The sequence below is a fragment of the Heterocephalus glaber genome, unplaced genomic scaffold (assembly GCF_053883595.1).
Source record: "Heterocephalus glaber isolate CG9 unplaced genomic scaffold, H.glaber_assembly_v1.0 deba00001004, whole genome shotgun sequence".
Taxonomy (NCBI): Eukaryota; Metazoa; Chordata; class Mammalia; order Rodentia; family Bathyergidae; genus Heterocephalus; species Heterocephalus glaber.
Genome location: NW_028258179.1, coordinates 10,751,512 through 10,822,859, shown reverse-complemented (window position 1 = coordinate 10,822,859; position 71,348 = coordinate 10,751,512). Strand labels below are relative to the sequence as shown.

General features: G+C 42.4%; 4 protein-coding genes and 2 pseudogenes across 5 annotated transcripts; all 6 read right to left on the bottom strand.

Annotated features, from left to right (window-relative positions):
- Window positions 1-8,324: 8,324 nt before the first annotated feature.
- Window positions 8,325-9,275, bottom strand: LOC101705524 (olfactory receptor 9S13-like). Its single transcript, XM_004868532.2, has one exon. The coding sequence runs from the start codon at window positions 9,273-9,275 to the stop codon at window positions 8,325-8,327; it is 951 nt and encodes a 316-aa protein (XP_004868589.2).
- A 20,357-nt stretch (window positions 9,276-29,632) lies between these two features.
- Window positions 29,633-30,729, bottom strand: LOC101705152 (olfactory receptor 9S13-like; annotated as a pseudogene).
- Window positions 30,730-38,124: 7,395 nt separating this feature from the next.
- LOC101704802 (olfactory receptor 9S13-like) lies at window positions 38,125-39,294 on the bottom strand. Its single transcript, XM_004868531.2, has one exon. The coding sequence runs from the start codon at window positions 39,265-39,267 to the stop codon at window positions 38,317-38,319; it is 951 nt and encodes a 316-aa protein (XP_004868588.1). The 5' UTR covers window positions 39,268-39,294; the 3' UTR covers window positions 38,125-38,316.
- Window positions 39,295-47,453: 8,159 nt separating this feature from the next.
- Window positions 47,454-48,493, bottom strand: LOC101700043 (olfactory receptor 9S13). Its single transcript, XM_013066906.2, has one exon. It carries the CDS (start codon window positions 48,462-48,464, stop codon window positions 47,454-47,456), a length of 1,011 nt encoding a protein of 336 aa, XP_012922360.2. The 5' UTR covers window positions 48,465-48,493.
- Window positions 48,494-55,703: 7,210 nt separating this feature from the next.
- On the bottom strand, window positions 55,704-61,716 carry LOC101704443 (olfactory receptor 9S13-like). Of its 2 annotated transcripts, XM_087209319.1 has the most exons (2): window positions 61,691-61,716; window positions 55,704-56,744 (listed from the first exon to the last, which is right to left on the bottom strand). In XM_087209319.1, the coding sequence occupies exons 1-2, from the start codon at window positions 61,714-61,716 to the stop codon at window positions 55,838-55,840; spliced, it is 933 nt and encodes a 310-aa protein (XP_087065445.1). In that variant the 3' UTR covers window positions 55,704-55,837. The 2 variants fall into 2 exon arrangements, with proteins under 2 accessions (XP_087065445.1, XP_004868587.2); XM_004868530.2 differs by lacking the exon at window positions 61,691-61,716 and having other exon boundaries at window positions 55,704-56,920.
- Window positions 61,717-62,826: 1,110 nt separating this feature from the next.
- Window positions 62,827-63,245, bottom strand: LOC101699695 (NTF2-related export protein 2 pseudogene; annotated as a pseudogene).
- Window positions 63,246-71,348: the final 8,103 nt, after the last annotated feature.

The window sequence follows — 71,348 nt, the reverse complement described above, 5'->3', positions numbered from 1 at the left end:
CCTGCTAAGAACACTGGTTGACCAAACAACTCTCCATGTGACAGAAACCTGGAAAAAAGCAGGAATAGCTATGTTATTTGCAGAAAAGTTAGATTTCAAACCAAAACTAATTAAGAGAGATAAAAAAGGTCACTACATTTTTGTAAAGGGAACGATCCAAGAAGAAGAGATGAGAATCATAAATATATATGCACCAAATACTAGTGCTCCCAACTATACAACACAAATATTAATCAACATGAGAAACCAAATAAACACTAATAAAACTGTAGTGGGAGATCTCAATACTCCACAGTCACAAATAGACAGATCATCTAGGCAAAAAATCAACAACGAAATAATAGTATTGAACCAAACTTTTGAACAAGTGGACTCAATAGATGTCTACAGAGTGTTCCACCACAGAAAATCAGAATATACATTCTTTTTGGGTGCACATGGATCATTCTCCAAAATAGACCACATGCTAGCTCATAGGATATGCTTAAATAAATTCAAAGGAATTGAAGTTATTCCCTGTGTATTATCAGAGTATAGTGCAATTACATTGGAGATCAATAGCATAAGAAAGCACAGGAATGCCACAAACACATGGAAATTGAATAACACTCTTCTGAACAACCAATGGGTGACAGAGTATATTAAAGAAGAAATTAGACAGTTTCTACAATTAAGTGATAATGCCAATACAACATATAGGGATCTATGTGACACAATGAAAGCAGTTCTATGAGGAAGATTCATAACAGTGAATGCTCATACTAGGAAAACAGCTCAAATAAACAACCTGATGCTGAACCTCAAGCTCCTAGAAAAAGAAGGGCAAGAAAAATGCAAAACTCATCAAGGGAGGAAATTATAAGATCAGAGCAGAAATCAATGCAATGGAGACTAAGAAAACAATACAAAAAATCAATGAATCAAAGAGTTGGTTTTTTGAAAGAATAAATAAAATCAATAAACCCTTAGCCAGCCTTATCAAAAAGAGGAAAGAAAAGGCTCAAATCCATGCAATTAAGAATGAAAAAGGAGAAGTCAAAACAGGTCCAACAGAAATCCAGATGATCATCAATACCTACCTCAAGAACCTGTACTCTAATAAAATGGAAAACACAGAAGAAATGAACAGGTTCCTAGATACATATGAATTACCAAAGTTGAGCGAAGAAGATATAAAAATTCTAAACACCCCAATTACAATCAGTGAAATCGAAAACGTAATTAAAAATTTACCAACAAAGAAAAACCCAGGTCCTGATGGCTTCGCTGCTGAATTCTACAAGACATTTAGAGAAGAACTATTGCCACTACTCTTTAAACTCTTCAATGAAATTGAAAGGGAATCAATACTCCCAAATTCATTCCTGGAAGCAAGTGTTACTTTGATTACAAAACCAGGGAAAGGCTCAACCCAAAAAGAGAACTACAGGCCAATCTCCCAAAAGAACATAGATGCAAAAATCCTCAAAAGATACTGGCAAACAGAATACAGAGGGTCATCAAGAAGATCATACAACCCTGACCAAGTCAGATTTATCCCAGACATGCAAGGATCATTCCTCATACGTAAACCAATAAATGCAATACACTATATTAACAAGCCAAGGACAAAAACCATATGATCATCTCAAAAGATGCAGACAAAGCATTCGAGAAAAATCCAATACCCATTCATGATAAAAACCCTATAGAAAGTTGGAGTAGAAGGTTTTTTTTTTTTATCTCAACCTGATTAAGGCTATCTATGAAAAACCAACGGCCAACATCATACTAAATGGTCAAAAACTGAAAACTGTCATGCTAAAATCAGAAACATGACAAGGATGTCCACTATCAATACTCCTGTTCAATATAGTTCTTGAAACATCAGCCACAACAATTGGACAAGGGAAAGAAATAAAAGGAATAAAGATAGGAAAGGAAGAAGTTAAACTGTCATTATTTCTTGACAACATGATACTCTACATAGAAGATCCCAAAAACTCTGACAAAAGACTTCTAGACTTAATTGACAGATTCAGTAGAGGAGCTAGATAGAAAGTCAACACTCAAAAATCAATAGCCTTCTTATACACAAATAATAGACTCACTGAGGGAAATTAGGGGAACAATTCCTTTCAAAATAGCCCCCAAGAAAATGAAATATCTAGGAATCAATCTAACAAAGGAAGCAAAAGACCTCTACACAGAAAACTACAGCACTGTGAAAAAAGAGATCAAAGAGAATATAAGAAAATGGAAATACATCCATTGTTTCTGGGGTGGAAGAATCAATATAGTGAAAATGGCCATACTTCCAAAATACCATATAGATTTACTGCAATCCCAATTGAAATCCCAACAGTATATTTCACAGAACTAGGGAAAACAATCCAAAAATTCATTTGGAACCAAAAGACACCTAAAATAGCAAAAGCCATTCTAGGCAACAGAGACATGGAAGGGAGGTATCACAGTCCCCAACTTGAAACTATACTACAAAGCCACTGTGATAAAACAGCATGGTACTGGCAAAGAAACAGACCCGAGGATCAGTGTAATAGATTGTAAGATGCAGAAACAACTGCAGACTTACCCAGCCACCTCATTTTTGACAAAGGAGCCAACCATCCTCACTGGAGGAAAGATAGCCCATTTAATAAATGGTGTTGGAAAATCTGGATTTCAACCTGCCAAATGTTAAAACTAGACTCATATCTACCACCATGCACTAAACTAGAATCAAAGTGGATTAAAGATCTAAATATTAAAACAGAAACACTAAACTTTCTGGAAGATGAGTTAGGTAGAACTCTTAAAGACATTGGCATGGGAAAAGACTTTATGAACTAAATCTCAGTAGCATGGGAATTAGCACAAAGAATGAACAACTGGGATCTCATCTTAGTAAAAAGCTTCTGCACAGCAAGAGAAACTACCAACAGAGCTAAGAGACAACCTATAATGTGGGAAAAATTTTTTTATTAACTGTTCCTCAGACAAAGGTCTGCTATCTAGAATATATAAAGAACTTAAAAAAGTTAGATTTCCCAAATTTAAAGAGCCAATTCAAAAATGGGCATCTGAAATGAACAGACATTTCTCAGAGAAAGAAGTAAAAGCAGCAAATAAATATATGAAAAAAATGTTCAACATCACTGGTCATTCGAGAGATGCAGATGAAAACAACACTGAGATTCCACCTTACCCCAGCAAGAATGGCTGCTATCAAGAAATCAACCAATAACAAATCCTGGCAGTGGTGTGGGGAGAAAGGAACACTTCTCCATTGTTGGTAGGAGTGCAGAATGAGAGAAACACTGTGGAAATCAATAAGGAGATATCTCAAAAAACTAGGATTTGACCCAGCTATTCCTCTGCTGGGAATCCTCCCCAAAACAATTAAAAGAATCATACCACAGCATTATATGCACACCATGTTTATAACAGCACAGTTTGTAATAGCTAAAGCTTGGGAAAAGCCCAGTTGGCCATCAACTTGAGACTGGATAAAGTAAATGTGTGTGTGTGTGTGTGTGTGTGTGTGTGTGTGTTAAAGTAAATGGAGTACTACTCAGCCATAAAGAATGAGAAATCAGAGACATTAATAGCTAAATGGATGCGTATTGAGCACATACACTTAAGTGAAATAAATAGGACACACATGTGTAAATTATCAAATAGTTTCTCTGGTATGAGAAACTGAATGTGTAATAAGGATTAAAATGAGTAATTGATAATGTGAAATAGGAAGAAAAAGTCCAAAGGGCTAGGGGAAGTGGGAGGGGTAGGAGAAAGGAGAGAAGGAAAAGGAAAAAATATGAGATAGGAAAGGAATGGAAATAGTGTTCCACCACTCCCAGCCCAGAGGAAGGGGCTACTGGGCCACCATTCCAACGCTTCCAGCCCAGAGGAAGGGGCTTCCGGCTGCAGTTCCACCACTTCCAGCCCGGAGAAGGTGAGTTGCAGGTGCCAACAGCACACCCCCCACCCCCACATCGAAATGAGAAGACACGTAAAGAAGTCTCAAAACTAGACTTCCAGATCACCTACAGCAACCTCAAAGGGAAATGAAATGGAACACTCTGATACTCAACCACCTGGACTCCCTAAACTGGCAAGAAAGGAGGATCTGGAAAAAATGAAATCAGAAATAATTCCTCACATTACAGCAGAGATTGTGCCCATAGTGCAAGACATGATTAATAAATCTAGAGAGGGTACAGATGAAAAAATAGAGGAGCTGAGGAACATGATGGAATCCCAACATAGGAAACAAATGGAATCCATAAAACAGATACAGACAGATTTCCAGGAAATTAAAAACTCCATTGAAAGCGTACACAGCAGAATGAGCCAATGTGAGGACAGAATTTCAGATATAGAAGATAAGATTGCAGTTAGTGACCAGGAAAAGAAAAATTGCTTCAAAATTGTAAGGGACCACGAGAAATCAATCTAGCAGCTGCCAGATGATGCAAAGAAGAACATAAGACTGATTGGAGTCAATGAAGAAACAGGAGAGAGTGCAGATGACATAAAAAAAACTTTTCACAGAAGTGATGGCAGAAAACTTCCCAAGCAGGGGAAAAGAACTTGACATACAGATAAGTGAGGCATATAGGACTCCAACTAGCCTTGATCAAAAAAAATCTACACATAGGCATATAATTCTTAAGATTCCAGAAACCCAACAGAAGAACAAAATTCTACAAGCAGTGAGAGTAAAGAAACAAATCACATACAAAGGAATGCCCATCAGAATCACAGCAGACTTCTCAATGCAAACCCTCAAGGCAAGTAGAGCTTGGAGTGACATATTCCAAGCCCTAAAGGAAAACAGCCTCCAACCCAGAATGATGTACCCTGCAAAACTATCTTTCAAAATTGATGGAGTATAATAAGATACTTTCAATACAAAGAGCACCTTAGGAACTTCATGAATACCAAACCAGCACTCCAACAAATTTTAGATAATATCCTAGGAACAGACAATGAGGATTACAACCCCAGGAAGCATAGCAGAATGAATCCATTGGGTGCGACAAGAAATTAAATGTAAAAGGGGAGAATCCAACAAAAAGAAAGAGTCATGAACTTCATCTCCCTAATGAGTATATAATTCAATCTTGTTATTGTACTGATTAGTATTTTTCTGATTCTAGTGTTGCACACCTTTCCTTGTGTTGTACTGACTATCATCTTCTTGTGTCTACTTTTTAACTGGGTTGTCTATTAATGAGCTGTAAGAGTTCTTTATATATTCTGGTCATAGATTATATGGATTATAAATATGGTCTCTTTAAGGACTACTTTTCATTTTCTTAATGATGTCATTTAAAGTTCTAAATTTTGATGGAATCTCATTTATCAGTTTTTTTCTTTTATACATCATGGTTTTTGTATCCTAGGAAATTCTTGCCTACCCTAAATTCATAAACATTTTCCCTTATAATTCCTTCCTAAAGTTTTATAGTTTTAGTCTTTCATATCTAGGTTCATAGATCCTTTCAAGTCATTTTTATGTATGGAAATAAAGGGTCGAGGTTAATTTTTTATATACAGATACCAGGTGTTCTAGGGCCAGTTGCTGAAAACACTATCTTTTCCTCTGCTCTTGAATTGAGTTTATGTTCTATAAAGTGTTAATGTTAAATAATCTTTCAAAACTCAGTGGACCATATATGTGTGGTTCTATTTCTAGATTCTCTGTTTTATTCCAATGATCTGTATGTCTTTCCTTACACCAACACTGTGTTGATTACTGTAGCTTTAGAGGAAGTCTTAAAATTCGATACTTAATATCTTCCAACACTGTTTTCTTTTTCTTTTTACTTTTCTACGTCCTTTATACTCCTACATAACATATTAAACATATTAAATTTCAATAGCCAATTCTTCATTTATAGCAAGTATACATAGACCCGAATTTTATATATACCTGTGTTTTCTAATCCTGCTAAATTCAAATACAAGTTCTAGGTGCTCCTAAAGATTTCTTAGTGTTTTCTCTGTAGATGATTTATCTACATATAAAGATTTTACTTCTATCTTGCCAGTCCTAGCCTAATTGTGTCATTTTATTGCCAGACTATTTTGGTTGGGCCTATGTTTCAAAACTTAATGGACAGATGAAGAGTAGGTATATCTGCCCTTGTTTCCCACCTTAGGGAGAAAGCATTATATCTTCTCTGTTCATATAAGGCATTTTGCTGGAAGTATGGAGTACATATCTTTTATCTGTTAAGAAGGCTCTGTTCTACTTCTAGACTCCTGATAGCTTTTACCATGAACAGCTGTAGAATTTAGTCCAGTACTTTTTCTCCAACTACTGACAGGATCATATGGCTTTTTCTTTCTGCTTTAAATGTTTGATATAATTTATCTGTTAAAATGTATATGAGCTTGTTGTTGTCATATAGGTAGATTTACAAGCTAGGAATATACTTTCTTTAATAGTTGCTATTCAAATTTTATATTTCTTCCGGAGTCAGTTTCATTAATTTGTCTACCAAGGTACTTCTTAGAAGTTGTCCAATTTATTTCAAAAAAGATTTTTGTAATATGCTTTCTATATCCTTTTAAATTCTGTATTGTAATTTTGTAAATTGATATTGTAATTTTAAAAATGTATAATTGATATTGTGTAATAGGAAGAAAAAGTCTAAAGGTGTAGGGGAAGTGGGAGGCATAGGCGAAAGTAAAGAAGGGCAAAGAAAAAATATGAGAAAAGGAAAAATGGAAGTAAAGTCTTTGCAAATAGGGAAGGGTGGAGGGGGTGAAGGGAGGGCAGGGGAAGGGGAAAAAATAAGAACCAAGATACTCATGTAAAGGTACAAGATCCCAATGATGAATGTAACTGTATTGTAAACCTAAAATGTACCAAGAAAAGAATTTGAGAGAAAAAGGAAAACAGAAGACTAGGTGACAGTGGAAAAAAGGAAGGGAAAAGAGAAGGGAAAGAAAGTGATAAAGTGGAAGAATATACTACCAAGCGGGAGGGATGGACCAATATTGAGTAGGAAATTCAGAGATGCTCAGAGGAAAAAAAATCGTTTGATATCACCTGAGTGCTAATTCAGGGATGAATATAATTTTGGAGATCTCAAAGCTGAGGCTTGCTGAGTACATGAAGTGGATGGAGACCTGGAGGATTATCAGACAGATTAACTGGGCAGCAGACTGGAATCTGCTTGTCTGCTAGTCTTCCCTGCAGGAGTCCTGAGCAGGGAGACTGAGGGCTGGGGTCAGAGTCACACTGAAGTCTCCACCCCAGCAGGGACACAGATCTCCCCGTGTGGAGAGGGTGGCTCTAGTAAAGGACAGATATGAAGGAAGCTGAGGGCTTGAGACCAAGTGTAGGTTGGACATGAGGATGGGGTGGAGATTGGGGAGCCCCATCCTGAGCTGGAGGTCCAGGACCTCAGCCAGTGCAGGAGAGCTGGGCTCAGAGGAGTCCACGTACCTCCCTTCCCCACTCTTCTCTTGGCTGCACCAGAGCTCTTCATCCTCCCTCAGGAGCAGCTTGTTGACAGAGTACCATTCGCTCTGCTCAGGAGCAGCCAGGCTGAGCTTTGGAGGCTCACTGTGAGACCTGGAAGCCCTGTGCTTTCACCTGGGTGCTGAGCTGGAGGCCAGTGGATGTGCTGGAGCCAGGTCACCTAGGAGCATCTGAAGCATGCAGGAGGTGCCCTGTGCTGCCTGCAGGAGGAGGCAGCATCCTGTACAGAGGGAGGGTAGGGAGCAGCCAGGGTGCTGAGTGAGGAGAAGTGCAGGGTGCAGAGCTCTGTCCCATTGCCATGGCAAATCCAGGTCACTGTGAGGACGTGTGCAGCCTGCAGCCCCTTAAGATCCCTGCTCACAGATGTCCAGCAGCAATTTCCCTGTGACATTCCCTGTGATTTCACTGTGACATTAGGGTCAATGATGGACAAGGAAGGAGCCACAGACAGTATAAAGCTCCATGTACCTTCCCTGAGAGATGCTAATTTTGTTCCCAGGCCCTGCGTTAAGGGCTCTGCTTATTCTTCTGCTGACTCTTTTTACTGAATGTGTAAAGGATTCAGTTTGCTCTACCACAAACCATTATTTTTTGCATGTCAAAGAAGGTGCCTTATTCAGATTAACAAATGACTTCCATGTGATGTGCTTTCATGAAAGATTGGAGAGATGCATAGGAGAAAGAAGGCTAGAAAACCAGAAGAGAAGGCAGCAAAGCAAACATTAACAAAGGAAGGAAGGAAGGAAGCAACAACAAGAAGAAAAACCCCATTGAAATAGACCCAGTGTCTCACTGATGCCTTTCCTCCCTCCTCAAATGAGCATCCCTCACTGGCCATCCACATTCACAGGGCCGCCTGCCTCTGTCCCAGCCTCCGCAGGGCGTCCTTCACATCCTTGTTCCGCAGACTGTAGATGAGGGGGTTGAGCATTGGGATGACCAGGGTGTAGAAGATGGAGACCACCTTGCCCTGTTCCATGGAATCCACAGCTCCAGGCTGTGCGTACATAACAAAGAGGGTTCCATAAAAGAGGGACACGGCTGTGAGGTGGGACCCACAGGTGGAGAAGACCTTTTGTCTCCCTGTTCCTGAGTGCATCCTGAGGATGGTCACTGTGATGTAGCCATAGGACACCAGGATCACTAATACAATGGTCACAATGAGGAAGCCACAGAGGCCAAACAGGAGAAGCTCATTGAGAGCTGTGTCAGCACAGGCCAGCTGCAGCAGAGGTGGCACGTCACAGAAGAAGTCATTGATGAGGTTGGAGCTGCAGAAGGGGAGCTGGAAGGTGAGGCTGGTCTGCACGATGGAGTTGAAGCAGCCTGCACAGTAGCACCCCAGAACAAGCTGTGTGCATATCAGAGGGCGCATGGTCACTGGGTACTGCAGGGGGCTGCAGATGGCCCTGAATCTGTCATAGGCCATCACAGCTAAGAGGACAGCCTCTGTGGTAGCAAACACACAAATCAGAAAGAACTGAATGGTGCATCCTGCAAAAGTGATGACCCTGGAGGAGGAGAGGAAGTTGGCCAGGGCATTGGGGGCGATGACAGATGAGCAGCAGAGGTCCAGGAAGGACAGGTTCTTGAGGAAAAAGTACATGGGTGAGTGCAGGCGGGCATCGAGGGTGATGACTGTGATCATGGTGAGGTTGCCCATGACGGTCACCACATACAGGGCCAGGAAGGTGGCAAAGAGCAGGGCCTGGGTCTCCACGCCTCCCCTGAATCCCTCCAGGACAAACTCCCACAAGGGCACCGCTGAGAGGTTCCCATGTCCGTTTGCTGTCATGGCCCTGAGCTGGGACAGCCGTGCAGAGAGGATGGTGGAGCCAGTGACAAGAAGCAGGTCATGGTCCTAAGGTCACTGGTACCATGAAGCACAGAGACCTGTTAGTGTCATGTTGCCCATGGACCACGGTGCTACCTGCTGTGCTGTTCTTCTTGCAGATGAGCTCCTAAGGGCCTGAAAGGAAACACTGTCTCTGAGTTACTTAATTCCTGACCGGGAACTGAATATTCCCTGTGTAGGACACTGAACCATGCTCCTGGGGATGCAAACCGGTATCCAGAGCTGAGTCACTCTGGGTGTAAGGACAGAGTTTCAGCACCACCTGCCTGCCTTTGAATCACCTGCTCTCCTACTCTTAAAGATGCTCTGAGAAGCCCCATGTGGGCATCTGTCCCATCCCACACTGCCCAGGCCTCTATCCTCACTCCCTGATTCATGAAAAGGACTCAAGGCTCTCCTGTGCACCAGGCCTTGGGTGGGTGATCACACCACCTGCAGCCCAGCCTGCTCTGGTGACCTGGTGCCTCTGTCTCTCCCCTCTATGCCCCTGATGCCACCTCTGCATCTGTGACACCAATCCTGGACCATGGTGACATTTAGTCTGCTGAGCTTTCTGCCTCCTCGAGGATGTCAGAGGTGTCCTGTCCTGCCCAGGTCCTGCAGTTGGATAGACTGTGGAAAGGTGAGTGTAGACACAGCAAGGTAGCCCCTGACAGCAGCTCACACCCCACCCCATTGCCAGTGCTGCATCTCAGCTCCTTCTTGGGGTTGGAGACTTAGACAGGGGTGTTGCCCCCTTGAAATCCAACAGGGACCTCTTCCCATTGCCATCTGACTGTTCATGATCAGTGTCTCCTTCTGTCTTTGTCACAGCATGTACAATGCTGCTGTACCCTGAGTAGGGGTGACTTCCCACTTCTGTTTTCTCCAGGAGGCAGTCATAGCTCTGCTCTGGTAAGGACCCTGGCTGGAATGGCATGTGGGGTCTGGTCTGCCTTCTGGAGGGACTCCATGGGGTTCCTGAGCTGTGTGGGTCTAGCAGCTGGAGTTGGACACTCTTCACCCTCTGGGGCTCACTCTCACAGGGTGGGGACGTGTGGTCTGGAGGGGCCCATTTGTTCCCCAGCAAGTATTAAGTTGCAGGTATTTACACTGTGAGCTGGAAGGGTTTAAATGGAAGTATTTTGTGCTCATCCATGCCAATTCCACTTGATAGAAACTCATTGGTGGTTACAATTTTAACCCCCTCTTTCCATTAAATTGAAAATATATGGTGATGTCCCTGTCCGGAGGCAGGTTCACTGACTTATGTTATGGGAGACATCAGCCTCATGACGTCTGCAGCGTGTGGAGGATGCAAGTGCGTCCACAGGTGTCAGTGATGGGCAGCCGGCCCTGGGCTGAGGCAGGTGCTGTGCTGCTGGAGAGCTGGAAGCCTCTCACCTGTGATGGGCCTCCTGTCCTCACCTTCCTCCTTGCCTGCCTTATGGGCTCTGTGGCCTCGATCCAGCAGCGTCACCCTCACTTGTGAGCTGGTAGAAAAGCAGGTGCTTCAACTGACCACCTGCAGGTCAGAGCCTGCACCCAGGATTTCTTTCATGAGGAGGTTCACAGGCACTGCTGTCACTGACAGGCAGCCAAGGACAAGGTGGCCGGGACGGGAGAGTGGTGACTGTCTCACCTGCTGAGAGCAAGTCCTGAGTGCCTTCTGTATGCACAGCCCTGCTGCCTTCCTATGCCCTCTACTCCTGGAAGTCCTGACAAGGTGATGTGTTGACCTCACCTACCAGGTAAGAATCAGACTTACCCAAGATCATACAGCCAGTGTTTGGGCTTCCGGGATCTCCATGTTCCTGAGCCTGGTGTGTAGTAAAGAGGGTGAGGTGGACACTCAGGACCCCCGGGTCTTCTGCAGTTCAGATCCTACTTCCTGAGCAGTGGAGTGAGGTGGGCAGGGGGAAAATTGGCCCCCTGGGGTCCAGCAAGTGACTGGGTGCAGAGGTTCTGGCTGCAGCAAGTTCATGGGTCACTGTGGAGATGGGAAGGTGGGCTCCCTCCTCTCTCCTCCTCGCCTGTATCCAGCATCCAGGCAGCACACAGGCACCTGTCCTTGAGGTCACTCTACTGGGTAGGATTCTCTGCACCTGGCAGGGCCTCCAACGGCCAATTAAAGAGGGTCTGGGACTCTGCACTGCAACTCCCTGGGCCCTAGGAGATGCAGTGCTGTGGACGATCTTTGTTGCATCATCTTTCCCTCTTGAGAGGATGGTAGGAAGACTGAATTCCTCACGGAACCCTTTATGGACCTTCAGGAACACAGCAGAGACAGCTCAGAGGGAACTGTGTCCAGTATCCCTCATAGCAGAAACCTCTGGTTGGGGCAATTTGGCCTTCTGGCCTTTTCCTCACTTCTGTTCTGTCCTGGTCTTGGTGGCATGAGGACGCTGAGGTGGGAAACCCTTCTTGGGACAGTGTCAGAGATCTCTATCCAGATTCATTTCTCTGCCTGCACATCTAAGCATTATGCTGTAGTACAGTTAGGGTGTTAGATAACATCACCTTTAAATTTTGTTTCCAATTTTTCTTTGTCATAATCCCTAATAATCTCTTTCTTTCCCTTTCTCTCTGTGTATCAAAATGAATACATATTTGAAAATTCATCAAGATGTGGCTACATAAAAGACTGCTCTTCTCTTTGTCTCAGTCACACTCTCTCCCTGAGCAGTAGCTATGTGTTTGTCCACATCTGTGTGTATACCTGGACTCTACTTCCGGTGTCTTTGTGTAAGCTGGGTCCCCACACTCACTAGTTCTGTAGCATTTTCATTTGACAGCTTTTTGTGGGTGACGTTTTGTCAGTGTATGGATCAGAATGCTGCCACTGAGTTCTTCCATGTGTGTGAAGTGTCAACTACTTCTCCATCTTTCTACCAACAAACACTCCAGTGTGATCTTTCCTATCCCGAACCACCCTCTGAATTGGTGATAGAGCAATAATACACAATAAGATAGGCCCTTGCATTTCCCTGACTTGCCTCCATGATTTTTCCCCTACAAAAATGTTTTGTTCCAGGAATTAACAGTTCATGCTGCCCAGCGCTCCTGCCCAAGGTATCAAAATGTTTAGTGACTGTTTGAACTCTGTGACCTTTCAGGAATGTTCTGTTAGGCTCTGCCCCCTTTCAAGAATGTTCTGTTAAGCTCCACCCCCCTGCTCCAGTGAGCATGCTCGCCTATCCTGTAGGTCCCTATATAAGGAGGCTCTCATTTCTGGTAGAGCACCAGACTTTGAGTATGAACTCCTCTGAGCCCGCCGGCATAATAAAGGTTTTGCTCCACCTCTTTGAGTGACCATGGGATTCCTGAGCCTTCAAATTGTAACACTGTAACTCTTGGGTGTGCCTCAGAGCTATAACACTTGGCTATAGCACTGAGGTGTTCCACTTTGTCACAATACTGGGATGTGGTCAGTGCACATTCTGTGCCTCTAATAGTTCCATTGACTTGAGTCCTACAAGTGGATAGCTGGCCTTATTTTGCTAAATGATACCTAATTTTCTCTGGAAATTATAATTTATTTTATGCCAGTGGCATGGCTTTCATAATTGACCCCTAAAATGTCAAATATTAAAGACTTGTTCACCAGCCTGTGGTACTATTGGGAGTCAGGGGGGACCTCTCATGGGTGGAGCCAGGAGGGAGAAAGTGAAGTCACTGGAGTGTGTCCTTTGTAGGACACTTGGACCTCAGCACCTTTCATGCTTTCTTTCTTTCTCTCCCTGGCTGCCATGAGGTACACAGCGTCTTTCCTTCTATGACTTGCCTTGGTGACTGCTTCACTACAAGCCCAAAAGCAATGGGACAAATCAACCACAGACTGAAACCGTCAGTACTGTGAGGCAGAATAAACCTTTCCTCCTTATAATTTAATTAATTCAGGTATACTTTCACAGTGATTGAAAGTTGATTAGCACAGCACATAAAGACATGGATTTCCTTTCCCCCACCAAGACTTAATGTTCTCAATGTTCATATTGGCCTAAATTTTTACTATAATTATTGGTGCATATTACTTATACAGAATCATGGGTTTCATTGTGACATTTTCATATATGCATTTAATGTATTTTGATTCCATTCACCCTCCCCATTACACTTTGTTACCTCTCCTCTCCTTATTTCTGTTCTTCTCCTTCCTTAATGGTTTCCTTTCTATTTTACTTTCTTTCTAGATTTCAAATATAAAAAATGTATGTGATAATTGTCCTTCTGAGTCTGGCTTATTTTGCCTAACATGATGATCTACATTTCCATTCATTTTCCCGCAACGTGATTGCATTCTAATGGCTGATTAATATTCCTTAGGTATATGTACTAATTTTTTGTTATCCATTCATTTGTTGATGGGCATCTAGGCTGATTCCACACTTTTCTTATGAATAATGCTGTGATAATCATGGATATACATGTATGTCTATTGTATGCCAATATCATTTCCTTTGGGTACATATTAGGAGTGGTATAGCTGGGTCATATTGTAGTTTTAGTTATTATTTTTAGTTTCTTCAGGAATTTCCATAGTGGCTGTACTAATTTAAATTCCTACCAACTACCCCGTATAAATTCCTACCCCCTATATCCTCTCCAGCCTTTTCATTATTATTTTCTTGACATTAGCCATTCTAACTGGCTTAACATGAAATCTCAATGTAGTTTTGATTTGCATTTCCCTTATGCCTAAAGTTGTTGAGGATTTTTTTTCACATAATTACTGCCCATTTGTAGTTTTTCTTTTTACAAGTGTTCATTCAGCTCATTTGCTCATTTTTTGAATTTCTTCTTCTTTTAGTGTTGTTTTTTGAGTCCTTTGTATATTCTGGATATTAGTCCTCTGTTAGAGGAACAGCTGCCAAAGGTTTTCTCCCATTCTGTAGCCTGTCCCTTGGTGTGTAGAAGCTTTTGATTTTGATATAATCTTTTAATTATTTTTTTATTTAATTGATATATATTTGTGAAACACAATAATTATGCTGGGACAAAATACCTAACACTTCCAAATTAAAAGAAAAGAGAATTATTTTGGCTCATAGTTTCTGTGGGTTCAGTCCATAGTCAGTTGGCCCCAAGGCAAAACAGGATGGTGGAAGGGCCTGGCAGAGGAAAGCTGCTCATGTCATGTCAGCCAGGAAGCAGAGAGAGAAAGGAAAGAGATGCTGGAAATAAGAACACACCTTTCCTGGTCATGCCCCAGTGACCTAACTTTATACAGCACTGTCAGCTATGACCTCATTAATGGGCTAATCAACTTATAACACCCCCATGATCCAGTCACTTTCCAAAGTCCTACCTTTGAACAGGAGACTGTTCTGAGATACTTTATTTTGTTCTTTTGGTACCGGGGATCGACCTTGGGACATTGAGCTTATAAGGCAGATAGCAGAACCACTGAGCTAAATCCCTTTGGGATATTTTAAATCTAAGCCATAACATTCTACCCCAGGCTCCCAAAAGACTCATGAATGTTCATTATGCAAAATGTATTTAGTCCATCTCTAAGAGTTGTCAGTGGCTCAACAGTTCAGCATTGCTGATAACTCCAGGTCCAAAGTCTTCTCTGAGAATCAAGGCAAACTTTTTACTGTGAGCTCCTGTGGGAAACCAGGTGTAAAGACCAAGGCCTGGGTTGAACTCTCTTTGAGACATGGGGAAGGGGATAGCACCCCACCATGCACCCCAGGCTGTGTATTAGCATGCTGGTGCCAAACAGTATCAAGGAGAGAATCAACTACAGTTGAAGTCTAATTAAAGAATATATACATTTGCATGCAGCCTGCAAATTGTGAGAACCTGATGAACTTTCCCTGCTTCCTGGATCAAATGCTTGTTTGCTTCTTCTTTGTGTAAGTCTAATAAAAGTGAGGAGCACTGTCAGTTCGGGGCTTTTTTGTCCACTAGAGGCAGGAACCCCTTGACCCCTCTTCAACATTATCTTTGTATCTTTTATCCTCATTTATCCCTGAGTTGGGATAAACTTGTAGGGTCGCCCTACAAACCCCTGTAAAAATCAAAAGAAAGTTAAACACTTCCAACGTGCAGTTACACAAAATAAACATTTCCATTCCCAAAGAGAAGAATAGGTTGATAGAAATAACTATATTCTATCTCTATATCTATATAATAGATATTAGGCCTCTACCAGAAGAGTACCTGGGAAAATATTTTTTCCCATTTTGAACATTGTCTCTTCACTGTGTTGATTGTTTTCTTTGCTTTCTAGAAGCTTTTTAATATAATGTGATCCCTGTATTAGCCATTTTCCCACTGCTGGGACAAAATATCTGACACACATAAATTAAAGGAGGAGAGGTTCTTTTGTCTTACAGATTCAGTCAATGTTTGTCTGGCTCTAGGTAGAAACAGGATGGCAGAGACACATGGAGGAGAAAAGGTTGCTAAACCTATGGCATCTTGGAAACAGAGAGCTAAGGGAGGAAGTGGGTAGGGAGATATACCCTTCCTGTCATACCCGCATGCCCCCACCTCTGAACAAATGAGACTTTTGGGGGAACTTTTAGACCTAAATCATAACATTCTATCCCTAGCAAAGACTCATGTTCATCTCTTTATGATAAATGCATTTAGTCTATCTCTAACGTGTAACATTCCACAATTTTAGCAGTATTGAAAGTTGAAGTTCAAAATGTCCTGAGACTCAAGGCAAATTCTTACCTGTGAGGTCCTGTGAAATAAAAAAGAAAGTTAAAAATTTCCAATATATAATGACACAGGGTAAACATTCTCAAGCCCAAATGGAGAAATAGGGAGACAGAAAGGAATCAGACCAAAGCAAGTCTAAAACCTAGCAGGACGAACATTAAATCCCATAGCTCCCTATCTGGCACCCAGTGCAGGTTGTGGTGAGATGTGATCTCCTAAGGGCTTGAACTTCCCTATCCTTACTTCATTACCTGTTGCAGCCCTCATGGGTTTTCTTTTGGGATGACTCATCTCATTGCCTGTTGCTTTCTTCAGCAGACAGTCCACATTCCTGCCATATTCAGTGTACTGGGGTTTCCCACTGCATTTTCAGCTTTACTCTCATAGCTTCATGTACTGCCCTCTCAGTGGCACACAGTGCTCTGAAGGACTAAGCTGAGAAGGGCAGAAAACCCTTTCTCCAGTGCCGACTCACTACACAGATCCCAGACCCATTGTCTGGTTAGTTATATGTTTCCAAGGTCCTGGTTTCTACACTGGTGTAGGTTGTCATGTCTTGCTTTCCTTTACCTATCCCTTGCTCAGTAGGTAATTCTCTTTTTCCTGCTGAGCCACTGATTGCCAGTGTTAGGGCTTTCTGTTTTTCTTACTGTTCTAATATCAAATGTCTGTGTTTCATCTAGTCACTGAGTTTGTACTGTTTTACTCTACTACTTTCCTACATCTTCCCCACCTTGGGACTTATTGCTGAATAAATGGTTTAAAAATGTGGTATTGGCATATAATGAAATATTACTCAGCCTTAAAAGGAGGGAAATGTTATCATGTGCTACAACATGTATATACCTTAAGGATATTATGTTAAATGAAGTTGCCATAAACAGATTATCTTAGTTATTTTTCTTGTTGCTGTGACAACTCTAAATCCCAAAGGCTCCAGAACCACATGGTCAAGTATAGACATAGCAACAGCCCCACTTCTGGTACCAAATTCTGTTTTAGTTACTTTTCTTGTTGCTGAGACAAAATACTTTTTTTTTTTTTGAGACAAAATACTTGACATCCAAAGTTAAAGGAGGAAAAGTTTATTGTAGCTCACAGTTTCCAGAGGTTTCAGCTTATAGTTGGGTGGATCCAAGGCAGTGTTGCATGGCAGAATAGCATCACAGAGAAGAAACAATTCATGGCAGGCAGAAGACAAAAGTCAGCATCAAACCATAAGCAACATTGGCAGCTTCTTTCTGCCCCTTTTATACTCTAAGCTACCCAGTTTAGGATGGGTGTCAAACCAATGAGTGTACTAATTTAGTAATCATACATCCTTAATCCCAGAATTACACACTCTACATCCAGGCATCTTTGAAAAAGCCCCACCTATGATGGCAAGAGAATTTGGGAGGACATCTAAACACAAGCAATAACATATATAAACAAATATTGTATTTTTATGATGCCCTAGAGCAGTCACATTCACAGGGACAGAAAGAATATTGGTTATCAGGGTTTGGGAAGCAGTAGTTGGGGAGTTAGTGTTCAATAAGTTCAGTGCAGGATGAGAAATTGTGGTGGTCAGTCTCCAAAACACTGTAAATATATTAACATTACTGAACTGTGCAATTGGACATAGTTAAGATGGTAAATGTATATTGTGTTTTTACTTCAGTTGTTTTTAATTAAAAAGACACTAGAGAACAAAGATCAAACTAAAATGTGGTCCTTGAACTTTAAGGCACTCACCCTCCACTAACTTCACTTACCTAAGCAGAGTTATGCCAGGTGATTTCACAGTTGAAAGCCTGGTTACCAACAATCCAAGTGTCCAACCAGGCAATAGGTGTGGACTGAGGACCTGACAACATCATGAAGCAGCACCAGCAGGAAAGAGTCCTGTAAGAGGAAAAGGCAAAACCAACCACTTCTAACCTCGAACAGTGATATTCAGGAGGATCTTAATGTAGCTCCTGTCAAGATGAACAGGAATGGTAGAATTCTTTTCTTAAAAAAATTTCATTTTATTGGTACATTTTAAGTATACAATATAGTGACTTTCATCATTGGAAATTTGCACCTTTACATAATCTCTCTTGGTTCTTATTTTTTCCCCTTCCCCTGCCCTCCCTTCAATCCCTCCATCCCTCCATATTTACAAAGACTTTGTTTCCATTTTTTCTTTTTCTCATATTAATTCTATTCCCTTCTTTCCTTTCCTCTACCTCTCTCACTTTCCCTTCCCCTTTGGCCCATTTCTTCCTATTTCACATTATCTATTATACCTTTTAGTCCTTATTTACACTTTCAGTTTCTCACACTAGAGAAACTATTTGGTATTGACACATGTGTGTCCTATTTATTTCTTCAGACTATTGCCTCAATGTGCATCCATTTAGCTATAAATATCTCTAATTTCTCATTTTTTTATGGCTGAGTAGTATTCCATTTTATTAAAAACCCACATTTTCTTTATCCAGTCTCTAGTTGATGGGCAATTGGGCTGCTTCCAAGTTTTAGCTATTACAAATTGTGCTGCTATGAACGTGGGTGTACGTATATCATTGTGGTATGACTCTTTTAATTCTTTGGGGAAGATACCCAGCAGGAGAATAGCTGGGTCAACTGGGACTTCCAGTCTTAGTTCCTTGAGGTATCTCCATACTGATTTCCACAGTGCTTGCACCAATCTACACTCCCACCAGCAGTGGAGCAGGGTTCCTCTTTCCCCACAGCCCTGCCAGCATTTATTGCTTGATTTCATTACAGCAGGCATTCTTTCTGGGGTGAGGTGGAATCTCAGCATTGTTTTCATTTGCATCTCTCAAATGACCAGTGATGTTGAATACTTTTTCTTTTTTTTATTCTTAAGTTCTTTTATTGTTACATTTTAGGTATACAGTACATTTACATTTATCATTGGGTGCTTGTACCTGTGCATGATGTATTTTGGTTCTTATTTTTTCCCCATTACCTGTGTGCCCTTCACCCCCTCCACTCTTCCCTATTTACATAGACTTCATTTCCATTTGTTTTCTTTTCTCATAATTTTTCCTTTCCCTTCTTTCCTTTCCCCTTCCCTCCCACCACCCCTACATCTTTGGACCTTTCTTCCTATTTCAAATTATCAATTATTCATTTTAATCATTTTCACCCTTATTTACACTTTCAGTTTCTCACACTAGAGAAACTATTGGGTATTTACACATGTGTGTCCTATTTATTTCACTTAAAGAGTATGGCCTCGTCATGCATCCATTTACCTATAAATGCCTCTAGTTTCTCATTCTTAATGTCTGAGTAGTACTCCATTTTATTAAAAAACCACATCTTCTTTATCCAGTCTCCAGGTGATGGGCAATTGTGCTGTTGCCAAGCTTTAGCTATTACAAACTGTGCCGATATGAACATGGCTGCAGATATATCACTGTGGTATGATTCTTTTAATTCTTTGGGGAAGATACCCAGCAGGGTAATAGCTGGGTCAACTGGGACTTCCAGTCCTAGTTCTTTGAGGTATCTCCATACTGATTTCCACAGTGGTTGCACCAGTCTGCACTCCCACCAGCAATGGAGAAGAGTTCCTTTCTCCCCACACCACTGCCAGGATTTGTTATTGGTTGATTTCTTGATAGCAGCCATTCTTTCTGGGGTGAGGTGGAATCTCAGTGTTGTTTTTATCTGCATCTCTGGAATGACCAGTGATGTTGTACATTTTTTCATATACTTATTTGCTGCTTTTACTTCTTTGTCTGAGAAATGTCTGTTCATTTCAGATGCCCATTTTTGATTTGGGTCTTTGAATTTGGGGGGGTCTGATTTTTTTCAGTTCTTTATATAATCTAGATAGTAGTCCTTTGTCTGAGGTAGAGCTGGTAAAATGTTTTTCCCACATTGTAGGTTGTCTCTTAGCTCGGTTGGTGGTTTCTTTTGCAGTGCAGAAGCTTTTTAAGAAGATGAGATCCCAGTTGTTGATTCTTTGTGCTGGTTCCCATGCTACTGAGGTTTTGTTCATAAAGTCTTTTCCTATGCCAATGTCTTCAGGGGTTCTACCTAACTTATCTTCCAGTAAGTTTAGTCTTTCTGTTTTAATATTTAGATCTTTAATCCACTTCGATCTTAGTTTAGTGCATGGTGGTAGATATGAGTCTAGTTTTAACATTGGGCAGGTTGAAATTTAGTTTTTCCCACACTATTTATTAAATAGGCTATCTTTCCTCCAATGAGGGTGGTTGGCTCGTTTGTCAAAGATGAGGTGGCTGAGTATGTCTGGAGTTGTTTCTGCATCTTCTAATCTATTCCACTGATCCTCAGGTCTGTTCTTTTGCCAGTACTATCCTATTTTTATCACAGTAGCTTTGCAGTATAGTTTCGAGTTGAGGATTGTGATACCCCTGCCATGTCTCTTACTTAGAACTAATTTTGCTATTCTAGGTCTCTCCTGGTTCCAAATGAATTTTTGGATTGTTTTCTCTAGTTCTTTGAAGTATATTGTTGGAATTTCAATCGGCATTGCATTAAATCTGTATAGTAGTTTTGGAAGTATGGCCATTTTCACTATATTGTTTTTTCCTACCCAGGAGCAAGGGATGTCTTCCCACTTTCTTCTATCCTCTTTGATTTCTTTTTTCAGAGTGCTGTAGTTTTCAGTGTAGAGGTCTTTTGGTTCCTTTGTTAGATTGATTCTAGGTATTTCATTTTTTTGGATGCTATTGTAAAAGGAATTGTTTCCTTAGTTTCTCTCTCAGTTAGTTGTTATTTGTGTACAAGAAGGCTATTGGTTTTTGAGTGTTGACCTTGTATCCAGCTACTGTACTGAATCTGTCAATTAAGTCTAGAAGTCTTTTGGCAGAGTTTTTTGGGTCTTCTATGTAAAATATCATATCATCAGCAAATAATGACAGTTTAACTTCTTCCTTTCTTGTCTTTATTCCTTTTATTTCTTTCTCTTTTTTAATTTCTGTGGCTAATGCTTCCAGAAATGTATTGAACAGGAGTAGTGATAGTGGACATCCTTGTCTTGTTCCTGATTTTAGTATGAAACTTTTCAGTTTTTGACCATTTAGTATTATGTTGGCTGTTTATTTTTCATAGATAGCCTTAATCAGGTTGAGATAAAGTCCTTCTATTCCAATTTTCTGTAGCGTTTTTATCATGAATGGGTGTTGGATTTTGTCAAATGCCTTTTCTGCATCTACTGAGATGATCTCAGGGTTTTTGTCCTTGACTCTGTTAATACAGTGTATTACATTTATTGATTTGCATACTTTGAACCATCCTTGCATCCCTGGGATAAATCCAACTTGGTTAGGGTGTATGATCTTCTTGATGACCCTCTGTATTCTGTTTGTCAGTATCTTGTTGAGGATTTTTGCATCTATGTTCCTTAGGGATATTGGCCTGTAGTTTTCTTTTTGTGTTGGTTCTCTCCGTGATTTTGTAATCAAAGTACCACTTGCTTCCAGGAATGAATTTGGAAGCCTTGCTTCCCTTTCAGTTTCTTTGAAGAGTTTAAAGAGTAATGGTGATAATTCTTCTTTAAATGTCTTGTAGAATTCAGCAGTGAAGCCATCAGGGCCTGGGCTTTTCTTTGTTGGTAAATTTTTTTTATTACATTTTCAATTTCACTCATTGTAATTGGGGTGTTTAGAATTTCTATATCTTCTTCATTTAACTTTGGCAAATCATATGAATCTAGGAATCTGTCCATTTCTTCTGTGTTTTCCATTTTATTGGGAGTACAGGTTCTCGAAGTAGGTATTGATGATCCTCTGGATTTCTGTTGGATCTGTTGTGACTTCACCTTTTTCATTCTTAATTGCATGGATTTGAGCCTTTTCTTTCCTTTTTTAAAAATAAGATTGGCTAAAGGTATATCGTTTTTATTTATTCTTTCAAAGAACCAACTCTTTGATTCACTGATTTTTTGTATCGTTCTCTTAGTCTCCATTGCATTGATTTCTGCTCTGATCTTTCTAATTTCCTCTCTTGTACAAACTTTGGGTTTGTCATGCTCTCTTTTTCTAGGAGGTTGAGGTTCAGCATTAGGTTGTTTATTTGAGCTCTCTCTGTTTTCCTAATATGAGCCTTCACTGCTATGAGTTTCCAGGTAGAACTGCTTACACTGTGTCCCATAGATTCCTATATGTTGTACTCACATTATCATTTACTTGTAGAAACTGTCTAATTTCTTCTTTAATTTCCTCTGTGGCCCATTGGTTGTTCAGGAGGGTGTTATGCAGTTTCCATGTGTTTGTGGGAGTTTTGTGGTTTCTTATGTTATTGATCTCCAATTTTATTGTACTATGGTCTGATAATATACAGGGGGTAACTTCATTTCCTTTACATTTACTTAGACATGTCCTATGTGCTGTTATGTGGTCTGTTCTGGAGAATGACCCATGTGCAGTTGAAAAGAATGTGTATTCTGATTTTGTGGGGTAGAACACTCTGTAAACATCTATTAAGTCCATTTGTTCATTAGTTTGGTTCAGTTCTTGAATTTTGTTGTTAGTTTTTTGTCTAGATGATCTGTCTATTTGTGACAGTGGGGTATTGAGGTCCCCAACTACAATTGTGTTAGTGCTTATTTGATTTTTCATGTCCATTAATATCTGTTTTGTATAGTTGGGGGCATTCATATTTGGTGCATATATATTTAGGATTGTCATCTCTTCTTCTTGGATTGTTCCCTTCACAAGGATGTAGTGACCATCCTTGTCTCTCTTAATTAGTTTTGGTTTGAAATCTACTTTGTCTGCAAATAATATTGCTACCCCTGCTTTTTTTCTGGGTTCCTGTGGTGTGGAGAACTGTTTTCCATCCTTTTACTTTCAGTCTATGAGTTTCTTTTTGAGGTAGGTGTGTTTCTTGTATACAGCATATTGTTGTATTTTGCTTTTTAATCCATTCTGTCAGTTTCTACTTCTTTTGATTGGTGAATTGAGGTCATTAACATTGATAGTTATAAGTGATAGATATTGACTTATCCTTGTCATGATGTTTTACTTTTGTTGGCTCATTTATTTTTGCCCCTTTCCCATTAGTTTCTTAGCTTGCCTGGTGGCTTCCCTCTGTTGGGCCTCATGGAGTTGTAACCTTCATTGTCTTTTTTTAGGATATTGCTTAGAATTGTTTGGAGTGCTGGTTTGGTGTTCATGAAATTTCTCAGGTGTTCTTTGTAGTGAAAGTATCTAATTTCCTCATTGATTTTGAAAGATAATTTTGCAGGATACAATAGTCTAGGTTGGAAGTTATTTTCTTTTAGGGCTTGAAATACTTGACTCCAGGCTCTCCTTGACTTGAGGGTTTGTATTGAGAAGTCTCCTGTGATTTTGATGGGTTTTCCTTTGTAGGTGATTTGTTTCTTTTCTCTAACTGCGTATAAGATTTTATTCTTCCATTGGGTTTATGGGATCTTGACTATTGTATATGTAGGTGTAGATTTGTTTTGATTGTGGCTAGTTCGACTTGTATATGCCTCAGTTATCTGTATGTCCAGTTCTCTACCTCTGTCTGGGACGTTTGCCACTATTACTTCTGTGAACAGTTTTTTTTAATGTCAATTGTACTTTCTCCTGTTTTTTTGTGGACTCCTATCAGTCTTATGTTATTCTTCTTTGCATCATCTAGCAGCTGCTGGATTGATTTCTTGTGGTCCCTCAACTATTTTTAAGAAATCTCTGTTTTCATGGTCCTTAACAGCGATCCTGTCTTCTATATCTGATATTCTATCTTCAGATTCCCTTAATCTGCTCTGTATAGTTTCAATGGAGTTTTTAATCTCCTGAATATCTGTTTGATTCTGTTTCATAGATTCCATTTCTTTCTTTCTATTTTTGTATTAAATTCTTTTATTGGTACATTGTAGGTATACAACACAATTACATTTCTCATTGGGAATTGTACCTTTATATAATGCATCTTGGCTCTTATTTTTTTCCCATTCCTAGCCCTCCATTCACGCCCTCCACCCTTCCCTATTTACAAAGACTTTATTTCCATTTTCTCCATTTCTCATCATTTTTTCCTTACCCTTCTTTCCTTTCCCCTGCCCCTCCGACTACTCCTACCCCTTTGGACCTTTTCTTCCTATTTTACATTATCGATCATTCATTCTAATCATTGGTACATTTTAGGTATACAATATAATGACATTCATTGTTGGAAATTTGCACTTTTACATAGTCTCTCTTGGTTCTTATTTTTCACCCTTGCCCAGCCCTCCCTTCAACCCCTCCAGTCCTCCGTATTTACAAAGATTTTGTTCCTATTTTTCCATTTTCTCATATTAATCCCATTCCCTTCTATCCTTTCCCCTAGCCCTCCCACTTCCTTCCCCTTTGCCCCTTTTCTTCCTATTTCACATTACCTATTATACCATTTAGTCCTTATTTACACTTTCAGTTTCTCACACCAGAGAAACTGTTTGGTATTTACACATGTGTGTCCTATTTATTTCACTTAAGAGTATCACCTCAATGTGCATCCACTTAGCTATAAATGTCTCTAATTTCTCATTTTTTATGGCTGAGTAGTACTCCATTTTATAAAAAAACCCACATTTTCTTTATCCAGTCTCCAGTTGATGGGCATTTGGGCTGTTTCCAAGTTTTAGCTATTACAAACTGTGCAGCTATGAACATGGGCACACATATATCACTGTGGTATGATTCTTTTAATTCTTTGGTTAAGATCCACAGCAGTGGCATAGCAGGGTCAAATTGGACTTGTGGTCCTAGTTCTTTGAGGTATCTCCATACTGATTTCCACAGTGCTTGCACCAGTCTACACTCCCAGCAGCAGTGGAGCAGGGTTCCTCTTTCCCCACAGCCCCGCCAGCATTTGTTATTGGTTGATTTCATGATAGCAGCCATTCTTTCTGGAGTGAAGTGGAATCTCAGTGTTGTTTTCATTTGCATCTCTCGAATGACCAGTGATGTTGAACATTTTTTCATGTATTTATTTGCTATTTGTACTTCTTTGTGTGAGAAATGTCTGTTCATTTCAGATGCCCATTTTTGGATTGGGTCTTTAAATTTGGGAGGTCTGATCTTTTTAAGTTCTTTATAGATTCGAGATAGTAGATCTTTGTCTGAGGAAGAGCAGGTGAAGATTTTTTCCCACATTGTGGGTTGTCTCTTCACACTGCTGATGGTTTCTCTTGCTGTGCAGAAGCTTTTTAATAAGAAGAGATCCCATTTGTTGATTGTTTGTGCTAGTTCATGGGCATCTGAGGTTTTGCTCATAAAATCTTTTCCTACACCGATGTCTTCAAGGGTTCTACCTAACCTCTGTTCCAAGTGGTTCAGAGTTTCTATTTTAATATTTAGATCTTTAATGCATTTTGATTTTAGCTTAGTGCATGGTGAGAGATATAGGTCTAGTTTTAATCTTTGGCAAGTTGAAGCCCAATTTTTCCAGCACCATTTATTAAAGAGGCTATCTTTCCTCCAGTGAGGATGTTTGGCTCCTTTGTCAAAGATGAGATGGCTGAGTGTGTCTGGCGTTGTTTCTGCATCTTCTAATCTGTTCCACTGGTCCTCAGGGCTGTTTCTTTGCCAGTACCATGCTGTTTTTATCACAGTAGCTTTGTCGTAGAGTTGCAGGTTGGGGATTGTGATACCCCCTGCCATGTCTCTGTTACCTAGAATTGCTTTTGCTATTCTGGGTCTCTTCTTGTTCCAAATGAAGTTTTGGATTGTTTTCTCAAGGTCCATGAAGTATGCTGCTGGGATCTCAATTGGAATTGCATTAAATCTATATAGCAGTTTTGGAAGTATGGCCATTTTCACTATATTAATCCTTCCTACCCAGGAGCAGGGGATGTCTGTCCATTTTCTGATATCATCTTCAATCTCTCTTTTCAGAGTGCCATAGTTTTCAGAGAAGAGGTCTTTGATTTCTTTCATTAGGTTGATTCCTAGGTATTTCAGTTTTTTGGATGCTATTGTGAAAGGAATTATTTGCCCTATTTCTCTCTCAGTGAGTCTGTCATTTGTGTAGAGGAAAGCTATTGATTTTTGTGTGTTGACCTTGTAACCAGCTACTTGACTGAATTTGGTTATTAAGTCTAGAAGACTTTTGGTGGAGTTCTTGGGGTCTTCTATATAGAGTATCATGTCATCTGGAAATAATGACAATTTGACTTCTTCATTACCTATCTTTATTCCTTTTATTTCTTTCTCTTGTCTAATTGCTGTGGCTAATGTTTCCAGAACTATATTGAACAAGAGTGGTGATAGTGGACATCCTTGTCTTGTTCCTGATTTTAGTGTGAAGGATTTCAGTTTTTGACCATTTAGTATGATATTGGCTGTTGGTTTTTCATAGATGGCTTGTATCAGTTTGAGGTAGAGACCATCTGTTCCAATTTTTTTGTAGGGTTTTTATCATAAATGTATGTTGGATTTTGTCAAATGCTTTTTCTGCATCTATGGTCGTAATCATATGGTTTTTGTCCTTGGTTCTATTGATATAGTGTATTACATTAATTGACTTTCGTATATTGAACCATCCCTGCATCCCTGGGATGAATCCCACTTGATCAGGGTGTATGATCTTCTTGATGATCTTCTGCATTCTGTTTGCCAGTATCTTATTAAGGATTTTTGCATCTATGTTCATTAGTGAGATTGGCCTATAGTTCTCTTTTTCAGTTGGGTCTTTCTCTGCTTTGGGGTCAAGGTGATGCTTGCTTCCAGGAATGAATTTGGGAGTATTGCTTCCCTTTCAATTTCATTGAAGAGTATAAACAGTAGTGGCAGCAGTTCCTCTCTAAATGTCTTGTAGAATTCAGCAGTGAAGCCATCAGGGCCCGGGCTTTTCTTAGTTGATAAGTTTTTAATTCCATTTTCAATTTCATTGGTTGATATTGGGTTGTTCAGAATTTTTAGGTCTTCTTCATTCAACTTTGGTAATTCATATGTTTCTAGGAATCTGACCATTTCTTCTGTGTTTTCCATCTTATTGGCTATAGGTTCTGGAAGTAGGTATTGATGATCCTCTGGATTTCTGCTGGGTCTGTTGTAATTTCACCCTTTTCATTCCTAATTGCATGGATTTGGGCCTTTTCTTTCCTTTTTCTGACAAGGTTGGCTAAAGGTTTGTCAATTTTGTTGATTCTTTTGAAGGACCAACTCTTGGCTTCACTGATTTTTTGTATCATTCTCTTAGTCTCCATTGCATTGATTTCTCCTCTGATCTTTATAATTTCCTCCCTTGTATGAGCTTTGGGTTTGTCCTGGTCTTCTTTTTCTAGAAGCTTGAGGTTCAGCATCAGGTTGTTTAATTGGGCTCTCTCTGTTTTCCTAATATGCGTATTCACTGCTATGGATGTCCCTCATAAGACTGCTTTCATTGTGTCCCATAGATTCCGATGTGTTGTATTGTCATTGTCATTTAATTGAAGGAACTGTCTGATTTCTTCTTTAATCTCCTCTGTGACCCATTGGTTATTCAGAAGTGTGTTGTTCAATTTCCACGTGTTTATGAAATTTTTTGAGTTTCTTTTGCTATGGATCTCCAATTTCATCGCACTATGGTCTGATAATATCCAGGGGATAACTTCAATTCCTTTGCATTTACTTAAACATGTTCTCTGTGTGAGTATGTGGTCTATTTTGGAGAATGACCCATGTGCCTCTGAGAAGAATGTGTATTCTGATTTTGTGGGGTGGAAGACTCTGTAAACATCTGTTAAGTTCATTTGTTCAAGAGTTCGATTGAGTTCTAGTATTTCATTACTCATTTTTAGTCTAGATGATCTATCTATTTGTGACAGTGGGGTGTTGAGGTTCCCCCACTACAATTGTATTAGTGCATATATGACTTTTCATGTCCGTTAGTATTTGTTTTATATAGTTGAGTGCATTAGCGTTTGGTGCATAGATATTTATGATTGTCATCTCTTCCTGTTGGATTGTTCCCTTTACAAGAATGTAGTGTCCTTCTTTGTCTCTCTTATTCAGTATTGGTTTGAAATCCACTTGATGTGCAAAGAGGATAGCTACTCCTGTTTTTTTTCAGGTTCCTGTCACATGGAGTATTGTTTTCCACCCTTTAACTTTCAGTGTATGAGTTTCTTTTTGAATTAAGTGTGTTTCTTGTATGCAGCATATTGTTGGATCTTGCTTCTTGACCCATTCTGCCAGGACTGGTAGAATTTTTGACCTTATCCTTCAAACTATTGCAGAATTTGTGTCACTTCAAATGTCACACCAGTGTTAATTCTAAGTCATAAGTAATGCTCTTATAATAAGAATTCTGATTTTTTGATGTTTATATGACAAATGTTGCAGAGATAAAACAAATCTACACTGTGTAAGCAAAGCAAGCAAAGAGATTGTGGCTTTTTTTTCATTTATAATTTTGTATTGAGATGGCATTATTTAGGTATATCCCTCTCAGATGCTAAAGACACATGGGGATTTCAGGAAAACAAGGGTGAGAAAGAAGAGGGGGAAGATGGAGCTATAGTGGAGGAACACAGTGGGGAGAGAACACTACTGAAGAGGAGAGCCAGCCCATTCATGGGGCAGAAAATTCAAAGCTCCTTAGAAAAAAGAAATGTTTGATATCATCTGAGTACTAATTCAGGGATGGATATAATTTTGGAAATCTCAAAGATGAAGCTTGCTGAGTACATGAAGTAGATGGAGACCTGGAGGATTATCAGACAGATTAACTGGGCAACAGACTGGGATCTGCTTGTCTGCTAGTCCTCCCTGTAGGAGTCCTGAGCAGGGAGACTGAGGGCTGGGGCCAGAGTCACAGCTGAGGTCTCCACCCCAGCAGGGACACAGATCTCCCCATGTGGAGAGGGTGGCTCTAGTAAAGGACAGATATGAAGGAAGCTGAGGGCTTGAGACCAAGTGTAGGTTGGACATGAGGATGGGGTGGAGAGTGGGGAGCCCCATCCTGAGCTGGAGGTCCAGGACCTCAGCCAGTGCAGGAGAGCTGGGCTCAGTGGAGTCCACGTACCTCCCTTCCCCACTCTTCTCTTGGCTGCACCAGAGCTCTTCATCCTCCCTCAGGAGCAGCTTGTTGACAGAGTACCATTCACTGCTCAGGAGCAGCCAGGCTGAGCTTTGGAGGCTCACTGTGAGACCTGGAAGCCCTGTGCTTTCACCTGGGTGCTGAGCTGGAGGCCAGTGGATGTGCTGGAGCCAGGTCACCTAGAAGCATCTGAAGCATGCAGGAGGTGCCCTGTGCTGCCTGCAGGAGGAGGCAGCATCCTGTACAGAGGGAGGGTAGGGAGCAGCCAGGGTGCTGAGTGAGGAGAAGTACAGGGTGCAGAGCTCTGTCCCATTGCCATGGCAAATCCAGGCCACTGTGAGGACGTGTGCAGCCTGCAGCCCCTTAAGATCCCTCTTCTCAGATGTCCAGCAGAGATTTTCCTAGGCAAGTGGCATTAGATTCTATGATGAAGGACAAGGAACGGACCACTGAGAATGCGGTATTTCTATATCTTCACTGAGAGGTTTTGGTATCAGTTCTCAAACCCTGCTTTAAAGGCTTGGCTCTGTGCACCTCCCACTGTGTTACTGGTGGGTGAGAGATTTGAGTTTGTTCCACCATTGGGTCCTTATTTTTTCAGTGGTAAAGAACATTTGTTATTCTCGCTTAGTAAAAGCCGGATCCATGTTGTCCTTTCAAGAGCAGGTAAGCAATAGGTAGAAGGATGCAAAAAAGGAAACAAGTAAGGAAGGCTCAGTGTAGTCACAAGCTTCCATTCTGATAAACCCCGTGACTTCCAGTGCCCTCCCTCCATCCCCAGGTTGTTGTCTGTTACATGCCACCTTTCTTAATGGGACTGCCCCTCTCTGTCCCAGTCTCTGCAGGGTGTCCTTCATGTCCTTGTTCCAAAGACTGTAGATGAGGGAGTTGAGCATTGGGATGACCAGGGTGTAGAAGATGGAGACTACCTTGCCCTGCTTCATGGACTTTACTGCCCCTGGCTGTGTGTACATGACAAACAGGGTTCCATAAAACAGGCACACAGTCGTGCGGTGGGAGCCACAGGTGGAGAAGAACTTGTGCTCCCTGGATCCCAAATGCATGTTGAGGATGGTCACTGTGATGTAGCCATAGGAGATGAGGACCACTAATACAGTGCTCACAATGATGAAGCCACAGAGGGCAAACAGGAGAAGCTCATTGAGAGCTGTGTCAGCACAGGCCAGTTGCAGCATGGGGGACACATCACAGAAGAAATAGTTAATGTGGTTGGAGCTGCAGAAGGGGAGCTGGAAGGTGAGGCTGGTCTTCACCATGGAGTTGAGGCAGCCTCCGCAGTAGGAGCCTAGAACCAGGCCGGCACCCATTGTGGGGGACACGGTCACTGGTTGTTGCAGGGGGCTGCAGAGTGCCCTGAAGCAGTTGTAGCCCATCACAGCTGATAGGAAAGTCTCTGTGGTAGCAAACGGAGAAAGAACTGGATGGTGCATCCTACAAACGTGATGACCCTGGAGGAGGAGAGGAAGTTGGCCAGGGGATTGGGGGGGATGATAGATGAGCAGCAGAGGTCCAGGAAGGACAGGTTCTTGAGGAAGAAGTACATGGGTGAGTGCAGGCGGACATCCAGGGTGATGACTGTGATCATGGTGAGGTTGCCCATGACAGTCACCACATACAAGGCCAGGAAGGTGGCAAAAAGCAGGGCCTGGGTCTTTACACCTCCCCTGAATCCCTCCAGCACAAACTCCTGCAAGGGCACTGCTGAGACGTTCCCATGTCTGTGGGTCGTCATGGCACCCAGCTAGGACAGCTGTGCAGAGAGGACGGTGGAACCAGGAAGAAGGAACAGGTCATGGTCCTAAGGTCACTCATCTAACTGTCTTTGCCTTGCTGTCCACTGACCATTGGACCCCAAGCTGCCTTGTCATTGCACATGAGCTCCCTGTGGCCAGAAAGTGGATATTTTCTCGAGTTTAGTTAATGTTGGAGCATGCTGGTCCTCACCTCCACTTCTCTGATTCTGAGATTGGACCACAGTGGGGTTCAGTGTTTTGAGCTCACTGCCTTCTCGCTGATGTCAGGGCTTCCTGCTGAAGTACAGATTTGGACTTATTACAGGGTCAGAACCTGTGAGCCCCACTGTCTTGTTGTGAGCAGCAGAACTGGTGCCATGGTGGGTTTGAGAAACACAAATGCTTCCCTCCCTATCTCCTCATGGTGAGGATTTAGACAGGTTTGCTTTTACCTATTTGAAAATCACTGTTGACCTCTGCCCATTCCTGATCTTTTCTCTTCCCTGTCCTTTTCCTAGCACAGCATTGCAGCAGTGTTAGGGGAGGGTCCCCTGTACATCTGTTGGTCACCAGGAGGCAGTCCCAGTGCTGGGGTGATGGGCACCCTGGCTGGGGATTGATATGCAGGCCTGCTCCACCTCCTCCTGGAGGGACTGCAGCGGGGGCCTGGGCTGGGTGGGTCCAGAATCCACATGCTCTATACCCCGCAGGGCTTACCTTCACCCAGTGTGGACACCTGGCCTCCACCATGTACTAAGTAGCAGACTTCCACTGTGAGCTGCAAGTATTTAAATCATGTTGCGCGCATCACTCTTGCTAATTCCTCTTGCTATAAACCTTTGGTGGTTATAATTCTGATCACAGAGTTTTTCTTTTCTTTCTTTCTTTTTTTTGGGTACCAGAGATTGAACTCGGGATCTTGTGCTTGTGTGGCAGGCGGTGGCACCACTGAGCTAAACCCCCGGCCCACAGAGTTTTTCTTTTTGTTCAACTGAAGATACATGGCAGTGTCTTTCCCCAAAGCTAGCTTCACTGACCTGTGTTGGAAGAGGGACAAGCCGGGGTCTCCCCAGCCTGCTGAGGATTCAGGTATGGCCATGGGCTGAGACAGGCGCTGTGCAGCTGGGGAGCTGAGTGAATCCCGCTGTGATGGGCCTCCTGTCCTCACCTTCCTCCCTGTCTCTTGTGTGGACACTGTGGTCCTGAGCCAACAGTGTCACCCATGAGCTGTCTAAGAATAGGAGCTGAAGCCCCTCACAATGGAATCACAACCTCTGTTTAACAAGGTGAACTGGGGTTTAATTCTGAACTGAAGATTCTGGTTCTCAGGCACTTTTCTCACTGACCTGGAGCTGAGGCTGAGGCTGAGGCTGGCCAGGATGGGTGAGGACTCAGCATCTTCCCTGCTGAGAGCAAGTCCTGAGTGCTAACTGTGTATACACTCCTGCTGCCTTCCTATGCACAGGGCTCCTTCTGTCAGCAGATGACAGTGGGAGGTGGCACTGATCTTACCTTTAAGGACTTTTCCCAGGATGCACAGCCATAGATTCCTCTCCAGGGTGCCCGTGCTCCTGAGCCTGCTCTGTGCTGACGATGGTGAGGAGGTCACTGAGGACTTCGGCTCCTCAGGAGTTCAGCTCTGGACCCTCAGCACAGGTGTGAGGCTGGGCTGGGCAGAGCTCAGCCCCTGGGGGCCCAGTGAGCATCCGGGTGTCCCGTTCTGGTAGCAGCGATTTCCTGGGTGTTTGTGGAGTAAGGGAGGAAAGGGCTCTGTCCCCTGTCCTCCCCTCCTGTGGCTGTCAGCTGGACAGCACGTGGACTCCCTTGTACTCTAGGTCACACTGTGGGGCGGGTTATCTGCACCTGGCAGGACTGGGACTCAGGGCCTCCAGTGGCCAATTAGGGAGGCTCTGGGCCTCTGCCCTGGGCCGGGACTGCAACTCCCTTGTTCCTAGAAGCTGCAGTGCTGCAGCCAATCTTTGTTTCATCACCTTCCCTCCTAATGTGGAGGCAGCAAGTCTGAATTCCTCAGCCACCCTGAGTCCCTCAGGGTGCTCTATGGGTTAACCCAGGAGTCAGCCATCACCAACATGGTGTTTTGCCCCTCTAGAAGTGGGGTCCTATTCTTGTTCCCTCTTGTTTTAAAATGACACCTGGTCCCAGACTTAGTGTCCAGCAGGACTGTCCATGAGGATGGGAGAATTCTCTCTTTGCACCTCCTACTGGACCCCATGAGCCCATGTGGAGCATTTGAAATGTAGTGACTGAGACACTGAATTTTCATTTTATTTAATTCCAGTATCTTTAGCAAAAATAGTCCATTCGGGCTGGCAGTCATAACTGTGAATACCCCAGCCTCCCCTGGAGACTTGCTAAATGCAGCCCTCAGTATCTGGCCTCTCTCTTCATTATGTATTGAATATCTTGAAAACATGAACTAAGTCAAATTTCTTCTCTTCTAAGTCTCAGGTGTTGGATATTGTGTCCCAGCAATGGGAAAGCTGACTAATACAGAAAATTGGTACTAGAGAAATGGGGCTATTGCTGTGATGTTTCTGATCATGTGGTTTTGAAGCTTTTGGCAATGGTTTGTGGGAGGAATTTGAAAAGGTTTGGAGATGAGGACCAGAGAACCCCTAGAATTCTGACAGTAGGGCTTTCTGGCTGGATTCTTGTCAGAGTTCTGAAAACCAAAATGCTGATAGTCAAACATGCAGGCAGGGCTCAGGAGATTTCAGTTGGAAACAAGGGCTCCATTGGCATTGGACTAGAGGTGGTGTGTGTTACACTCTTGCAGAAAATTATGTCTATATTGTTCAATTTTCTGAGGCTTTATGGAATACTAAGGACAGTGGAATAATTGATTGGGTGAAAGTAATTTAAAATAAATTTTCAGATAGCCCCACTTTCTGGCTGTGGCATGTGCACCCCTGGCTTATAGCTAGGTTTATGGTAACAATTAGGGGCAAAAACCACAGGCAAAAAATTTAAAAAATCTAAAATTGGGCCCTAAAAGAACCATGTATAAAGCTGGGGCCAAAGGCGGTATGGCTGCTGAAGAGATTAGTGCCATTAAACAGAAACCAAGAACTTTGTGTAGAGATAAGAAGAAAGATGCTTCGAGGGCATGTCAGAAATCAGCAAGCCTCTGCCCATCACAGGCTCAAGGATACAAAACTAATCTTTCCTTTGAGGAGAAAGTTCCAGGGACTCCTGCTTAAGAAGGGCCACTTGGGCAGTTGGTTTCCTGGGATTTATTTCCCTGTGCTCACCCAGGCACTCACAGTCCACTGTAGTCATGGTCTAAAGGGATCTGGCTTCTGTTCTAGCTAATTGTGAAATGGGAGAAAAGAAGTTTACAAGTATAGCTTAATAGGCACAGAGGGAAAATATAAGATGTGTTTGAAATATATGGTAAATTAAAAATTTTTAATTTGTATTAGTACAGTTTTGCAGATTACATTCATTTTGGGGAATGTAACACATCTCTATTCTTTTTTCCCCCTTTCCTTTTGCCCTTTTTATTTTTCCAGCATCAGATTTGTTTGTTTATCCTGTAAATCCTGGTAATTATCATGTATAGAGATTAACAACCAGATTTACAGGCAAAAAAACCTAACAACAACATATAAAACACATAAGACAATTATACTAAATAAAGGTGCACTTTTAAATACATTTTCCATGTTGTATTACAATAACTTTCATCTCTCTCTTTTTTCCTATTGTCTATGTTTTATTTTGTATTTTATTTATATATTGAATTTCTCACATAAGAGAAACCATGTGTTACTTAAGCTCTTGTGTCTGATTTATCTCACTTAATGTTATGGTCTCAAGGTGCATCCATTTCCTTAAAAATGACTCAAACTTATCCTTCGGCAGAGTAGCACTCCATTGTGTGTGAATATCACATTTTCTTTATCCATTCATCTGTTGATGGACATGTAAATTGCTTCCAAGATTTAGCTATTATGAATTGTGTTGCTATAAACATGGTTATGCATACATCACTGTGGTATGATTTTTTTAACTCTTTCAGGAAGATACCTAGAAAGGGAATAGCTGGGTCAAATGGAATTCCTAGTTTTAGGTTTTCGAGGAATCTCCATACTGATTTCCATAGTAGTTGTACTAGTTTACACTCCTACCAACAATGAAGAAGGGCCCTTTTTCCCCCATAGCCTCATCAACATTTGTTATTGGTTACTTTCTTGATGACAGTCATTCTTTGTAGAATGAGAAGGCATCTCAGTGTTTTAATTTGCATTTCTCAAATGGCCAGCAATGGTAAGCATTTTTCCATGTGTTTATTTGGGCATTTGTACTTCTTCATTTGAGATGCGTTTATTCATTTCAGATGCCCATTTTTAATTGGGTCTTTAAATTTGAAGGGTCTAACTTTTTTGAGCTCTTTATATATTTTAGATACTAGTCCTTTGTTTGAGGAGTAGCTGGCAAAATTTTTTCCCATTCTCTAGATTGTTTTTTCACTCTGTTGGTGGTTTCTTTTGCTGTGCAGAAGCTTTTGAATTTGACGTGATTCCATTTGTTGTTTTTTGGCATTATTTCTTCTGCAACTAGCGTTCTGCTCAGAAAGCCTTTGCCTATGCCTATGTCTTCAAGCCTTTTACCTATTTTGTCTTCCAGTCAATTGTTTCTGTTTAATATTTAGGTCTTTGATCCATTTTGATTTCAGTTTAGTGCATGGTGAGAGTTAGGCATTTAGGTTCAATCTTTGAGATATGAATAGCTAGTTTTCCCAGCACCATTTGTTAAAGAAGCTATCTTTTCTCTACTTAACCTTATTAACCTGTCTAGAAGTATGCTGGGTATACCTGGATGTCAATGACTAGATAATAATAAGCTCAAGTACACAATGGTCCAGTGGGGTTTCCCTGAGCTCCTGCCACATGGTGGCGACCTGCAAAGCATTGTATATGGTGAACAAAGCAAAAGTATTTGGTTCCTTTGTCAAAGATAACATAGCTGAGTGTGCCTGGAGTTGTTTCTACATCCTCTACCCTGTTCCATTGATCCACAAGTCTGTTTTTTTCTTCACATTACCATGTTGTTTTATCACTGTAGCTTTGTAGTATACTTCCCTTCACTTTGAACACACTTAGCCCACCATTCTTGCCACTTTCTGAAGCAGTTCTGGAAGTCTTATTTTGTGAGAATCTTTATGAGATGTAATAAAAAATACAGTAAATGTGGCAGCTGCGTGTTGTCCAGTGGAAAGGCTGGCTCAAAAACCCTCTCTACCTCATTGAATAGATTTGGCAAGATCCAACTTCTGGCACTATCTCAAAGTTAAAGTAACCATGAGAAGTAAAATTTTGAATTGACTCAAGACAACGAGGCAGGCATGACAGTGCAAGTAAATTGCTGTAATAAGTTTTAAAACATTCACCATGCTTTTTTAACACTTCATACATCTAGCCAATTATTCAAAATAACCAATTTTTATTAAAAAATAACTGATACAATTGTAAACTATGAGCACAAAGAAGAATGAGAAAAAATTTAAAGACAATATAAAATATTGTTCTTACTTTGAGGAACATAACTGATGGGTTGAAAGACAAATTTTATTTGGCAGCAAAAACAATGAAGAATATTTTACAGTAAAACATATCCTAATTAAGCAGTAATGGCAAATTTTTTCAATATGTAAAAAGTGGAGAGAACAGTATAATGAACCTCAGATGTTCAATATGCAGCTTTGTTAGCTATCAACAGATCACAAACTTTTAAAAACTGAAGTTATCCAGACACACACAGAATACTATCTGAGCTCACTCACATGGGGTAAAATTCATAAAGATGGAAGGTGTAAGAGGACCACCAGGGGCTGGGAGAGGGTAGCTGGGTGCTGTTTAATAAGTACAGGATTTTAGTGTTGCAGAATTAGAGTTCTGAACATGGGTTACACAACTCTGTGGCTATATTTAATGATAGTGAACAGTATACTAAAATGCTTATGAAGGTAGATTTTTTGTTACCCGTTTTAAATGATAGCATAGACAGCATAAAAGTCATCATATTTTAAGAAGTTAACACTCTGCTTAGCTTCATTAACCTGTCTAGAACTATGTTGGGTCTACCTAGGTGTCAATGACTAGATAAAAATAAGCTCAAGTATACAGTGACCCAGTGGGTTTTCCTGAGTTCCTGCAAAGCATTGTATGTGGTGAACAAAGCAAAAGACGCTGCTTCTAACATCGAAAAGTGGCGCTCACCAGAAACGAAGCCAGAGGCAATGCAAAAGGGTCATTAATATTAAGGTCAGTAGTTTCTTTCTGAGTATTTTTCCTTTCACACCAGAATATAGAAGAATTATTGTTGGATTTAAGGCTAGTTTTGCCGATAATTCAAAGTCAGGATTAATGCTCTTATGGAAGAACACCAGCTGATTCCTTTCTATACCATTAAATTCAACAGAATTGAAATAATTCCATGTTTGTGCAAGAAATATACTTTGATTCCTGTGTCCAATTTGAGGTTAATATGGCTGATGTAAAGACATAACATCTCATTTTCCAAACCCACGTCCTTACAGAAATATTACATGTAACAGAGAGGCAAGGGGGGAGGCTGTTGGCCCTCCCTAAAGTCTGAGCAGGGACAGCACAAGGGTTGGGGCTGAGAGCAAAGGCACAGCATGGGTGCTCAGCACCATCAGCAGGACTCAGACCAACGCCATGCAGAGGGCGAGTTGCTGCTCTTGGCTATGGAGGAGGCAGCTCCAGCACAGGGACACTCAGCAAGGAGGCCAGGTGTGGCTGGGCATGAGCAGGGGGTGTGGGATGAGGAGCTCCAGCCTGAGCTGCAGGTCCAGGACCTCGGCTGGTGCAAGGGGTCAGCAGATCTGCACAGGACACCAAGTCAATTCACCCTCCCTTCCCTGCTCTTCTCTTTCCTGCAGCCAGGCCAGGTTTCCAAGGAGCACTGTGAGTGCCAGGAAGGCATATTGCTGACTCTGGGCTCCTAGCTGGAGCATAGGGGGATGCCCTGAGGGCATCTCAAAGGTCTGTTGAGCCCTGCAGGAGGAGTCCAGCATTGTGAACAGAGGCGGGCAGAGGACCCAGCCAGGCTGCTGGGTCTAGGAGGATAGAGTCTTCAGAGTGCTCTTGCATCAGGCACGATGATCCCAGGCCAGTCTGCAGCCTCTGAGAGTCCCATTGTAAGATGCTCAGGGGAGAAGTTCCTGGCCGCATTGATGTAAGATGAGGAAAGGGTCATCTAGATCATCAAATGCTAATGAACCCGGAGATGTTGACATGGGTCCTGTACCCAGCTTTGAGAGATCTCTGCTTAAACTTCTGCCACTCTATTACCAAGGGATGCAGGATTTGTCTCTGGACTGCTGTTTTTCTGGTGGCAAAGAACATGCTCTATGCATACTTAGTAAAACCTGGTTTATGATATGTTTTCAAGGATTGAAAAGATGGATGGAAGGATGGATGAAAGAATGAAAGAAACAGGAGCAAAATCAACTCAAAAGACACATAAACTGCCTCTGTGACAAGCAGTATGCTTTTTTCCACACACCCAGAACACTGTCTCTCTCTGGCCACCCACCTTCACAGGGTCACCCGCCTCTGTCCCAGTCTCCTCAGGGCATCCTTCACGTCCTTGTTCCGCAGACTGTAGATGAGGGGGTTGAGCATTGGGATGACCAGGGTGTAGAAGATGGAGACCACCTTGCCCTGCTCTGTGGACTCCATGGCTCCTGGCTGCCCATATACAACAAACCCCGTTCCATAAAACAAGCACACGGCCATCAGGTGGGAGCCACAGGTGGAGAAGACCTTGTGTCTCCTGGATCCAGAGGGCATCTTGAGGACGGTCACTGTGATGTAGCCATAGGAAGTCAGGATCCCAGTTGTTGCTCCCAGAAGGATGAAGCCGCAGATGCTGAACATGACCAGCTCATTGAGAGCTGTGTCAGCACAGGCGAGCCTGAGCAACGGGAGCACATCGCAGAAGAAGTGGTTGATGCGGTTGGAGCTACAGAAGGGGAGCTGGAAGGTGAGGCTGGTCTGCACGATGGAGTTGAGGCAGCCTCCGCAGTAGGAGCCCAGCACCAGGCAAGTACAGACCATGTAGCACATGGTCACTGGGTAACGCAGGGGATTGCAGATGGCCATGAAGCGGTCATAGGCCATCACAGCCAGAAGTAAAGCCTCTGTGGTACCAAGAAGAGAGAAGAAAAACAGCTGGGTTGCACAGGCTCTAAAGCTGATGACCTTGGCAGAGGAAAGGAAGTTGGCCAGGGCATTGGGGGCGATGACAGATGAGTAGCAGAGGTCCAGGAAGGACAGGTTCTTGAGGAAGAAGTACATGGGCGAGTGCAGGCGGGCATCCAGGGTGATGACTGTGATCATGGTGAGGTTGCCAAACATGCTCCCCATGTACAGGGCCAGGAACAGAGCAAAGAGCAGGGCCTGGGTCTCCACACCTCCCCTGAATCCCTCCAGCACAAACTCCCAGAAGGGCTCAGCTGAGAGGTTCCCATGTCTGTTTGCTGTCATGGCCGTGAGCTGCAACAGCTGTGCAGAGAGGAGGGTGGAGCCAGTGAGAGGAAGCTGGTCACAGTCACACAGTCATGCCTTATAGAGTACATGGGCTCATCAGTGCATGCTGCCCACTGACCAAGGGGCCACCACCTGCCTGGTTCTCCTGCCTACCGAGATCTCCTTCACTTGAGCATGTACTTAATTCATGAGTGTGTACTGATCCCTCCCAGGGCATGAACTGAGCTGTGCTCTGGGGATGAAATAGGTTTGCAGAGCTGAGGGGCCCCATGCCTGCCTCTGAGCAGCTGCCCTGCTACCCCTCAGGGAGGCTCCTCAGCAGCACCAGTGTGTATGGTCCCATCCCACACTGCCCTTGCCTCAGTTCCTCACTCCCCGGTTCGTAGTTGGAGAACCTCTGCCAACCAGCCCTGGCCCTGGTCCTGGCCTCTGCAGGTTGGATGCAGAGCAGTGAGCAGTGCTCCTGGGCCCAGGCAGGGCCTCTGTCTTTCTCCCCTGAGGACCCTCAGCTGCACAGTGACAACTCTGGCTCTGACACTTGGCCACAGCAGCATTCAGCTGGCTGGAAACCACCACCTCGAGGATACTGGGCACTTCTTGCCAACATCCAGATGCTGGACATCTCGTGGGGAGAGAAATCTGTGCCCCCTGGTTGGAGAGCAGCAGACAGTGTCCCTGATATGCTCAGGAGATGCACAGACCCTGGCCTGGCCTCCCTGCCATCTCCGTCCCCAGATTACCATCTGGTGTGGGGCTTTGGGTAGAAATTCTCTTTAAATTTGGAATCAAGTCTGGGATATTCTTGATCCTTTTCTCTTCTCTGTCCTTGTCATGCCACAGCCAGAGCCCTTGTCACTGCATAGGCTCCACAAGCAACTCTGCTGGTCACAGCAGGTTTCACGATGCTGTGCTGAGGACCCTGGCTGGGGAGGGAGGAGAGTCTGCCCTCCTTGCTGCTGGAGAAACCAGGAGGGTCCCTGGGATGGGTGGGTCGGAGGCTGTGGTTCCTCACCTGTCCAGAGGCCACCCTCACATGGGGATGTGGTGCCCATGGGGGTCCCTCTGTCCTCTGCAATCCACTGAGCAGCCTACTTTCCCACTGTGAGCACAGTGACTCTCAATGAAATGTTTCTGTGGGCCTTGTTTTGGCAGTTTCTCTTCACACAAACACACATAAGCGCACACACACACACACACACACACACACACACACACACACACTGGCAGCTCTGGCACAAACTGCGCAAGCCACCTTTCTGTGATGAACTGAAAATATACGAAATGTGATCCTCAAACCAGGTCACTAACACTGGGGGAGTGACAAGCGGGGAGTGACAAGCAAGGACGTCTCAATCCTAGAGCAGAGGCAGGGACATCCACAGTCATCAGTGGACCAGGCACTGCCCATGGGCTGAGGAGGACACCCTGATGCCCAGAGTAGTGATCTCATGATGCTGGGCTTCCATCCTCGCCTTTGGCTTTGCCCCTCACATGAACTGTGTGGTCCTGAGCTAGCAGCATCACCCTGGGCTGAAAGCTGCTGCCCACTTGCAGGGAGAACTGGAACTGAGATGACAGGGTGCATCGAGTACCTGTGTTAGGGGTTCCTGTCGGGGAGAGGCTCACAGGCACCACTTCCAGTGACCAGGAGCAGAGGCCAGGCCTGCCCCAGAGGGGAGTGCTCAGTGCTCACCGTGCACACAACTGCTGTCTCCTATACCCAGGACCTACTCCTGTATGTCTGACCTCAGCTGCACTCACCTTACCTTCTCTGGAAAGTCAGGACTTCCCTAAGACCACACAGCCATGCTGAGACTCCCAGGGTGCCCTGTTCCTGACTTGCTCTTGCTGCAGATAATGAAGTGGACAAAGAAGACACCCACTTCCTGGGAAGTTTAGATCTAGCTTCTGGAGCAGGAAGTGATGGTGGTGGGGCAGAGGTGGACACCTGAGGTCTGCTAAGAGCCTGGCTGTCCATGTCCAAAGAAGCTTCTGCTTCTTTGTGGAAGAGGGAGGGTGGCTGCCTGGCTCTGCCTCCTGTCCCGTTCCTTCAGGTAGGCCGTGTATCAAGGTACTTGTCCTTCAGGTCACGTTGCTGGGGAGGTTCTCTGCACCATGTAGCACTGGGACTGGGAGCCTCTGGTGACCAATTAGGGAGGCTCTGGACCTCTGTACTGCTCTGTACTCCAATTACCTGGGCTCTAGGAGCTGCAGTGCTGTGGCCAATCTTCCCCTCCTATGACGTGCCAGGAGGCCTGAGTTTCTCGGCGACCCCAGGAGATAGCATGAGGAGCACAGCTTGGAAAGACCTTGTGTTCAGTGTCCTCACTTAGACTGGTCACCCTGGGGCAGGGTTCAAGTGGGATGTCCTGGCCCATAGCCGCCCCTCCTTGTCCTTCATTCTGGCCATGTTGATGTGAGGCAGACGGTGTGGGTAACAGTAAAGCCCACTGTACCCAGAATCAGTACTCTGCCAGCACAGGCCACAGACCCCAGCTAATCATTACTCCTCAGCACAGTTATGAAGTTGGATAAGATCACCTCTAACTCCTCTTTCCAATTTTCCCCACTTTTTTGTTCTAGAATGTCTAATAATCTCTGCCTCTCTCTGCAAAAATAAAAACAAATATATATTTGAAAATTCAAGCAAGTAAGAAGTGACCAATACAAAGAAAATGCTTTTCTCATACCCCAATAACACCTCCCTTCTGAGTATTAGCTGAGTGTTTGTTGTGTCCATTACCGTGTGCATGCCTGTGAACTTCTGGGGTCCCCATGTAAACTCTGTGACCACATTCACAAGCCTGATTTAGATTTTTACCTGTCAGCAGATTGTGGGGGAACTTCTCAGTTGGTGCATGGGTTGGAATTGAATGCCTTCATTGATTTCTTTTACTTGGGTAAAGTGTCTACTACTTCTCCTTTGTTCTTCTAACTCAGAGTCCAGTGCCTTCTTTCCCATTTATGTGATTTAGACATAAAATGTGCCCCCACAGACTCATGTATTGACATCTAGATCCCAAATGCAGCAATATTCTGAGGTGGGAGCCTAGAGGGGTGATTGGATCATAAGGGTGCTGACCTTACCAGTGGGTTAACCTACCAACCCACCAGTGAGTTTACAGCTGAATGAATGCATAATTAATTGATGAAACCCACTTGGATGAAGTCATTCGACACATGCTTTTGGAAGTCTATTCTGTTGCCGGTTCTCTCTCTCTCTCTCTCTCTCTCTCTCTCTCTCTCTCTCTCCCCTCTCTCTCTCTTTCTCTGTCTCTCTCTCTCCTGGATACCATGAGGTGAGCACCTTTCCTCTGCCATACCTTTCCACCATGATCTTCATGCCTTAGAGCCAATTAACTACGGACAGCAAACTATGAAACCATGAAACCAAATAAAACATTCTTCCTTTAAGTTGTATATGTCAGGCATTTTGTCCCAGCAATGGGAAGGTGACTAATTCAGAAAATTAGTACCAGAAAAATAGCATCTTTGAAGCATTTGGAATTGACTTGTAGTAGGAGTTTGAAAAATCGGACTTGAGGAAGCCTCACAAGCTGTAAACACAGCTGTATGGGTGATTCTCATTTGAGTTCCAAAGACCAGAATCCTGAAGGGAAGGTGATCAGTAAAGACGGTGGTCATGGGTTTCAGGTGAGAATGGGACTCTCTTGGGAACTGAATTAAAAACTGTTCATGTTCACTTCTGGGAAAGAACTTGTTTCAATTTTGCCCATGTTCTAAGACTTTGTGTGTGGCTGAATTTACAAGCAGGGGATGAATTAATCTGGTACAGCCAGTTTCAAGTCAGCCCCTACACCCCTGAGTCTTGCAGTGGTATGGGTATCGCTGGCTGATTTTGACCCAATTTGTAGTGAGAATTGGGAGCAAATAACAGCTGAAGATTTGAAAAACTTGCAGCTTAGCCAGAAAAGGACTCTATTTTGAGGTTCTGTTCTAGACTCCATTAGGTTTCATTGCTTGATTGTCCCATTCTTTCAGCAACCACACTGTTTTGCTCACTGTAGCTCTGTAGTAGGACTTGAAATTTGAGTGTGTCAGTCACTGAACTCTGTTATTCTCATTTGATACGATGTTGGACAATCGGAGTCTTTTTCCTTTCCATACACAGTTTAGAATAATGTCAATATGTGCTGTGTGTCTTTTCTGTTATGGTAACAAAATATCTGAGATAATCAACTTTAAAAATGGAAGATTTATAAATGTATAAGATTTATTTTGGGTTATAGCTTGGGGTGTTTTAGTTCTTAGTTGATTGTATTCATTGTTTTTGGGCCTGTGTTGACCAGTACATCATGGCAAGAGTGCATGGTGTCTTAGCCCCTTTCCTGTTGCTGAGACAGAATACCTGACACCTACCACTTAAAGAAAGAGAGGTTCATTTTTGCCCGTAGTTTCAGTCCCTAGTTGGCTAGCTGCAAGGATGAAACAACATGGCAGAGGGGCCTGGCAGATAAAAAGCTGCTCCTATCATGGTAACCAGGAAGCAGAGAGAGAAGGGAGGATCCAGGAGTAAGAATATACCCTTCCAGTCATGCTGCCAGAGACCTACCTCCAACAAGACCCCATCTCCTAATAACACATTTACCTAACAGACTCATCAGTGGATGAATTCACTTATGAGTATAGCACTTTTATGATCCAATCACCTTCCACCCACATGGGAATTTGGGTGGAAATTTAGATTTAAACCATAACACATGAAGAGGGAGCTGCTTCCCACTTGGCAGCTGGGAAGCAAAGAATGTGAGTATAGGGTGAAGTCATACACTGTCCCTCCAGGGCACTTAAATCCTTCTGGTAGGCTCCACCTCCTAAAGCTGTACTCGATCTTACTAATGCCACAACCTGAAGACCAAGCCTCCAACACACACCATTGACGGACATTCTAGATATAAGCTGTACAAACCACAGAATAATTTCATGGGATTTTATCTGAGATTGTAGTTATACATCAAGATGGAAAGAACTGACATCCTGCCAATATTATGTCTTCCTTCCATGAACATGGAATATTTTTTTCATTTATTTAGTTTCTGTTTAATTTGTTCCAACAGTGTTTTGTAGTAAATAGGATTATTATATATATTTTATAAGATTCTCACCCAACCTTTTAAATTTTGGTGGTGTTAACACAATTGGTATTGTGGTTATAATTTTAAATGGTACTTGTTCACTGTTAATACATATGAAAGTATTCAAATTTTCCATATTAATATTGCAAAGTTACCCTAATTGTTTATTAGTTCTAGGCAGCATTCTTTGGTCAATTCTTCTGAGTTACATGACAAGATCTTTTGCTTCCCTTCCAAACTGAATACATTTTAATTATTTCTTTACTGTCTTGTTGCATTACCTATGACTCCCAAAATGATGAAAACAGTAGTGAAAGGAGAGACATCTGTCCTGACACTTGAATCTTCTGCTTTTTTTGCTTCACGATGTCTCTGTGTATTTTGTCTGTCTACATTAATAACTTCCATAAGAAAAGGATACTGGACTCTACTTGGCATAAATTGTTTAGGGTTTGATTGTCCCTGATGAGCAACTATATTGTATTCAATTCTTCCTTCTTTATTCACTTATCTGCCCATATTTCTCTCAACATGACTGAACCAGGGAAACAAAGCCAGCACTCTATGAGTCCCTGTTTTCTCCATCTCTCCTCATTCTGATAAGTGTGCTAAATCTGTGACATTTAAAAAAATATAATTCAAAAAATACAATTCTTCATTACTGTTGAGTCCCAGTAATTTTCAAAAGTTTTTTTTTTTACCACTTGAGAATCCTCTTATATTTTTCTATACATATATGACAACAGTTTAGGTTACCACAGTTTTGAAAGGAGTCTTGATTTTCACAGGATATGTTCCTTTCCTTCTCCTTGCTCTCATTTTTCCAGAGTTCTTAGGATGTTTTATGTCAAGGCCCAATATAATTGTAGAATCATTTTGTTCAGAATTAGAAAAATCTGGTCATGTAGAAAAACATTGAGTTTATAAACCAAGCTTCAAAATGATAGTCTTCATGGCATTGACCACTACCATCCATGAACATGGTATATCCTATTTACTCAGAACTCTTTGATGCCCACCAATAACTGTACAACTTTACATTTTTTCTAAATTATTTAGGGAAGTGCAGTTTTTTGTATGAACTCTTAGAGGTTTTATAGTCATAATTAGTTTTGACATAATTAGTTATTTTTACAGTAAAACTACCTGGTTATTTTTTAGATTGTACTATATATTAATTATAATTTAGTCATATTTCATGTTATAATGTGAGCTTAGACAAATAGTCTAATAGAAAAAAATGAAGTCTAGAAACATATCCATGTGTACATGAACACTGGCTCATGACAAAATGGCTTTATATAGTTGTCGGTAGAAATCACAATTATTGTTATAAATGATCAACTGATATATGGAAAAAAGAAAAGGACAAAGAAAAAAACAAAAGAAAAATGGAACTTGATATTATTTCAAATCAGATTGAAAATTTATTTCAAATGAATTTTGATTCATTATGGGAAACTCAAAAGAATTAAACTTCTTAAATGCAAATGACTCTTTATCATTATTGTAGGCAGAGATTTTCCTACTCTGACACAGAATTCACTAACCATAAACAGGTTGATGAAATTAATTTTAAGAACTTGTGCTCTTCAAAAGACACCAGACAACAGTATACAGTGAAAATACCACAAGATGAAGAAGATATTTGAAAATTATCTAATCAACAAAGCAATCAGATCCAGAGTATGTGGAGAACTCTCAAAAACCAACTAGAAAAAGAGTGAGGACACAGTTCAAAAAATGTAAACAGTAAAACCACCATCAACAGAACATCTGAATCACCACTAAATAAATGAAAAAATGTTAGCTAATGGTTATACTCATTAGCCTGTATGGACACTCAAGAAAGTATCTGCATAAGTGACTAAAATAATTTTGGCAGAATTTGCAAATATTAGGTATACCCCATTACCAAGCTATTACAGTCCTAGGAATTTCTGTCACAATTTCATATACACTGTGACAATACAGGAAAAATTGTCCTGTCCCTTAAGAGTGGGAAAATGGTATCTTCATATGTTGCAAAGCTATATGGTGAGAAAAGTCAAGAAGCTATTATTACATACAATCACATAGATTTGTCTCACAAACATGATTGTGAGCCTCATAATGCTCATGAACAAAGACAAGTAGTGTAATCCCACTCACAGAATGTTCCCCATAGGCAGTGGGAATGCTGATCTGAGTCTAATCCAGGGTTCATGTAAGTGAAAAATTGTTGGAGGGTGCCTGGAAGATGTGGTATTGGTACCTTTTTCTTAATTTGAGTAGGGATGAACTCCCTGAGTTGTGGTTTTATGATTTGACATTTTGAATATGCTCAGCACCACTTTCATCTCAGACTCATTCTTTCAAGACAGAGGCAGTCTTTTTGAGATCTGGGCCACTGACATGTAACTCACTATAGGGGATGCTTGGCCATAGATTTAAATTGTTATTTTATTTTATTTTTTTGGTACTGGGAATCGAATCAATTGTTATTTTAAAGAGATCTTTTCTGGGGAAATGATATAGATTTGAGCTGAAAGAGGGAAAAGTGGTGTCAGGAGGTCCTTTTAATTGACCACAAAAGAGGCCACCAGAACCTGGCCAGTCTTGCACTTGGGTGGCATCAGAGAGGGAACTGGTATGTGAATGTTACTGGAGATTTTTAATTTTTTTCAAAATTGGATCATAAATAAAAACAAGGCCCCAAAATCTATTTCCTTTCATAGAAAAGACAAAAAACCTTTGAATGCCAGAAAATGCAATCACTTCTTGAGCTTTAGTTAAAATCAAGTGCAACAAATGTAAATATACATGAATACACATGCAAATGTTACCCCAACAGAAGGTGATTTAAGTTCTGCTTTATCTCTGGACCAGTAGTTTTCTGAAGGTAAAGAACATGACTTGTTCTTCTCACTTAGTAAATATCTGGCTCACAATATGCTTTCAAGAAGGGTTGGAGAATGGATGGATGAAAGAAGGAAGAAAGGAAGGAAGGAAAAACATAAAATAATTCCTCAACCAAGAGGAATTGTCTTGTCTCTCATGGACTCCTTTCCTTCATCCAAAGGACAGCATCTCTCACTGACCACCCCTTCACAGAGCTGCCCATCTCTGTCCCAGCCTCCGCAGGGCGTCCTTCACGTCTTTGTTCCGCAGACTGTAGATGAGGGGGTTGAGCATCGGGATGACCAGGGTGTAGAAGATGGAGACCACCTTGCCCTGCTCCATGGACTCCACTGCCCCTGGCTGTGCATACATGACAAACACTGTCCCATAAAACAAGGACACTGCTGTCATGTGGGAGCCACAGGTGGAGACAACCTTTTGTCTCCCTGACCCTGAACGCATCCTGAGGATGGTCACTGTGATGTAGCCATAGGAGATGAGGACCACAAGAGTGGTGCCCACAATGATGAGTCCACAGATAGCAAACATGACCAGCTCATTGAGAGCCGTGTCGGCACAGGCGAGCTGTAGCAGGGGCGGCACGTCGCAGAAGAAGTGGTTGATGCGGTTGGAGCTGCAGAAGGGGAGCTGGAAGGTGAGGCTGGTCTGCACCATGGAGTTGAGGCAGCCTCCGCAGTAGGTGCCAAGGACTAGGCAGGCACATTTGTCAGGGCGCATGGTCCTAGGGTACTGTAGGGGGCTGCAGATGGCCATGAAGCGGTCATAGGCCATTACTGCCAGTAGGAAGCCCTCAGTGGTGACCAGTAAAGAGAAGAAAAAGAACTGGGTTGTACAGCCTCCAAAGCTGATGACTTTGGTGGAGGAGAAGAAGTTGGCCAGGGCACTGGGGGCGATGACAGATGAGTAGCAGAGGTCCAGGAAGGACAGGTTCTTGAGGAAGAAGTACATGGGTGAGTGCAGGTGGGCATCCAGGCTGATGACTGTGATCATGGTGAGGTTGCCCAGGACAGTCACCATGTACAGGACAAAGAATACTGCAAAGAGCAGGGCCTGGGTCTCCACACCTCCCTTGAATCCCACCAGCACAAACTCCTGCCAGAGCACCACCGAGAGGTTCCCATGTCTGTGGATCATCATAGCCCTGAGCTGGGACAGCTGCACAGAGAGAACCCTGGAGACAGTCACACAGTCATGCATTCCATGACCTCCAGTGACTGGCTGACACCATGCTGTCCACCAAACTTGATACCACCAGTTCTCATGTTCTCTTTGTAGGTGAGCTCGCCATGGCCTAAAAGAGGAAATTTCCTTTGATTTCCTTAATTCATCAATATGTGCTGAGTTTCCCTTTGTAGGAGCCTGAGCTATGTTCTAAGGGAGCTAAAGTAGCATCCAGAGCTGAGTATCTGTGTAAGGACAAGGTTAGAATGTCCCCCATGCCTGTGTCTGATAGACCAGCTTTATCACTGCTCAGATATGCTCCTAAGCATATGTGGACCTGGCTTCTGTGTCCCATTCCACACTTCCCAGGCCTTATCTCCCCATCCTCATTCAGGTGATGGTAGTGAGAACCTTCTGCCATCAGGCTTTGGGCTGAGTTCTGTCAAACCTCCTGGTGGGACAAAGAGCAAGGTGCAGACTTCCCAACTGGGTCTGTGCCCCATCTGACAATGAGGGAGGACGCTGATTCCCAGTTCCACATCTCTGATTGAGGCTGGGCCTCAGTGGAGCTCAATCTGCCAAGTTCTCTGCCTTCTTGAGGGTGTCAGGGTCTTCCCACCATGCACAGATGGTGGACTTCTCATGGGTTGGGACAAGTGAGCCCTGTGATCCACTCATAAGCAGCAGAACTGTGCCGCTGTGCATTTGGGAAGTGCACATCCTCCCCATCTCCTCAGAGCTGGCCCTGGTGACCTTCACAGCGGGGATTTAGACAGGGTTTGCTCTGACCTATTGAAAACTGTAGTTGGCCTCTGTCCAGTCTCGGGTGGCAATTCCCAATCATTTTCTCCTCCTCCTCTCTGCCACTGCATAGATGATGTAGCAGCATCTGGAGAGGGGATGGCCCTGCACCTCTACTGGTTGCCAGTCATGATGCTGCCATGCTGGGGACCCTGGCTGGGGAAGGGTATGGGGTCTGCTCTGTATCGTTCTAGAGGGACTCTAGGAAGGCCAGGTGGGGTTGGTCCTGCCGCTGTACAACCTCTACCATGCAGGGCTTATGATGGTAAATGGACCTGGAGCAGGCCTAGCTGTCCTTCCCCAGATACTAGGTAGCAGACCTTTCCACTGCTGGCTGGAAGGCTTCAAATGCAATTGTGTTGTGTGCACAACTCTTGCCAATTCCTCTTGATAGGAATTTGTGGTGGTTATAATTCTGATCCTGGATTTTTGCTTTTTACTAAATTGTAAATAAAAAGAAGTATCCATCCTGAAAGCCAAGTTCATTGAATTGTGTTGGAAGAGGGACTGGAGGGGCTCTCCCCCGTTTGCTGAGAGTGGAGGTGCGTCCACAGGCATCACTAAATAAGCAGCTGGCCCTGGCCAGAGGCAGGCGCTGTGCTGCTGGGGAGCTGGGAGACTCCCGCTGTGCTGGGCCTCCTGTCCTCACCTTCCTCCCTGCCCCTCCTGTGTACACAGTGATCCTGAGCCAGCTGCATCACCCTCACCTGGAAGCTGGTAGAAAGAGGAGGTGCAGCAGTCAGAGCCCCTGTTTAACAAAGTGCACTGGAGTTTGTCTCCAAACTAGGGTTCTGGTTCAGAGGCACTTACCACTCTGGTCTGGAGTCCAGGCCAAGGCTGGCTGGAAGGCGCAAAGGCCCACATCACCGTGAAAGTAAGTCCTGAGTGCTTACTGTGTCCAAGTCCCTGCTACCTCCCTATGCACAGGCCCCTGTTTTCCTCCTCCAGGACACAGAGCCATTAGTTACTCTCCAGGGTGCCCATGCTCCTGAGTCTGCTCTGTGCTGACGATGGTGAGATGGTGAGGAGGTCACTGAGGACTTGGGCTCCTCAGGAGTTCAGCTCTGGACCCTCAGCGCAGGTGTGAGGCTGGGCTGGGCAGAGCTCAGCCCCTGGGGGCCCAGTGAGCATCCGGGTGTCCTGTTCTGGCAGCAGCGAGTTCCTGGGTGTCTGTGCAGTAAGGCAGGAAAGGGCTCTGTCCCCTGTCCTCCCCTCCTGTGCTGTCAGCTGGGCAGCACGTGGACACTCTTGTACTCTAGGTCACACTGTGGGGCAGATTCTTTGCACCTGGCAGGACTGGGACTTGGGGCCTCCAGTGGCCAATTAGGGAGGCTCTGGGCCTCTGCCCTGGGCCGGGACTGCAACTCCCTTGGTCCTAGGAGCTGCAGTGCTGCAGCCAATCTTTGTTTCATCACCTTCCCTCCTAAGGGGAAGCAGGAAGCCTGAATTCCTCCGCTTCCTCCTGGCGGGATGGCCAACAGTCCTTCATCTCTGTGCCTCTCCTCAGTGTGCTCTGTGGGTCAACCCAGGGAGCACAGACGTCAGCAACACGGGGCTTGTCCCTTGTCCCCAGTGTTGTTACCTTGCTTCATACTCATGCCTGCTCCCTGGCTGCAGTGCCCAGCCGCGCTGCCTTGAGAAGGGGCGAGTTCTGTCTTTGCATCTCCTACTGGACCCCGCCAGCCCATGTGGAGCAGTTGGACTGTAGTGACCAAGACACTGAATTATCTCTGTATATAATTTAAGTATGTGTGGTCCAAGTGGCCCAGTGGGGCCAGGGTCTTAGTCCTGGACACCCCAGTCTCCCTGGAGCCAGTCTGGGCTGGGTCTTCTGCACACAGCCATCAGTATTTTGTCTCTGTCTCTTTTTACCTTCTGTCCCCCAGTTTGCTTGTGGATCTGCAAATTCTTGTTTAATTTGTAGGACGTCTCTGCATTCTAAGCTGTTCAGCCCCGCTGAGTGCTGTGTGCAACGTCAAGCACCCTGATGCTACATTTCTTGACTTTATACTTTTATTCATTATTATTTTAATTATCCAAATTTAAGGTGCACAGAGTGATAATATGGTACATGTGTTCATTGTATAGTAATGAAATTGGGCAAGGCTGTAAGTCACCAGTTTATGTATATATTCTCCTGATACAGTGGAAGCTTGGTTCTCGAACTTAATTCTTTCAACAGTTCTGGTCCCAGATTTGGTTCCATGATTTGTACCATGGTTGCAATTCGGTTGCAACTAGAATTGTGGAAAGAATTAAGTTCATGAACGGAGGTACCGCAATATTGCATTGTTTTGCAAGCAATTAAAAATTGTTAATTCAGTGGTCCAAAGAAAATGAGGTTGGGCCAGAGGGCAACCTGGGGCATCTTGGTCATGGTGACCATCTATCTAACTGGTGCAGGGCTGCAGTACCCAAGCATGACCTCAGCACCTGGCAGGCTCTAGGGTGGAAGCATTCTGGTCAAGGTCTCCTGTGAAGGTCTTTAAAATGATCTGAAGGTCATTGGTACAGATGAAAGCTAGAGTTTCTTCTGTCAAGTCTAGGAGTAAGAATACTTTGTTCTGTTTTGTAGCACCAAGGAAGTTTATCATGGAAACTGGGTTTTTATGTGACAGGAACTTAGAATATAATAAAATGAGTAAATTAAAAGAAAAGAAAGATATAAGAGCCTGAGAAATGAAATAATCAGTAAATTAATTTTAAAATTCAAATGATAAATAACTTTAAGATAATAAATTCAACACCTTGAAACAAATAGAGCATTTTTTCATGAATGAAAATACAAAACTGAACAAATAGCAAACATCAGTAGCAATAATTATAAGTAACCAAGGAAAGCTGAATTTATAATTTCAAATCTGTTTAAAAAGAATCTTCAGGCATAGATAGGTTCAGCTTAGTACTCTAAGAAACATGCAGGCCAACAATTTTTTAAAAATTGTATTTGTTTCTGAGAACAGTTCAAGATTCACAGCAAAATTAAACAGAGATTTGCTCTGATTGAAATATTGAAAAAGGACAAAAATTAAAACCAATCAATGTAACAAATGATCTTGGACATAAAATAATCAATAAAATTTTAGCAAGTAAAATATAGTAGTATATGAAAAGAATTATACAGCATAGCTGAATGAGGTTGATTCCAGGTATGCAAGGATAATCCAACCTTCAAAACCAAGCAATGTAACCCACCCTATGAACAGAAAGGAGAAGAGAAGTCAATGATCATATCACTTGAATTAGAAAGGACAGTTGATGAAAACCCTACTTTCATTACTAAGACAGGCTCTTTGAGGCTGGAATATTGGAGAACTTCCTGGATTTGATGATAAAGAGCCTCTAGGAAAACACGCACAGCCAGCATCAGAGTTAGTGGGGAAAGACTGAATGTCTTCTAACTAAAACTGGGTGCAACCTACTCTCCACACTCTCATTTGTTTAATATAGCACTGAAAGTTCCAGCCTTTGCAATTGGTTGAGAGAAGAAAGGAAAGGTACACATTTTGGAAAGGTGGAAATAGACTACCCCTATATGCAAGTTACATGATTGTATATAAAGAAAATCCCTTTCCCCCCAAAACTTCAAAATATTAGTGAGTTCATCAAAGTCTCCTAATAGAAGATCACCTAAAAAACCAATTTCATTTCAGTGTATTTGTGGCTCATGCCTACTACTGAATATTGTTGACATGTAACAACTTAGATGCATTCAAGGGAATTTCATGAATGAAAATTGCCAGTCTCAAAATGTGACACATGATATGATTCCATTAGTAAATCATTGTGAAATGACAGCCATTACGTGTATTTGTGGTTGTGGGTGTTTGTGAGGTCAAGAAGTTTGAGAAGGAAGAAGACAACTGTGGCTTTTGCAGGTCAGCAGTCACTATCATTGTGATAGAAGTGCTCTTTACCTGGGTGTGGTGCTGGTCACATAAATATACACAGTGTTAAAATTGAGTAAAACTAAACACAAACACCCTCCCCCAAAATGAATGTACACACAAATGTTGATTATTAGTGAAGTCTGATACATTTTAATGCTGTTAACTTCCCGACTGTGATAGTGTACTTTAGTTTCTCAGTTATTACCAGTAGAAAAAAATGGAAAAGAAGAATCCTAGGTGTCTTTATTACTTCTTTTTGTGGTTTTTTTGGTGTCCAAATTTGTTACAATAATGCAAAGATTGTCAGTATCATATGAAAGAAAGATAAATGATCCAGGAGTATGGGAGGCTCCTTCGGGTTGCAAAGATCAGCAAAGGTTTAGTGCAAGTGGAAATTTTAGGGATGACCCTTAAAGAACAACAGGAAGACTTGTACATGGACAAGTATTAAACATGCTCTGAGGTGTTATAGAAGATCCACTACAGGAAAAACATCCCATGTTCATGGATTGCAAGACTTAATATTCTTAGAAAAGCAATACTGCTCAAAACACTCCACAGACTCAATGCCATCTGTTTTAAAACCCCCGTGCCATTTTGTTTCAAAAAGGAAAGCTCTGTCTTAAAATCATGTGACTTCCTAAGAGACACCAAATGACCAAATAGAACAATAAAGTTGGAGGTCTAATGCTTACTGATTTGAAAGCACCTTGCAAGTTCTACTAATCAAAATAGCAAGGTACTGACATTGCAAGGGGCATATAGGCTAGCTGAATAAAATAAAAGCACCTAGAAATAACCCCTGAAATGCATGGTCATGTGAGTTTTGACAAGGCTTTCAAGACCATTGAATTTGGAAGAGCAATCTCTTCCATGAGCTGTGTTGGAGAAACTAGAAGTGCATATGCAAAATATGGCACTTGGGTCCTTTGGATACCACATAGGAAACCTGGCTGACAATGGATTAAAGTCCTAAGCAGAAAATCTCAATATAAAACTCTTAGAGGAAAATAAGGGAAAGATTTATGACATGGGCTTTTGTGGAGATGACACCAAAGGCACAGGCAACAAAGAAAACATTAACAAACAGACTTCTGGTAAACTTAAAAATTTCTGCAAAGGAAATGAAATAAGAAAAGAGAAGACTCAAGATGTAGAATGGAGGTTTAGGATAATTCTATTTTTGGGTAAGAAAAATAAATTTTTTCTGGATCCAAATTTGGATTACCATAATTGAGACAAAGATATATCATTTTTTTGAAGCCAGTGTAATGAAAAAATATATATCCTTATATGTGCATATCCATACATATGTACAGATGTGCATAAAGAGAGATGGAGGTGGAGATGGAGTAGGAAGAGAGACACTTGCTATGGCACCACAAGAGCAAATGTTTGTTAATTTGGATCAGAAAGTTAGAGACTCCTCCATGAAAAGAAGAATTTGATATCAGATGTACCCAAAGTATTATAAAAAGAGTACCAATATTTTGGAGATCTTAATGCTGGGACAGGATGGGTATAAAAGGAAATGGAGACCTGGGGAATGTTCAGATAGACAACTGGCACCAGCACTTATATACTCTTGCCATAGATTTCATGAGTAGGGTGGGCAAAGAGACTGATAACTGGGATCAGAGATACAGTTGATTCTCAAACCCTTGCAGGGACATAGTTCCCCCACGTGGAAAGGACACCTTCCTGGTACTGGCCACGGAGTGGTCAGCTCTAGTAAAGGGACATATGAAGGAAGCCAAAAGTCTTGAGGATAGGGTATGGTTAGGCATGAGAATGGGTGTGGACCTTGGAGATCCATCCTGAGCTTCAGGTCTGGGACCTCAGGCACTGGAGGACAGAGTGGGGTCAGGAGAAGAACAGGACACCAAGAAGCTGCACTGTTACTTCCCCACTCTTCTCTGTGCTAAACCCACCTGAACTTCATCAAAATGCTGTCATCAGAGAGAAGCAGCATTTGCTATGACAAAGAGGAACTAGGCTGGGATTGAAGGTTGTGATGGCCAGGAAACCAGGTGGTTTCATCTGGGTCCCTGGCTGGAGGCTAAACAGAAACCAGGGTGCCAGGCATATGATGAGGATCTCCAGCAGCAGCAGGGACACTGTGTTGCAAGGCAGGATGAGGCAGCAGCAGGAATGCAGGGAAGGGGAGGAGCAGCCAGCATGCTGAACTGAGAAAGAAGCACATTGTTCCAGCCTGTGTTCAGCTCTGTGACTTCATACCACCTGAGGATGGTCACACCTACAGTTTCTAAGTGTCCCGAACTAAGATGTTCGGTGTAGATTTCCTAGACAGACTGATATTAGATTCAGTGACAAGGAAAAGGACAGGGTATCTCTGAAGGTCAGATCCTTCTGTCTGAACTGGGAGATGCTGACCTTGTTCCCATCCCCTGGCTGACTCCAGGGCTCTCTGATCAGTCATCTGCTCAATGCGTCACCCAAGGGGGCTTTGCTGCATCGCTGCACCATTATTTCTGTGGTGGAAAGAATGGGCTGACTCACCTTTGGTAAAGCCTGGCTTATGACAGTTTCAGGAAGAAGTGAAGCTGGATGGAAGGAAGGATGAAAGAAAGAAAAAATGCAAGAGAAGAAGGATGGCTCAGGACACACAAAAGCTGTTGTTGTGACAGGCAGTGTGATGTGCAGTGCCCTTCCCTCCACCCCTACCACCCCGGGACTGTCTCTTTCCAGTCCCCCTGTTCACAGGGCCGCCCGCCTCTGTCCCAGCCTGCGCAGGTCGTCCTTCACGTCCTTGTTCTGCAGACTGTAGATGAGGGGGTTGAGCATCGGGATGACCAGGGTGTAGAAGATGGAGAGAAACTTGCCCTGCTCCATGGACTCCACACCCCCTGGCTGGGCATATATGACAATGAGGGTTCCATAAAACAGGGTCACGGCTGTGAGGTGGGAGCCACAGGTTGAGAAAACCTTTTGTCCCCTGGACCCTGAACGCATCTTGAGGACGGTCACTGCGATGTAGCAATAGGACATGAGGACAATTACTGTAGGACTCACTGTGATGCAACCACAGATGACAAACATGACCAGCTCATTGAGAGCCGTGTCAGCACAGGCCAACTGCAGCAGGGGTTGAACATCGCAGAAGAAGTGGTTGATGCGGTTGGAGCTGCAGAAGGGGAGCTGGAAGGTGAGGCTGGTCTCTATGATAGAGTTGAGGCAGCCTCCGCAGTAGGAGGCCAGCACAAGGCCAGCACACACTGTGGGGGACATGGTCACTGGGTAATGCAGGGGATTGAAGATGGCCATGAAGCGGTCATAGGCCATCACAGCTAAGAGGAAAGCTTCAGTAGTACCAAGAAAGGAGAAGAAAAACAGCTGGGTTGCACAGCCTCCAAAGCTGATGACTTTAGAGGAAGACAAGAAGTTTGTCAAAGCTTCAGGGGCAAAAACAGACGAGTAGCAGAGGTCCAGGAAGGACAGGTTCTTGAGGAAGAAGTACATGGGTGAGTGCAGGCGGGCATCCAGGGTGATGACACTGATCATGGTAAGGTTGCCCATGATGGTCACCACGTACAGGGCCAGGAACACAGCAAAGAGCAGGGCCTGGGTCTCCACACCTCCCCTGAATCCCTCCAGCACAAACTCTCTCCAGAGGACCACCGAGCCGTTCCCATTTCCATGCTGGGCCATTGCCCCAAGCCTGGCAGCTGCACAGAGGATGACGGAGGCAGTGGCAGAGAAGGGGTCACAGTCCCACGCTCACACGTCCCATGAGGCACAGAGACCCTTTGCTGCCATGCTGCCTGGTGACCAGGTGGCCACCAGCTGCTCTGCTCTCCTTCCAGATGAGGCCTGAAATGGGACACCGCCTGTGATTTACTTAATTCTGGAGTTGAGCTGAGCGGCTTCAGGTGGGAGACTGAGCCATGCTCTGGGGGTGCAGTGAGGAGTCTACAGCTGAGTGGTCTCCATGCAGAGTGACCCCATGCCAGCTTCTCCATAGCTCTCCTGGTGCATGAGCCCTGCCTCCTGGTTCCTGTCCCTGGTTCCCTGGTGGTCCCTCCTCACTCCCTAAGACACACATGGTTGGGAGGACCTCCTGCCCTCCAGGCCCTGAGTGGTGTGACCACAGCATGTCCATGCCGGACACACAGCAGGGTCCAGCCCTAACCAGGCTGAGGGGGGACCTCTGTCCTCCCCCCCTGAAGGACCTGAGCCCCATCTCTACCTGTGCTCTGACCCTGGACCACAGTGGCATTCAACCTGCTGTCTTCTCTGCCTCCTCGGGGATCCCAGGGACTTCCTGCCAGTGCCTAAATGTTGTGTGGAGCATGGGAGGCCATGGCTCAGCCCGCTGGCCCCGACCGTTGGGGAGGTGCAGTGCCCCACCCCGTAACACTGCTGGATCTGTTCTCTGCTCTCCTCTGAGGTGGGGTTTCGGGCAGGCCTTGCTCTTTCTCTTGAGGGCAGACACTGGCGGCCTCTGCCCAGCCCCATACGCCGTTCCCATCCCTTTCTCCTGTCTATCTCTGCCAGGCTGCAGACGTGGGTGAGTGTCCTGGTAGGGCTGCCCTGGTCTTCCGTGGGTCACCAGAGGGAGTCATGATGCTGCTGTGTGGGGAACTGTGGAGAAGGGCGTGGGGCTAGTGTGCTTCCTCCTGGGGTCAGCAAGAGGCCCTGGCAGGGTGGGCCCGATGTGCACCCTGCAGAGCTCTGTGGACTCAGCCTCACACCGAGAGGACTTGCTGCCCGGAGAGCCGGTGTGGCCCCAGCACCCTCTCTGTAGCAGAGGTCTCCCCTGTGAAGGGGACTAGCCGGTGCCCATAGTTGGGCTGCGTTATGTGCATACAGTAGAGTTAACATGTACACACATGACGTGAATGCATCAACATATAAACACAGTGCACACTAGTAATAAACACTTCCTTTGTATCATTTTTATTGAAACACAGGCATGTCCAGCCCTGTGCTTCCTTTGTTAGAGAAACACTTTTGTGCTCATTACTCTGGTGGTTCCTCTGGATTATAAGCCCATTTGTGGTTAAAATACGCACTTCATGCACGGTCTTTGCACAGTTGAGAACCTATGAGAACATCCTTCCTGAAGGCCAGGTAAAGTGACCTGTGTAGGAGCAGGCTCAGGCAGGGGCCTCCCCAGCCTGGTGAGGACAGGTGCGTCCAGGGGCATCAGCGATGAGTATCTGGCCCTGGCCTGAGGCAGGCGCTGTGCTACTGGGGAGCTGGGAGACTCCCGCTGTGCTGGGCCTCCTGTCCTCACCTTCCTTCCTGCTCCTCCTGTGCACACAGTGGTCCTGAGCCAGACACATCACCCTCACCTGGGAGCCGGTAGAAGGAAGAGCTGAGGCCTCTCCCAGGCAGAATCAGAGCTTGTGTTCATCAAGGACAACTGAGGTTGTTTCCTGAGGAGGGTCACAGGCACTGCTTCCATGAGCTGGAGCTGAGGGTGGGACTGGCCAGGACACGAGAGTGGCCACCATGTCCCCTGCCAAGGGCGCATGCCGAGTGCTTACTGTGTGCACAGCCCTGCCGTGTCCCTGTACTGAGGGCCTCTTCCTGCCCTGGCAGAGGACAGGCAGGCGCTGATCTTACCTTCATGTCTTGGCCAGGACACCCAGCCACCAGCTCCTCTCCCAGGGTCCGTGTGCTCTGAGCCTGCTCTGTTTGGAGGATCATGAGGTGGACCCCGAGGACTCCAGCACTGTGGACCCTGAACAGAGGTTCATGGAGCCCAGCAGCACAGGTCACAGGAGAGCACTGAGCCTGGCTGTCCTGTCCTGGAAGCACCTTGCTTCCATGTCATGGAATCCTGGAGGAAATGGCCTCCTGTCCTGTCACCAATGCTGGACAGTGTGTGTAATCTCTGTGTTTGCATAAAATCTGCTGACAAGGTTTCTATGTGTCTGGCAGGACTGGCACTCGGGGTCTCCAATGGCCAATTAAGGAATCTCTGGCCTCTGCACTGCACTGGGACTGCAACTCCCTGGGCCCTAAGAGCTGCAGTGCAGTGGCCAACCTTTGTCTCATTATCTTCCCCTTCTTTTTGGGGTGGCAGGGACCTGGAATTCCCCAGGAACTCATAGAGGGCCAGCCAGAGGTGCACCCGCATATGGTGTCCCCCAGGGCTCTCTGTGGGTCAGTGCAGGAATCATGGCCATGAGCTCCCTGTGACTGTGGGGTCCTAGTCTTGTTCCCTTTTTGTTTTCAAAGGTCACAGACACAGGGGTACAGTGCCAGTGGAACTGCCAGGTAGATGAGTGAGTTATCATTGCATCACCCACTATGTCCCCAGTAGCCCATGTGGCTTCTCGAACTATTACAGTGAGACTGAAGTAGTTGATTTCATGTTTCTGAGCGAACATGTATTTTCTGGGACCGTAGTTATAGTCCCAGACAGCAGGTCTCCATCTGGAGCCACGCTGAGTTGGAATCTTGTGCATGAAGCAGTCAGTATTTGGTCTGTCTCCTTTTCGCTGATTTCTTAGTTTCTGCAGTACATACCAGTTGTTTTTGTTTTGAGGAATTGGTAAATGTTCATATCTTGATCATTTTCAATCCCTTTATTCCCCTCCCCTGTCACAATCCTTCCACTTCTCCATCCTCTTTATTTCCTTCCCTACCCTCAAATCTCTGCCTTTTGTTTCCTTCCATCTCTCCTTTACTCTTTAACCTGTTCATATGTTAGCTTTTTCCCCTAAGAGAAACCATGTGACATTTAATTTCCTGTGTCTGATTTATTTTACCTGAACTCATTGTCTCTAGTTCTATTCTTTTTTGTGAACATGACATGCCTTCATTCTTCTGCGTGACTGAACAACGTTCCACTATGTATCGATACCATGTGCATTTATCCGTTTTTCTCTTGGTGCTCATGCAGGCTCCTTCCTTGCTGCATCTGTCGTGAATTGTGCTGCTGCAGACATCAGTGTAGTATGTTATCTTTAACTCCTTCAGGAATATACCCAGGAGAGGTATAGCTGAATCAAAGGGAATTTCTATTTTTAGGTGTTTGAGAAATCTCCATACCAATTTCCACAGTGAGTTACTAGTTTACATTCCCACCAACAATGTAGAGGAGGTTAATGTTTTTGAATTCTTTATATATTCTAGGTATTAGTCTTTATCAGGAGGGTAACTGGCAAAAATTATTTCCCATTCCTTTGATTGTTTTCTTTGCCATGCAGAAACTTTTTATTACTTGTTATTTTGATATCCTAATATTATTTTCTGTGTGTTGGAGTCCTGTCCAGGATGTCCTTTCCTGTGTACATGGCTTCAAGTGCTTCCCCTGTGTAATCTTCCAGCAGTTTCAAAATTTTGGTTTTCATATACAAGTCTTTGATGATTCATTTTGATTTGATTTGAGTACAGAGTGATAAATATGGATCTAATTTCAATCTTTCACATGTGAATAACCAGTTTTCCCAGCACTATTTATGAAAGAGGTTATCTTTACTCCAGTGTAAGTTTTTGGCCCTTTTGTCAAAAATTAAATGGCTGAAAGCACAAAGGATTATTTCTCTGTCTTATGTTCCATCCCGTTGGTCTACAAGTCTATTTTTGTGCCAGTATCGTGTTGTGTTACAGTATTGCTTTATTGTATAACTTGAAATCAGGAATTGTGGTACCTCCCACTTTGCACATATTCACAGAATTGCTTTAGTTCCATATGAATTTTTGGATTATTTCCTAATTCTGTGAAGAATGTTTTTGGAATTGTAATAGCAATTGCATTTAAATCTATATATTTATTTTGGTCAATGGACTTTTTAATTGAGAAACTTGTCTCAGGAAAATTTTATTTTTCAAGTTATAAAAATATGAGCATGTCAAAAATACAGTCTAGTGTGGTTTTTTTTAATAAAATGGAGTACTACTCAGCCATAAAGAATGAGAAACTAGAGGCATTTAGAGCTAAATGGATGCCTATTGAGGCCATACTCTTAAGTGAAATAAATAAGACACACGTGTAAATACCAAATAGCTTCTCTAGTGTGAGAAACTGAAAGTGTAAATAAGGATGAAAATGATTAAAATGAACAATTGATAATTTGAAACAGGAAAAGGTCCAAAGGTGTAGGAGTGGTGGGAGGGGAAGGGGAAAGGAAAGAAGGGGAAGGAAAAATTATGAGAAAAGAAAAAAAAGGAAACAAAGTCTCTGTAAATAGGGAAGGGTAGGTGGGGTGAAGGGTGCACAGGGAATGGGGAAAAAAATAAGAACCAAGATCCATCATGTACAGGTACAAGCACCCAATGATAAATGTAGATGTATACCTAAAATGTACCAATAAAAGAATTTAAGTAAAAAAAAAATTGCACAGATTGAGAAGTTTTATCCAAAAATCAGAGCTAAGTTTTTTCACTTCAGAAGTATAGACATCAAATGATTTTGTTTTTTTGGGTGTTATGGTGATCTGTTGTTCTCTGTTTTCTCTTTAAAAAGACAATGAGTTAGCCACACAACCGAAAAGTGTTTTAAAACAGATCTCTTTGGCCAATGCCATATGGAAGAATAAATCATAAAATTAATTTAAATTTTACATGATATATGACATAGTTGACAGTAGAAAACACGGTGTGTGTGTGGGGAAATTGCTCATTTGGGAGGGGGGTAATACGTAGAAGTCTCTGGGCCTGAAGTTCACATGGAAGACTTAGAAGTCAAGGGTGTAAGAAAGACCAAAGAATGGCTTTGTTTCCAACTTCTTGTTTAACCGAGTCAGGTCAGGCTTATTGCTGGGATTTTACCCCTATAAGTTTTTGAAAAAATTGAGATATATACTGAGGACAAGAATGAGGTGCAAAGACCTTAAAAAATTCTCTGAACAAAAGTGATGCTCATGTCCATTTAGCAATAAAACTTATTGACTTATTAATTGACATCCTAAAAATAGGCTACATCTTTAGAAGGTAGAAAACAAGTACAAACATTTTACCATTTTGTTACCCACCCTTATTTTTGTCTTCAACCTTAGCTTTTCTCATTTCTCATGAAAAATATTAGTTCTACTACCATATATTCCCTAAATATATAGACCCGGAGCTGCCAAAAAAATGTTCTTAAGTTCTGCTTTTAAGCCACCAAATGTACTTAAGAATCAGGTATCAAAGGAAAAAAATTTTCACCTCTGTAATTAATTCAGTTGTTAAGGAAACACATCAACCTAAGAAAATTTAATATGAAAAAGGACTATGGAACATTTCTACTTGTAATTTCAATGTGTCAGACTCTTTAGGCAAACGTAAACTAAACTGCTTTGAAAAGGTTATACTTAGATATTAAAACTGCATTACAAGTGTTAACTGAAAATAGGCATGTTTTACTACAAAATTAATAACCAAAAGGAATTCTACTTCCTCCCAGAGTAGTATGTTGTGCTGACATCCCATAGATAGTGTTACAAAAGGGTTTTTGCAACAGGCTGGGTTCACAGTGAGAATGTTAGTACTTCAATCACATGTTTAATATTACTTTAAGAATGTCATCAGTGGAATGTATATAAGGCAAGTAAAAAAACTAGCATTAAAGCTCTTAAGGGCAATAATCCAAATTGGCAGTTACTAGAAAAGGTGCTGGTAGGAATTAGAAAATATTGAAGAATTTTAGTTTCAGCACATACCAATTCATAGTGCTTTGACAACAAAATTAGTTAATTCAGATAAACTTCTGTTGCTGGACCTAAAGGACCAAAGAATTGGCTTTTTCCCTTCTAACTATTAGCCCAATTTTGAAAGCAGAAGCAATCACTTGCAGCCTTCCACACGGAGCTGTGAGGAGTGGCTTAAGCAGTCAGCAGGAAGTTCTGGTTGAAGTAGTGCTGTTTATTTCCAAATTTCACAGCTCCACTGTTTACAAGAACTGGAGTCTGGGACTGGGTAGCTTGCTCATGGACTGGTTGGCAGTCTAACATATTAACCTGGAACTCACTAGAAGGCAACATCTCAAAAAAGTATTTAGGGCATGCAGCCCTGTGACATCTCCATTCCATACTGAAGTGGCCTCATCCGGATACAGCCTGACAAGTGCCCTTCTTCTTTTGTCAATTGTCTCATAATAAATACTGACAAATTCCTCAGCACCTTTACATGGCTGTTCTACATAAGTTTTCAAATCCACAGACATAGTCATTGGTTCCCTTTCAATTTCATTGAAGAGTTTAAACAGTAGTGGCAGTAGTTCCTCTCTAAATGTCTTGTAGAATTCTGCAGTGAAGTCATCAGGACCTGGGCTTTTCTTAGTTGGTAAGTTTTTAATTACATTTTCAATTTCATTGATTGATATTGGTTTGTTTAGAATTTTTTAGGTCTTTGTTTAACTTTAGTAACTCATACGTATCTCGGAATGTGTCCATTTCTTCTGTGTTTTTCATCTTATTGATGTATGGGTTCTCAAAGTAGGTGTTGATAATCCTCTGGATTTCTGCTGGGTCCGTTCTAATTTCATCCTTTTCATTCCTAATTGCATGGATTTGGGGCTTTTCTTTCCTTTTTCTGATAAGGTTGGCTAAGGGTTTGCCAGTTTTGTTTATTCTTTCAAAGAACCACCTCTTGGCTTCATTGATTTTTTTGTATCGTTCTCTTAGTCTCCACTGGATTGATTTCTGCCCTGATCTTTATAATTTCCTCCCTTGTATGAGCTTTGGGTTGTCCTGGTCTTCTTTTTCTAGAAGGTTGAGTTTCAGCATCAGGCTGTTTAATTGGGCTCACTCTGTTTTCCTAATATCAGTATTCACTTCTCTGAATTTCCCTCGTAAGACTGCTTTCATTGTGTCCCATAGATTCCAATATGTTGTATTGTCATTGTCATTTAATTGAAGGAACTGTCTGATATCTTCTTTAATTTCCTGTGACCCATTGGTTATTCAGAAGTGTGTTGTTCAATTTCCATGTGTTTATGAAATTTTCAGAGTTTCTTTTGCTATCGATCTCCAATTTCATCACACTATGGTCTGATAATATACAGGGAATAACTTCAATTCCTTTGCACTTACCTAAACATGTTCTATGAGTGAGTATGCAGTCTATTTTGGAGAATGACCCGTGTGCAGCTGAAAAGATTGTGTATTCTGATTTTGTGTGGTGGAACACTCTGCAAACATCTGTTAAGTTCATTTGTTCAAGAGTTTGAGTTCTAGTATTCTGTTGCTTATTTTTTGTCTAGTTGATCTATTTGTGACAGTGGGGTATTGAGGTCCCCAGCTATGATTGTATTAGTGCTTATTTGATTTTTTATATCCAATAGTATTTGTTTTATATAGTTGGGTGCACTAGTGTTTGGTGCATATATATTTATGATTGTCATCTCTTCCTCTTGGATTGTTCCCTTTACACGGGTGTAGTGTCCTTCACTGTCTCTCTTAATCAGTGTTGGTTTGAAATCCACTTGATCTCCAAAGAAAATAGTTACTCCTGCTTTTTTTTTTTTTTTTTTTGATTTCTGTTGCATGGAGTGTTGTTTTTCGCCCTTTAACTTTCAGTCTGTGAGTTTCTTTTTGAATTAAGTGTGTTTCTTTTATGCATCATATTGTTGGATCTTGCTTCTTGACACATTCTGCCATTCTATTTGTTTTGATTGGTGAATTGAGACCATTAACATTGGTGGTTATACCTGACATGTATTGAATTATCATTATCATGACATTTTCTTTTTGTTGGATTCTCCCCCTTTTCATTTAATTTCTTGTCTCACCCAATGGATTCATTCTGCTGTGCTTCCTGGGGTTGTGATCCTCATTGTCTTTTCCTAGGATACTGTCTAAAATTTTTTGGAGTGTTGGTTTGGTATTCATGAAGTTCCTAAAGTGCTCTTTGTCATGAAAGTATCCTATTTCTCCATCAATTTTGAAAGATAGTTTTGCAGGGTACATCAATGTAGGTTGGAAGCTGTTTATCTTTAGAGCTTGAAATATGTCATTCCAATCTCTTCTTGCCTTGTGGGTTTGTGTTGAAAAGTTTGCTGTGATTCTGATGGGCTTTCCTTGTATATGATTTCTTTTCTCTAACTGCTTGAAGAATTTTGTTCTTCTTTTGGGTTTCTGTAATCTTAAGTACTTTTTGCCTATGTGTAGATTTTTTTTGATTGAGGGTCGTTGGAGTCCTATATGCCTCACTTATCTGTATGTCAAGTTTTTTTCCCGTGCTTGGGAAGTTTTCTGCCATCACTTCTGTGAACAGTTTTTTTAATGTCATCTGGACTCTCTCCTGTTTTTTCCTTGACTCTAGTCAGTCATGTGTTATTCTTCTTTGCATTGTCAAGCAGCTGCTGGATTGATTTCTCGTGGTCCCTTACAACTTTGAAGCAATTTTTCTTTTCCTGGTCACTAATTGCAATCTTGTCTTCTACATCTAAAATTCTGTCCTCATATTGGCTCACTCTGCTGTGTAAACTTTCAATGGAGTTTTTAATCTCCTGGAAATCTGTTTGCATCTGTTTTATGGATTCTTTTTGTTTCCTGTGTTGGGATTCCATCATTTTCCTCTATTTTTTTTTATCTGTGTCCACTCTAGATTTATTAATCATGTCTTGCACTATGGGCCCGATCTCTGCTGTTATGTAAGAAATTATTTCTGATTTAATTTTTTCCAGATCTTCTTTTATTGGCAGTTCAGGGAGTCCTGGTGATTGAGTATCAGATTGTTCCCTCTCGTTTCCCTTTGGAGTTGCTTTAGGTGATCTGGAAGTCTTGTTTTGAGACTTGATTAGGTGTCTTCTCATTTCAATGGGGGAGGAGGGTTGCTGCTGGCACTCACATGGTTCAGCTCCTTGGCAGTGGGGTGGCTCTTCTCCTCAGCACTCGGGCCAGGGTTATGGCAGCCTGAAAAGCTCAGCTCCTTGGTCGTAGCCCAGAAGTTTCTTTCTTTCTTTCTTTTTTTGATCTAACCTGCTTTATTACTTGTGTACATCCTGTATACAGATGGCTCATCACAATTCTGTGTTCATTTGCAATATGAATAAAACCAAAATGACTAGATGAGTTCCCACACAATATACATTGACATGGGTTTCTCAACAATGCAATGTTTGTATAAAAATCATGCATAAATGAAGACTTCTCACATTCTTTATATGTATATATATATATATAGTTTTTAAATTAAATTCTTTTATTGGTATACTGTAGGTATACAACACAATTACATTTCTCATTGGGAACTTGTACCTTTACATGATACATCTTGGTTCTTATTTTTTCCCCATTCCTAGCCCTCCCTTCACCACCTCCACCCTTCTCTATTTACAAAGACTGTATTTCCATTTTTTCCATTTCTCAGCATTTTTCCTTTCCCTTCATTCCTTTCCCCTGACCCTCCCACCCCTACCCCTTTGGACCTTTTCTTCCTATTTTACATTATCGATGATTCATTCTAATCATTGGTACATTTTAGGTATACAATATAATGACATTCATTGTTGGAAATTTGCACCTTTACATAGTCTCTCTTGGTTCTTATTTTTCACCCTTGCCCAGCCCTCCCTTCAACCTCTCCATTTCTCCCTATTTACAAAGATTTTGTTCCTATTTTTCCATTTTCTCATATTAATCCCATTCCCTTCTATCCTTTCCCCTAGCCACCCCCCCCACCTCCTTCCCCTTTGCCCCTTTTCTTCCTATTTCACATTACCTATTATACCATTTAGTCCTTATTTACACTTTCAGTGTCTCACACCAGAGAAACTATTCGGTATTTACACATGTGTGTCCTATTTATTTCACTTAAGAGTATTGTCTCAATGTGCATCCACTTAGCTATAAATGTCTCTAATTTCTCATTTTTTATGGCTGAGTAGTACTCCATTTTATTAAAAAACCCACATTTTCTTTATCCAGTCTCCAGTTGATGGGCATTTGGGCTGTTTCCAAGTTTTAGCTATTACAAACTGTGCTGCTATGAACATGGGCACACATATATCACTGTGGTATGATTCTTTTAATTCTTCGGGGAAGATCCCCAGCAGTGGAATAGTGGGGTCAAATGGGACTTCCAGTCCTAGTTCTTTGAGGTATCTCCATACTGATTTCCACAGTGCTTGCACCAGTCTACACTTCCAGCAGCAGTGGAGCAGGGTTCCTCTTTCCCCACAGCCCCGCCAGCATTTGTTGTTGGTTGATTTCATGATAGCAGCCATTCTTTCTGGAGTGAAGTGGAATATCAGTGTTGTTTTCATTTGCATCTCTCGAATGACCAGTGATGTTGAACATTTTTTCATGTATTTATTTGCTATTTGTACTTCTTTGTCTGAGAAATGTCTGTTCATTTCAGATGCCCATTTTTGGATTGGGTCTTTAAATTTGGGAGGTCTGATCTTTTTAAGTTCTTTATAGATTTGAGATAGTAGATCTTTGTCTGAGGAAGAGCAGGTGAAGATTTTTTCCCACATTGTGGGTTGTCTCTTCACACTGCTGATGGTTTCTCTTGCTGTGCAGAAGCCTTTTAATAAGAAGAGGTTCCCACTTGTTGATTGTGCTAGTTCACAGGCAACTGAGGTTTTGTTCATAAAATCTTTTCCTACACCGATGTCTTCAAGGGTTCTACCTAACCTCTGTTCCAAGTGGTTCAGAGTTTCTATTTTAATATTTAGATCTTTAATGCATTTTGATTTTAGCTTAGTGCATGGTGAGAGATATAGGTCTAGTTTTAATCTTTGGCAAGTTGAAGCCCAATTTTTCCAGCACCATTTATTAAAGAGGCTATCTTTCCTCCAGTGAGGATGTTTGGCTCCTTTGTCAAAGATGAGATGGCTGAGTGTGTCTGGCGTTGTTTCTGCATCTTCTAATCTGTTCCACTGGTCCTCAGGGCTGTTTCTTTGCCAGTACCATGCTGTTTTTATCACAGTAGCTTTGTCGTAGAGTTGCAGGTTGGGGATTGTGATACCCCCTGCCATGTCTCTGTTACCTAGAATTGCTTTTGCTATTCTGGGTCTCTTCTTGTTCCAAATGAAGTTTTGGATTGTTTTCTCAAGGTCCATGAAGTATGCTGCTGGGATCTCAATTGGAATTGCATTAAATCTATATAGCAGTTTTGGAAGTATGGCCATTTTCACTATATTAATCCTTCCTACCCAGGAGCAGGGGATGTCTGTCCATTTTCTGATATCATCTTCAATCTCTCTTTTCAGAGTGCCATAGTTTTCAGAGAAGAGGTCTTTGATTTCTTTCATTAGGTTGATTCTTAGGTATTTCAGTTTTTTGGATGCTATTGTGAAAGGAATTATTTGCCCTATTTCTCTCTCAGTGAGTCTGTCATTTGTGTAGAGGAAAGCTATTGATTTTTGCGTGTTGACCTTGTAACCAGCTACTTGACTGAATTTGGTTATTAAGTCTAGAAGACTTTTGGTGGAGTTCTTGGGGTCTTCTATATAGAGTATCATGTCATCTGGAAATAATGACAATTTGACTTCTTCATTACCTATCTTTATTCCTTTTATTTCTTTCTCTTGTCTAATTGCCGTGGCTAATGTTTCCAGAACTATATTGAACAAGAGTGGTGATAGTGGACATCCTTGTCTTGTTCCTGATTTTAGTGTGAAGGATTTCAGTTTTTGACCATTTAGTATGATATTGGCTGTTGGTTTTTCATAGATGGCTTGTATCAGTTTGAGGTAGAGACCATCTGTTCCAATTTTTTTGTAGGGTTTTTATCATAAATGCATGTTGGATTTTGTCAAATGCTTTTTCTGCATCTATGGTCGTAATCATATGGTTTTTGTCCTTGGTTCTATTGATATAGTGTATTACATTGATTGATTTGCATATATTGAACCATCCCTGCATCCCTGGGATGAATCCCACTTGATCAGGGTGTATGATCTTCTTGATGATCTTCTGCATTCTGTTTGCCATTATCTTATTAAGGAATTTTGCATCTATGTTCATTAGTGTGATTGGCCTGTAGTTCTCTTTTTCAGTTGGGTCTTTCTCTGCTTTGGGGATCAAGGTGATGCTTGCTTCCAGGAATGAATTTGGGAGTATTGCTTCCCTTTCAATTTCATTGAAGAGTTTAAACAGTAGTGGCAGCAGTTCCTCTCTAAATGTCTTGTAGAATTCAGCAGTGAAGCCATCAGGGCCCGGGCTTTTCTTAGTTGATAAGTTTTTAATTACATTTTCAATTTCATTGGTTGATATTGGGTTGTTCAGAATTTTTAGGTCTTCTTCATTCAACTTTGGTAATTCATATGTTTCTAGGAATCTGACCATTTCTTCTGTGTTTTCCATCTTATTGGCGTATAGGTCCTGGAAGTAGGTATTGATGATCCTCTGGATTTCTGCTGGGTGTGTTGTAGTTTCACCCTTTTCATTCCTAATTGCATGGATTTGGGCCTTTTCTTTCCTTTTTCTGACAAGATTGGCTAAGGGTCTGTCAATCTTCTTGATTCTTTTGAAGAACCAACTCTTGGCTTCATTGATTTTTTGTATCATTCTCTTAGTCTCCATTGCATTGATTTCTCCTCTGATCCTTATAATTTCCTCCCTTGTATGAGCTTTGGGTTTGTCCTGGTCTTCTTTTTCTAGAAGCTTGAGGTTCAGCATCAGGTTGTTTAATTGGGCTCGTTCTGTTTTCCTAATATGTGTATTCACTGCTATGAATTTCCCTCGTAAGACTGCTTTCATTGTGTCCCACAGATTCCGATATGTTGTATTGTCATTGTTATTTAATTGAAGGAACTGTCTGATTTCTTCTTTAGTTTTCTCTGTGACCCATTGGTTATTCAGAAGTATGTTGTTCAATTTCCACGTGTTTATGAAATTTTTTGAGTTTCTTTTGCTATGGATCTCCAGTTTCATTGCACTATGGTCTGATAATATCCAGGGGATAACTTCAATTCCTTTGCACTTACTTAAACATGTTCTCTGTGTGAGTATGTGGTCTATTTTGGAGAATGACCCATGTGCAGCTGAGAAGAATGTGTATTCTGATTTTGTGGGGTGGAAGACTCTGTAAACATCTGTTAAGTTCATTTGTTCAAGAGTTTGATTGAGTTCTAGTATTTTATTACTTATTTTTAGTCTAGATGATCTATCTATTTGTGCCAGTGGGGTATTGAGGTCCCCCACTACAATTGTATTAGTGCATATATGACTTTTCATGTCTGTTAGTATTTGTTTTATATAGTTGGGCGCACTAGTGTTTGGTGCATAGATATTTATGATTGTCATCTCTTCCTCTTGGATTCTTCCCTTTACAAGGATGTAGTGTCCTTCTTCATCTCTCTTAATCAGTGTTGGTTTGAAATCTACTTGACCTGCAAAGAGGATAGCTACTCCTGCTTTTTTTCAGGTTCCTGTTGCATGGAGTATTGTTTTCCACCCTTTCACTTTCAGTCTATGAGTTTCCTTTTGAATTAAGTGTGTTTCTTGTATGCAGCATATTGTTGGATTTTGCTTCTTGACCCATTCTGCCAGTCTATTTCTTTTGACTGGTGAATTGAGACCATTAACATTGATGGTTATAACTGAAACGTATTGACTTGTCATTGCCATGACTTTTTCTTTTTGTTGGGTTCTCCCCCTTTACATTTAATTTCTTGTCATGCCAGATGGGTTCATTCTGCTTTGCTTCCTGGGGTTGTGATCCTCAATGTCTGTTCCTAGGATATTGTGTAAAATTCTTTGGACTGCTGGTTTGTTATTCACGAAGTTCCTAAGGTGCTCTTTGTCATGAAAGTATCTTATTTCTCCATCCATTTTGAAAGATAGTTTTGCAGGGTACATCAATCTGGGGGAGGCTGTTTTCTTTTAGGGCTTGGAATATGTCACTCCAAGCTCTTCTTGCCTTGATGGTTTGTGTTGAGAAGTCTGCTGTGTTTCTGATGGGCTTTCCTTTGTATGTGATTTGTTTCTTTTCTCTAACTGCTTGTAGAACTTTGTTCTTCTGTTGAGTTTCTGGAATCTTAACAATTATATGCCTATGTGTAGATTTTTTTTGATCAAGGCTATTTGGAGTCCTGTATGCCTCACTTATCTGTATGTCAAGCTCTTTTCCCCTGCTTGGGAAGTTTTCTGCCATTATTTCTGTGAAGAGATTTTTTATGTCATCTCCACTCTCTCCTGTTTCTTCATTGAGTCCAATCAGTCTTATGTTATTCTTCTTTGCATCATCTAGCAGCTGCTGGATTGATTTCTCATGTTCCCTTATAATTTTGAAGCAATTTTTCTTTTCCTGGTCACTAATTGCAATCTTATCTTCTATATCTGAAATTCTGTCCTCACATTGGCTCATTCTGCTGTGTAGA

What these genes read in the sequence shown, in the direction of transcription:
- LOC101705524 (XM_004868532.2), bottom strand. Translation starts at nt 9,275, where the DNA reads ATGACAGCAAACGGACATGGGAACCTCTCAGCGGTGCCCTTGTGGGAG.
- LOC101704802 (XM_004868531.2), bottom strand. Translation starts at nt 39,267, where the DNA reads ATGACAGCAAACAGACATGGGAACCTCTCAGCTGAGCCCTTCTGGGAG.
- LOC101700043 (XM_013066906.2), bottom strand. Translation starts at nt 48,464, where the DNA reads ATGCATGACTGTGTGACTGTCTCCAGGGTTCTCTCTGTGCAGCTGTCC.
- LOC101704443 (XM_004868530.2), bottom strand. Translation starts at nt 56,788, where the DNA reads ATGGCCCAGCATGGAAATGGGAACGGCTCGGTGGTCCTCTGGAGAGAG.